This window comes from Microtus pennsylvanicus, chromosome 2, assembly GCF_037038515.1.
Source record: "Microtus pennsylvanicus isolate mMicPen1 chromosome 2, mMicPen1.hap1, whole genome shotgun sequence".
Lineage (NCBI taxonomy): Eukaryota > Metazoa > Chordata > Mammalia > Rodentia > Cricetidae > Microtus > Microtus pennsylvanicus.
Window position 1 is genome coordinate 97,013,947 of NC_134580.1, and position 70,760 is coordinate 97,084,706.

Sequence of the window (70,760 nt, forward strand, 5' to 3'; positions counted from 1 at the left end):
CAATGGAGTACAGGCATAAACAGAGCACTCTCCACAGAGGAAGCTAAAATGGCTGAAAGACACTGAAGGAAATGTTCAACATCCTTAGTCATCAGAGAAATGCAAATCAAAACAACTCTGAGATTCCATCTTACACCTGTAAGAATGGCCAAGAACAAAAACACTGATGACAACTTACGCTGGAGAGGCTGTGGGGAAAAGGCAACACTTCTGCATTGCTGGTGGGAATGCAAGCTGGTACAACTCTTTTGTATGTCAGTGTGCCGATTTCTCAGAAAATTAGGAAACAACCTTCCTCAAGACCTAATAATACCACTTTTGGTTGTATAGCCCAAGGATGCTCAATCGTGTCCCAAGGACATGTGCTCAACTATGTTTGTAGCAGCTTTGTTTGTCATAGCCAGACTCTAGAAACCACCTAAATGCCCCTCGATTGAAAAATGGATAAGAAAAATGTGGTACATTTACACAATGGAGTACTACACAGTAGGTAAAAATAACAACTGCTGTTATTGGCAAGCCCTCACTTCTAGAGACTGTCCCTCCCCACCTTATTCCACCTCAGTGAAGCCCCTGAGGCAGGGTGGGAGGTTATAGTAGACTACAGAGCCACCCTACTCCCAGAATAGTGGGTGAAACCCCATATCTACCCCTCTGGACTCCACACCTCAGTGCACTAGCACTAACTCTCCTGGCTTGTCTTCTGCTGAGAAAGTTTAAACAACACTTTTCTGGGCCCCTAGGGTCGGAGAAGTGGTCATTTAACTTACTTTCACTTCTTCCCGTTTGAGTCTGGCAGGTGTTCAGAGGTGTTATATATGCACACTGTGCATGCATCTGTGTGTGCATGTGTGCATGCTATGTGTCCACCACGGGAATATACCCAGACATAGCTATTTTGTTGTGCTTTTGTTTTCTTTTATTTTGTTTTTACACAGTGTTATGCTTGTACTATCTGGACAAATTCTCTACCATTGAACTCCATACCCAGACACACTTTCAGAATGGTAGTCATTCAATTATTTATTTTCATTGTTTGAGAAAGGGTCTCACCACATAGATTGGCTGGGAGCTCCCAATGTAGACCAGGCTGGCCATGAACACACAGAGATCCACCAGTCTCTATCTCTTGAGTGCCGACTAAAAAGTGTGTGCCACCACTACTGGCCAAAAATAAAAAATACATTTAAGATAGAGCCTCATTCTGTTTATACATACAGGACCTGGCTGTGCTGAAACTCACTATATAGATCAGGCTAGTCTCAAACTTACAGAGATCACCCTCTGCCACCTCAGAGGATTAAAGCCATGTGTCACCATGTGCTACATATATATAAATTGAATACACTTCCTATCTACACACAAACACATCCTTTATTTCCTCCTCTTACCTTTGACCTTCCACATCTCTCCTCAGAGCCTGGGTTTCCCCTACCTGGTGTCCAGGGAATTCTTCTCCACCTCCCCAGCTTCACCTTTGCTGTAAATACAGCAAGCCACCACTCAGAGCAAGGCAGAACCTGCAGCCTTTCTGATAGGACCCCTGGGCCAGAGAAGGGGTCAAGACATAATTTTGCTTCTTACAAATAAATGACTTGAGGTCCAGGGATAGAGGTCAAAACTTTGCAAAGGGAATAAATCTAAAACAACAAGACTCTTCCCCTTTTCTTGCGCAGTACTTGAGAGACTTCACTGCAAAAGGGGCAGGGCCAGGAGCAAATCCCTTGTTATCCAACTCCCCACCACAACCCCTTGCAGAAGCTTAGGAATCCTGAGGCCCTTGGGGAGGGAGGTAAAGAAGAGTTGACACAGCCATCATCATAGAAATCTAATTCTGCACTTCTCTTTTGGTTTTCCACAGGGTCGTCGCCATACTTAAGAACCATCATGCCCTAGTCATGGACACTGTCACCATCACCATGGCCCCGGGCACCCTGGTCCTCATCATCACCACAGCCCTGGGCACCCTGGTCCTCATCATCACCATGGCCCAGGACACCCTGGTCTTCACCATCACCATGGCCCCGGGCACCCTCGTCCTCACCATCACCACAGCCCTGGGCACCCTGGTCCTCACCATCACCATGGCCCCTGGCACCCTGGTCCTCACCATCACCATGGCCCCTGGCAGCCTGGTCCTCACCATCACCATGGTCCACATCACTGAGAAATGAGAAGACGAGAGGACACAAGATGAGGAGACTACACAGAACCCTCAGCTGACCCAGCTCTCAGACTTACCCAGAATTTTCCCTCCAAATAAACAGCCTCCTGGAGGCCATGTTTGTGCTCCTCAGAGGTTGTCTAACTTCATATCCAATCTGGTACTCAGAGTCCAGTCTATCTAGATTTCCTTGTTGTGAAAACGGATGCCTTCTTGGCATTCACAGAATCTTGACTTGGTAGTGACCACAACACAGGGCTTCTTAAGACTACTGATCCGAGGGACAGCGCCCTACTCTCTGTCCTTCAACTCCTGTCTGGCTGCTTTTGCCTGTCTGCAAACATTCTCCCCATTTCCTGAAAACACACTGAACTCCCAACCTTATTTATTTTATTTTATCTTATTTTATCTCATCTTATGGAGCTATACATTTTTCTCTGCTCCCCTCCACCACCTCCTTTTGTTGCACTCTCCTGACTCCCCCTCCAGGTGAGACTTGTTTCCACTGTCTTTCATACCTTCACGGTTTCAAAGCCTTCCAAGACAACCACAGCCCCTGATCTCTCTCCTTAAATCCATTAGGAAGAGGAACTTTTTCTGTCTTTGGTGCACCCTTCCCTGCCCCTTTTCTGCTACAAACAGGCAGATTGGAGCTGGTAGGAGCCATCTCATAGGCCCAGTCACACCCTGGCCTGCGCATGCCAATTTAGTACTGCCCTGAATCTCTCCAGCCAACTGTAAGTCACTGAAGCAGTAAGTCAACCTGTAGATCCGCTCAGGCAATGCCCTTAACCCCTGCCTTGCCTAGACCAGCACTTGGACACACTTGAGAGACATCTTCCATTCAAACCTCTTGAGTCTGACTCTCGGTCCCTCGCTTTCAGTCTTTGCCTATCCAAATCTATCCAGGATTCTTTCTACTCTGCTGTACACAGGCTTCTCATACATCTGCTATCCACCATAATTCTGCTCAGTCCTCCAGCCAGGCCTGCCCTATGACCAGCACCCCAATGTTCTTTTCCTTCACAGCTGGTCTCTGGTGGGGGCTGGCAAGTGCTCCGGAGTAGGTGGCTATCAGGTCTCTGAAAGACTGAGGTGGGGAGTGATGGTGACTGCCAGAAAGGGGCTGGAAATGTCTCTCTCCTCCTTTCACTCCACTTTCCCCTTGGAAAATTTTAAAAAATCACAAAGACTAAAGAAGAGGCCACAGACTCATGTCCAAAGTAGGATAATAGACCCAGCCTGAGCATCTAAATACAAAGCCATAACCAAAGTACAAACTCCAGGTTTGCCAAGCGTGTCTTAGGACCAAGGTCGGTGTAGATGCAAGCACTCTCATGTAGCACCAAGTGCAGAGTCTCCAGAGAAACATTTCTTCAAGGTTTCAACAGTCTCAAAACAATTTTCAGCCTCTCCTGATTAACCCAAACATAGCAAAGGCTTTGCTGAAACATTTCTCTCAAAGACAGACAGAAAGGCTGCACATTACCTATCACTACAACGCAAACCAAAAGAAAGAAGACTTAGCTTTATCATTCAGGCCTCAACCCTGTGCAAACCCCATGGTCTCCAGGCAGTCTGCCCTGTAGCCAGCTTTTCTTTTCCCTAAGACTGGCAGTCCTGCTGCAGAAATGAGACTCTACCTCCTCTTAGACCAGAAGACTGGAAAGACAGATACACACAGTGTCGTCTTATGACTAATTTGGGGTCATCACTGACTTCTTCCTGCCATATTCCAGCTCCCTGTCTGAACTGTGCACACCTTGACTAAGTAAAGCCATGCTGTACAGGGCCCCGGGCCGGGGCTGTCAGAAGGGCAGCACTCCTGTTTGCTGAACTTTCTACCTTCCTTCATCCACATTAGAATTGAGCCATCTGGATTTCTCTCTCATACAAACCAACAGTTGGTCTGTCTGCATCTCCCAACTACTACAAATTCCCAGGGGCAGGAACGGAGTCTTATTCATCACCACGCCACTCCTCACAGTCAATCTGGCACTGTGTTCACCTAATGAACATTCCCTGGCCACCTTCTGAGCCAGTGAGCTGATCAAGGCACTGAAGCTATGGGGATGAACCTTTCTAACCATCAGCTTCTGCATTCCCAGCCTCCACCACCCAGCTGAGAGGGGGACAAGTCTATGATCTGATAGCCAGCTGCATCAAATACATGAAGAAATACCCAGTAGGCCAATAGAACACAGAGGGCAAGTGACTGGTTTAGGGGGAGTAATGACGGACGCAGGTGCTCAAAGACATCTGCTGGACACAGTGGAGCAGCCCTTTAATCCCAACCCTGGGCAGAGGCAGGCAGATCTCTGTGAGTTCAAGGACAACCTGGTCTACATAATGAGTACCAGGACAGTCAGGTATACACATTAAGACCCTGGAGAGAGATGGGGTGGGGATAAAGAGACAACCATACAGGAAGGTCAGAAGATCTTGAACGTGGCTCATGGTCCTAATCTTTACTTCTCACTGAATCTGCTTTCAAACCTGTAAAATGAGAATTTTCTTCTTTTTGTAGACAGCGAATAAGATCATGTATGCAGTATCAGGTGTGATAGCAAGCATGGTTTGACACATGGCAGGTTGCCAGTGATATTTTTCGAAGGCACGGATGTTTCGAAGAAAGCTCAGGCCCCAGCATGCAGGCTTTGAGCTTCCACCCTCTTCCTCTGCCCTCAGAACTAATGAAAAAACCAGTCCTGAGCTCTCATCTCCTTGTCTTGCTTACTGAACAACATTGGGACACAGATAACCCACCAACACTCCTTCATCCTTGCCTGCCCTGTTCCAGGTCCCAGACCAAAGGCATGGCTTGTGAGGTAAGCCTGGAGAGAAGCTGCTCCCTCCATACCTCTCTTCTTGAAGACCTAGCAGGTGCGGCAGTTTGGTGCCCACAGTCTCCACCCTCCAGCCTGCTAACAGCTGGACATGTTGCCTTACTCGAGCACCTCAAGACTATCAAGAAGGCAGTTCCTTACTAGGGTTGGGCGATGAAGCCTCTCTGTGTGCTCATGTCTCCAACCTCATCAGGGCCATAGACCCCGCACAGCATGATTGGGTTTGGAAGTACGGCTCCAGAAAGTTTCTTCTTCTTCTTTTTTGTGTTTTGTTTGTTTGTTTGTTTTTCAAGACAGGGTTTTTCTATAGCTGTGGAGCCTGTCCTAACTAGCTCTTGTAGACCAGGCTGGCCTCGAACTCACAGAGATCCACCTGACTCTGCCTTCCGAGTTCTGGGATTAAAGGCGTGCGCCACCACCACCCAGACAAAAATCCAAAATTCTTGACATATGTATTAAACCCAAACATTTACAAGGTATGTCATACTTTTCTCAACATCTATAAGCATTTACAAATATCATTAGATCAATTCCAGTAAGAGTACAATGACATTGCTGTTATCAAATACCAGTTCCAGTCTCTGAACAGCAGCTAAACCCTTAGTCTGCCCACGTCTTAAGTGAAGAGGGATTTAGTCATTTTTTATTTTGAGTCTTTCTTTCCCTGAGGCCGGAGCTTAAGTCTTAGTTTTCAGCTTTATATTTTAATGAAAATGAGTTCTGTGTCCCAAAGATTAAAACCTTCAGATGTTTAGTCTGCATTTCAGCTCCAAAGCAAACAAAACATGATTCAAACTGCAGAAAATTGTAGTCACTGTGGTTAGGCCATCTCAGCAGGGCCTCTGGGTCTCTGTGTATCCCAAGTGTCTGGAACTAGCTCAGCATCTGTCCCTCAGGGCAGGTGGCATTCCTGGGTGAGGTGAGCAGAATTCAGCTGCCAGAAGCAGGAAACACACTTGGCAATTATCTCAGCATGGTCTCTTTGTCCGGAATCTCTAGAGAATGGCGGCAGTGACAGGTCCTGGGATCACCTCTCCTCTCTGTGTGGGCCATGGACTCTTTAATTCCCTTTTCCAACTCCACCATGGGCGTTTGCAGCTACGATGTCATCGGGTCTGCCACTCCTTTACTGTATATGCAGTCATCTCATCCAGCTCTGTTTTCTTTCTGTGAAATAAAAACATAAACACATACTCAACCCCAAATATACATAGGTCGGATCTTTATATAATTCATTGCAAGGGCTTTTGTTTTTTTTTTAACCTTGCCTTAACAAAAGTCACCTTGGTGTCACCATGTCACACATATCTTCTACAGAACTGTCTTCAACTTTTATCCTCTTAAGTTGTTATCAAGGAGCCATATTATGCTCTGTAATTCCTTTTCATTATTAACCGTATATGCAGTCCCTCCTTCCATTGGAAGAGCCATTTGTAAAATTTAGCATAACATCCTTTAAGAGATCTTTAGCTATAACATTGGCAAATATAGTTGTGCAAATTGTAACAACTATCATCTCGGAAAATATTATTACTCTGGCCTTTAAATTGAGCAAACACAGTTGTCCAAGAATTATTATCCTAAAATTATCAATTAATCTATTGTTTAGTATAAGAAGCTTTGATCATAGTCAATATTCTGTTAGCTATCTCCGAGATTTTATCTTGTTCTTTTGTATTAACAAGCTACTGACCTAAATGAAAAGTTTGATATCTTAACTGGCAAAAACTGGGAAGATGCAGCTCTAAAAAGCATTCTGTTTTTTCCGAAAACTGCTGTAGAATAAGTCTTGTACTTAATACACACTTGTCATAGCTGAATCATAATTAAGATACTGTACTTGTACATTATTGTATACTTTACCCGTTGATCTATATTTTACCTGCTTGAGTACCTGTCTGGAAGCTTCTATAAACTCTCTATTGGAAATTGGCCCATTGCTTCCTTTAAGAATTTTACTTAGTGGCTCAATATCTCCCATAAGAATATTGTAACTAAGGCTTTAACCATTGTATAAATAATTAAAAGTTTGTGAACTATCTTCCTGTAAAGTTGTAAGTCTGCCTAGCCGATAGGAAAATGGAAAAAGAATGCATATTTAACTAATGATGCAGGCCTAACTAGACATCAACATGTAGAAGAACGAAAACAGATCCATATTTATCTCTATGTACAAAATTCAAGTTTAAATGGATCAAAGATCTGAACATAAAACCAACCACATTGAGCCTCACAGAAAAAGTTAAGAGTACACTTTGGCACATCTCAAACACAGCCTCAGTGGCACAGACCTTGAGAGAAACAATAAATAAATCAGATCTCCTGAACTGAGAAGCTACTGTATAGCAAAGGACATATAACAAGACATAATATCAGTCTAAAGAATGAGAAAATATCTTTACTAACCACTTAATCCTCTCAAAAAACATACAAAAAAACCTTAGGAAATTAGTCATCAAAAGAATAATCCAATAAAAATATGTGTTACAGACCTAAACTTAAAACTCTCGACAGATGAACTTAATGCTGACACATAATAAAATTTTTAGTCATTAGAGAAATGCAACTATGAGATTCCATCTTTTCCCTGTAAGAATGGCCAAGATTAAAGACACCTGTGACAGTTTGTGCTGAAGAGAGTGTGGGGGAAGGAGAAACTCCTCCACTGCTGGTGGAAGTGCAAACTGGCACAGCCGCTTTGGAACTTAGTATGGCAATTTCTCAAAACTAGGCAACCCTCTACCTTAAGACTCAGCAACACTCCTTTTGTGCCTATATACAGAAGATGCCCAACCACACCATAAGGACACGTGCTCAACTCTGTTTACAGCAGAATTACTTTATCATAGCCAGAACCCAAAATGCACCTCTTCTGCACATATGATAAATGAGAGACATCATCCTTTACAATAGCTATAAATACAACAAAATATTTTGGAGTAACTCTAACCACACAAATGGAAAACCTTGGATGATAAGAACTCCGATCTTTTAAGAAAGAAACTTAAGCTGGCGGTGGTGGTGCGCACCTTTAATCCCAGCACTCGGCAGGCAGAGGCAGGCAGATCTCTGTGAGTTCGAGGCTACCCTGGTCTAAAATAGCTAGTTTCAGGACAGGTTCAAAAAAAATAGAAAAGAAAAGAAAAGAAAAGAAAGAAAGAAAGAAAGAAAGAAAGAAAAGGAAAGGAAAGGAAACTTAAGACATTAGAAAAAAGAAAGATCTATTCTCTTGGGAAAGTAGAACCAACGTAGCAAAACTGACAATCTTACTGTAATTAATCTACAGATTTAATGCAAATGTCCGTTATAATTATGACAAAATTTATTTATTTATTTATTTATTTAATATGTATACAATATTCTGTCTGTGTGTATGTCTGCTGGCCAGAAGAGGGCACCAGACCCATTACAGATGGCTGAGAGCCACCATGTGGTTGCTAGGAATTGAACTCAGGACCTTTGGAAGAATAGGCAATGCTCTTAACCACTGATCCATCTCTCCAGCCCATAACAAAATATTTTTACAGACCTTGAAACAACAATCCTCAACTTTATAAGAAAAGATAAAAGCTCAGGATAGCCCAAACACTCTTAAAACCCTACACAATCATGGCACTTCTAAATGCATCACAATCTCTGACTTTAAAAACTTTACTGCAGAGCCACAGTACTGAAATCAATCCACCTTGGATACAAATTCACAAACCTACAAACAGCAGATTGCTGACAAAGGAGCAAAATTGTGAAATGAACAAGAAACATATTTAACCTACTTATTTATTTTTGATTGTCCTGAAGCTACAGCTCTCAGGGATACTTCAATTCAAACCTGCCTTTCAGCTTCTGGTTGAAGCTGCGCCACACTGCAGGGGGTACGACACAGGAGCTGCCTGCCTGTCTGCCTGTCTGCCAGCTCTGGAAGGCATAGCAGCCTGGATTTTACCCTTACTCCTCCTGTCTTGAGGGACTCCTTGAGTCTGTGGAAAAACAAATTCTATTTACCGAATGCTTGTCCCATGGTATGATTTTTACCTTGCATCACTGTGCAGAAACCTCCGGATCTGATGGTGGGTGGTCCATGGAGATTCTTCCCTGAGCAGGTGCTGAGCTGCTGGCTGCAGTGGCTCAATGGCTGGATAGGCCTGTCCCCTGTCTGCAGCAACATTCCTCAAACCCACACAGCGTTGTCAGGTCCCTGTTTGGGTGCCATTTGTCCTGACCAGTGAAGTATGAACGGAGATTCTGAACCCTGTCGACAAGGAATGAAGAGACAAGAGACATGAGAAACAGACAGCAAGTCTGCATTCTGATCAAGCTGCCAACTTTATTTTTTTCTCAGGAATATTATATAGCAGAAGGCAGGGGGAGGGGATGGGAGGTTGCTGGAATGTCAGGTCTAGAGACTTCCCAAGCTGATGGGAAGAGATAAGGAAATGCTAAGGGTCTGTCACTAGTTACTAACAAGGGGAATGCTAATTACTTCTGGGGCCTGGGACCCCCATGTCTGCAGGGGATCTTAACCCAGGGGGGGATAAGGGTGATCCTAGGCCCTGAACTTGCCCTACAAGGATTCCTGAAGAGCTAACTTAATTTATGACTGAGATGGCTATAACCAAATACAGGTCTTTGCTTCCAGCAGGTTTTTCTGTCTGTCCTGGAACTCGATCTGTAGACCAGGCTGGCCCTGAACTCACAGAGATCTGCCTGTCTCCCAAGTGCTGGGATTAAAGGCATGCACCACCACTGCCCAACCACATAAACTCTTAAAAAAAATAATAAAAAATTTTCATTTACCAAATTTACAAGACACTTACTAATGCCAAGGGGTTGTCAATGGCCAAGTGACTAAGGTCAGTGAAATAAGAAAAATTACAAGAAAGGATCCCGGAAGGTAGGGGCTCCTGATCTGCTCTAGGGAGCACACAAAGCAAATCATCTGGGCAAATACAGGAGCTGGGGAGGCCACACGGGCAGCCTACAAAGGGCTTGGGACAAGCAGAACGAGCTGGCAGCCTGGGTTCCGAACTTTTTCATACTTTCCATCCTGTCCTGACTTTATTCCCACTGCCCCCTTTTCTGGGTGTGAATTCTGTTTCCAGACAAGCTTGCTGGACAAGGTAGCAATTCAAAAACTCATCTGTGCCTTGGAATTCAAAGCAAGAATGTACTTAGGGTCACTTTTCTTCTTCTGCATGCTGGGAGGAGTTTATGACCCTGTCCACAACCTTGAAATTGTTCTGAGAATGACCCCCAATCTCCTAACCTACTCCACCCCAACCCCTCCGCACCCACCACACCCACATCCTATTTCCTAGTGCTCTTTGCACCAGTAGAGATCTGCCCATCCCTCTTCATTCCCTGGACCTTCTATTCTAGACTCTCCCAGAGCTTGTGACCCAACACAGCCCCACCCTCTCTTATACAAATACTCCCCTGGGGGAGACAGAGCCTCAGCCTTGCTGTCCCTGGCTCTGCACTCTCAGGTAAGGACCTGACTTTGCTTCCTAAAGGTAAAATAAGAGGGGGTCTGTGAGAGTGATGAGGTACCCGTGTGGTCTTAGTCTCTCTGGGTATGTACTTGTGTATTGAACTGCTGCCTCTGGGTCTTTGTGAGAACTTCGTACTTCTACACATGTCTGTCTGTTTCTAAAGGATTGTGTGTGTCTGTGTCAGGTGCTTGTGCATTTGTATGCATGTCTGCCTACCTGCCCTCCCCACCCTCCAGGCTGGCCCCTGTGCCTTCACCCTGCAGGAGTTAGGACTGACTGCCAGGCAGAAGGTCACCTAAGAGTTACAGGCTTGCATTTTCAGTCCCTTCTAGAGCTGACCATTCCTGTTTTTCAGAGAGCTAGGCCTGAGTGGAAACATCCCAGGGACTGTCTTTTCACTGCCTTTAGTTCAGATTTGGATTGAATAAAAGGTTTCCTTTACCTCCCCAAGTTCAGCCTTATGAGATCCTTCAAGCTCAACATTAGTCAGGGGTGAAAGAGTAGGGGCAACCTGGACTGGAGAGATGGCTCAGCAGTGAAGAGCACTGGCTGCTCTTTTGGAGGACCTGGGTTCAATTCCCAGCACTCAAAAAGTAGGAGTCCCCAGCCACATGTAACTTGGGTTTTTGGATATCTGTCATCCACCTCTGTCCTCTGTGGGTACTGCATATGATCACCTCTATCTGGCATCCCACCTCTATGCCAGGTGTTTATACAGAGACCTACATAGGGAGAGGTATCACAACCAGGGCGCCAGGTAGATATCCCGTTTTGTCTTGTGAAGGGACTGTGTGTGTGTGTGTGCAGACCTAGGAGGGGAGAAGCCAAGCAACCAGATCACTGCCAACAAAAACGTTCTCTGTTAACCACAGGTATTGCGTGTGTCACTTCCTGCTCTTGCCCCATAAAGATGTATCCAGGTAAGCATCATGGCTGGGAGGCTAGGAGGTAGAAGAGGGAAAAGAAGAGGAAGGAGAGTGGGGAGGGCAGAGGCAAGCAGTCAGCAATATCACAGCTCTGAGGGGCTATAGTGGGATGGACAGGCATGAGTGGGGGAGACTGCCTGGGGCCCAGATGGAGACAGAGGAGGAAGAATTGGGCTTTGCAACAATAGAATGCCTCCCTGATACCCTGAAATCTGACCAAGGCTAGGATAGCAGACCCCTGGCAGTGTGGACAAAAGCCTCACCTCCTACCTGGCCTGATGCCACCTGGGGGACTCAGCCAGCCTTGAGCCCATAGGGACACACAAGTGAGCTTCATATTGACTTCCAATACAAATCTGCTGTTAGTGGATGGATGAAGGAAGGAGTGTTTGTCGGGCAAGTGGCCAGGTCTGAGGAGCCTTGTTGAGGGTGGGGTGTGGACACAGAGCTAGCATCAGGGAGAAGGCAAGGGGTCCCCTTCAGGAGCAAAAGACTGACCCTGCTGTTTCTTTCCCCCCTTTCTTTCCAACAGGTCACAAGGTAAGAACATTCCCTACCCTTGTTCCCCTTGCCCACCCTAACATCCCCATCCTGGCCACTTCCTTCAGGTCCACCTCATTCTTAGACCAGCACTTCTGCCAGATGAAGTCAGGAAGACTCAGGCATCAGCCTGGGAAGGGCGGGATACTGCCATAGACACCCACTCCCTGCCAACTGCAACCTTCTCCTTGGCATTCTCTCTGTTTTCCCATCTGTCTCTCTCCTTTCCTTACTTCCCTCCCCTGGCCCAGCAGCTCACTCTCTCTTCCTGCTGCTTCCCAGCCTGTTCTGTGCTCCCCTGGCTGCCTGGCTCCAAAGCCCCAGTCCCACTGCAGGGCTCCTAGGACAGGCAGGCTTCTGCTAGGAAAAGAAGGGAAGGCTGCCTGCTCACCACCTCTCCCTCCCAACAGGCAGCAGCCACCAGGCTCCCTGCCACAGAAGGGGGTGGGGTGGATGAGGCTGTTTCCTAGCACAGCTGAGGCAGGGACTGCTGTAACTGGAAAGTCCCCAGTTCTGGAGACTGTCTCTCCCCACCTGTATTCCACCTCACTCAAACCCCTGAGTCGGGCGGGGGAGGTCAAAGCAGAGGAGGACATAATTCTACTCCCAGAATAGAGGGTGTAACCCCACCTCTACCCCACTGGACTTCACACCCCAGTCCCTAGCATTAACCATCCTGGCTAGTCTCCAGCTAAGAAAGGTTATACAACACTTTCCCGGGCCTCTTGGGTCTGAGAAGTGGCCATTAACTTTAATTTTACTTCTTCCCGTTTGAGTCTGGCAGTTGTGCAGAGGTGTTATATAGGCAGCCTGTGCATGCATCTGTGTGTACATGTGTGCATGCTATGTGCCCACCGCGGGAATACACCCAGATATAGCTATTTCGTTGTGTTTTTGTTTTATTTTGCTTTTTTTTTAAATGTTGGGTTTGTACTTTCTGGACAAATTCTCTACCATTGAACTCCATATCAAGACACACCTTCAAAATTGTATTCATTCATTTATTTATTTTCATTGTTTGAGAAAGGGTCTTACCACATAGCTTTGTTTTTGGGTTTTTTTTTTTTTTTGGTTTTTTGAGACAGGGTTTCTCTGTGGTTTTGGAGCCTATCCTGGAACTAGCTCTTGTAGACCAGGCTGGTCTCGAACTCACAGAGATCCGCCTGCCTCTGCCTCCCGAGTGCTGGGATTAAAGGTGTGTGCCTCACCACGTAGCTTTGAATGGCTTGGAGCTCTCTACGTAGACCAGGCTGGCCTTGAACTCACAGAGATCCTCCAGTCTCTGTCTCCTGAGTGCGGAATTAAAGGTGTGTGCCACCACTTCTGGCCAAAAATAAAAAATATATTAAAGACATGGCCTCATCCTGTATATACATACAGACCCTGGCTGGGCCTGGCTGATCACTATATAGATCAGGCTAGTCTCAAACTTACAGAGATCACCCTCTGCCACCTCAGAGGACTAAAGCCATGTACCACCACGTGCTACATATATATAAATTGAATACACTTCCTATCTACACACAAACACATCCTTTATTTCCTCCTCTTACCTTTGACCTGCCACAAAGCCTCAGAGCCTGGGTTTCCCCTACCTGGTGTCCAGGGAATTCTTCTCCAGCCTCCCCAGCTTCACCTTTGCTGTAAATACAGCAAGCCACCACTTGTAGCAAGGCAGAACCTGTAGCCTTTCTGCTAGGACCCCTGGGCCTGGGAAGGGGTCATGAGATAATTTTGCTTCTTACAAATAAATAACTTGAGGTCCAGGGATAGAGGTCAAAACTTTGCCAAGGGAATAAATCTAAAACAACAAGACTCTTCCCCTTTTCTTGCCCAGTTCTTAAGAGACTTCACTGCAAAAGGGGCAGGGCCAGGAGCAATTCCCTTGTTATCCAACTCCCCACCACAACCCCTTGCAGATGCCTAGGAATCCTGAGGCCCTTGGGGAGGGGAGGGAAAGAGGAGTTGACTGCAGCCATTGGCGGTGGCTTTGAATTCTGACACTTCCCTTTTGGTTTTCCACAGGGTCCTTGCCCTCCTCATGGTCCACCACCCCCTGGTCCACCACCCCCTGGCCCAGGACACTGTCCTTTGGGACCCCACCCTCCAGGACCTGCTTGCCCACCCCATGGTCATGGCCCTGGACACCCTGATCCTCACCATCACCACGGCCCTGGGCATCCTGGTCCTCACCATCCCCATGGCCCCGGGCACCCTGGTCCTCATCATCATCATGGTCCACATCACTGAAAAATGAGAAGACGAGAGGACACAAGATGAGACTACACTGAACCCCCAGCTGAACCAGCTCCCAGACTTACCCAGAATTTTCCCTCCAAATAAAGAGCCTCCTGGAGGCCATGTTTGTGTTCCTCAGAGGTTGTCTCTCTCCATATCGAACCTGGTACTCAGGGTCCAGTTCTATCTAAATACCTTGTTGTGAAAACCGGATGTCCATCTTGGCATTCCCAGAAGCATGACTTGGTAGTGACCACAACACAGGGCTGCTTAAGACTACTGATCCGAGGGACAGCGCCCTACTCTCTGTCCTTCCATTCCTGTCTGGCTGCTCTTGCAGTCTGCAAACATTCTCCCCATTTCCTGAAAACACACTGAACTCCCAACCTCCTTTTTTTTTTAATATTTATTTACTTATTATGTATACAATATTCTGTCTGTGTGTACGTCTGCAGGCCAGAAGAGGGCACCAGACCTCATTCCAGATGGTTGTGAGCCACCATGTGGTTGCCGGGAATTGAACTCAGGACCTTTGGAAGAGCAGGCAATGCTCTTAACCAGTGAGCCATCTCTCCAGCCCCCAACCTCCTTTTTTATTTTATCTTATTTTATCTTATGGAGCTATACATTTTTCTCTGCCCCCTCTACCACCAGCTTTTGCTGCACTCGCCTGACTCCCCCTCCAGGTGAGACTTGTTTCCGCTGTCTTTCATACCTTCGCGGTTTCCAAGCCTTCTGAGCCAGCCACAGCCCCTGCTCTTTCTCCTTAAAGCCCATTACGAAGAGGAACTTCTGTCTTTGCTGTACCCTTCCCTGCCCCTTTTCTGCTATAAACAGGTAGATATAAGCCGGTAGGAGCCATCTCATTGGCCCAGCCACACCCTGACCCCTGGTGCCAATTTAGCACCACCCTCAATCTATTCAGCCATCTGTAAGTCACTTGAAGCACTTGGTAAACCCCTAGATCCGCTCAGGCCATACTTTTGACCCCTGCCTTGCCTAGACCAGCACTTGGATACACTTGAGAGACATCTTCCATTCAAACCTCTTGAGTCTGACTCTCGGTCCCTCGCTTTCAGTCTTTGCCTATCCAAATCTATCCAGGATTCTTTCTACTCTGCTGTACACAGGCTTCTCATACATCTGCTATCCACCATAATTCTGCTCAGTCCTCCAGCCAGGCCTGCCTTATGACCAGCACCCCAATGTTCTTTTCCTTCACAGCTGGTCTCTGGTGAGGGCTGGCAAGTGCTTCCGAGTAGGTGGCTATCAGGCTGAGGTGGGGAGTGGTGGTGACTGCCAGAAAGGGGCTGGGCATGTCTCTCTCCTCCTCTCACTCCCTTTCCCCCTTGTGGCAAGACACTCTAAATAGGAAGTGGCCACAGACTCAGGTCCAAAGTGGGAGGATAGACCCAGCCTGAGCATCTAAACACATAGCCATAACCAAAGTACAAACTCCAGGTTTGCCAAGCGTGTCTTAGGACCAAGGTCAGTGTAGATGCAAGCACTCTCATGTAGCACCAAGTGCAGAGTCTCCAGAGAGACATTTCTTCAAGGTTTCAACAGTCTCAAAACAATTTTCAGCTTCTACTGATTAACCCAAACATAGCAAAGGCTTTGCTGAAACATTTCTCTCAAAGCCAGACACAAAGGCTGCTCATTACCTATCACTACAATGCAAACCAAAAGAAAGAAGACTTAGCTTTATCATTCAGGCCTCAACCCTGCTGCAAACCCCATGGTCTCCAGGCAGTCTGCCCTGTAGCCATCTTTTCTTTTCCCTAACTGGCAGTCCTGCTGCAGAAGTGAGACTCTACCTCCTCTTAGAGCAGAAGACTGGAAAGACAGCTACACAGTGTTGTCTTATGACTAATTTGGGGTCATCACTGACTCCTTCCTGCCATATTTCAGCTCCCTGTCTGAACTGTGCACACCTTGACAAAGTAAAGCCCTGCTGTGTATGGCCCCTGACCGGGGCTGTCAGAAGGGCAGCACTCCTGTTTGCTGAACTTTCCATCTTCCTCATCCCCATTAGAATTGAGCCATCTGGATTTCTTTCTCTTATAAACCAACATGTTGTTTTGTCTGCATCTCCCAACTACTATGAATCCCAGGGGCAGGAATGGAGTCTTATTTATCACCACGCTACTCCTCACAGTCAATCTGGCACTGTGTTCACCTAATGAACATTCCCTGGCCACCTTCTGAGCCAGTGAGCTGATCAGGCACTGAAGCTATAGGGATGAACCTTTCTAACCATCAGCTTCTGCATTCCCAGCCTCTCTCTCTCACCCTCTTCTCCCCTTTTTCCTTCCCCTCCACAATTTAACTAATAAATATCCAATTCTATTCTGTATAATGTGTCTGTCCATGTGCCTCCCACCTGCCGTCTGCTTACACCGCCAGGCCCGCCAGGCCCAGCCAGCCGCCTCATGGCTGGGCCAGCTGCCTTGGTTTGTGTACCTGCCACAAGCTGCCGGGACCCGAAAATCATGACCTTTTGGTGCCATGACTCGGATTCAAACCGAGGTTGCTGCGGCCACAACACTGAGTACTCGCCACACTACAATTACGGCGAGCCGCACATTTTGGTGCATTGTGACCTGGATAGGCACTCCTGCCTGGAACTCCTCTCCCAGGGTCAAGATCCTGAACCAGGGTTTGTCTACTAAAGCCACTGGCTTCCCAGCTTTAGTTGGTGAGTCTCTCCTGTTCTGCTATGGTTGCTTCCCTTAACTGAAATTGTGTTTGGACTGACCCGGGTCAGTCAGCCCACGTTAGCACTGTACACCCCATGCGGTGCATTCAACGGGGGACCCAAGGTCCCTCCTATTCTTCATCTTTTTTTCCACTTCTTCTCTTTTCTTTTTCTTACCTCGCCATAAAAGGCCGCTCAGAGCAGGCTCTGGCCTCTGGTTTCTGAGTCACCAGACCAGATCCAGCCAGGTCATAACACCCCACCCAGAGTTAGGCGACGCCCAGCTCACGGGTCCTGGGTGTTCAAGCCGATTTGCACCCCACCTATACAGGGAGACGTTCCTGTTATAGTGTTTCACGGGCTTTCACAATTTCGGCTATAAAAACAACCATTCATGTTCCCCTGCCTTTGTAAAATTCCATCCAGCTTTTTCAATTTCAGCCATGACATGGTGCAGTTATTTTGGTTCCAGCCTTTTGCTCCGCTCTGCAGCTTGTGGTGTGACAGGGCAGGTCACACCTTTAGGTCCCTCTTATTAGGCTTCAAATCCTTATAGCACAAAAATTATGGCTTTTTCATACAACGTGTGGCTGCCGCTATTTTGTCCAGGGTCAGGTGACTTTGCCACCATCTTGGCTAAGAGCCAGGTCAGGTGACAAAGTTCTCCCATCTTTACTGAAGTATACCCTGCCTTGTCCCCAGTTTTCACTAAATTCCTCTTGTTGAATCTGTTACATGTGTTTTGCGCAGTGGCATGCCTTTGGTAGGGCCCAGTAAGAGCATCCACTTTGCCCAATTCCTGTTCACTCTTTCTGTGTATAATAATTGTTCATTACATATCCTTTCAGACTACAAAATCAATAAGTCTCATGTTTTAAACTGGTATGTACTTTTAAGTCTCTTAAAATTATATTTAATCCAAACCTCATTTAAAATATATTAAGATGTTCTCTACTATTGTCAGTTCTGCCATTAACCTTCGATTGCAAGCAGTTTTTTCTTTCTGTCTTTTTATGAATGTAAATCTTACCTGTTAAGTTAAGAGCCAGTATAGTCAAGCTCAGACCCAACTCTCCAGACAGATTCTATACTGTAGTTATACCTAATAAACAGCCCTCAACTGCTCAGAGATCTGGGGAATGTGATATTAAATATTTAATTATTAAAAAACTTTTCATAACAAAATGGGACAGGTTGGCTCCTAGCAGCAGCACTCTACTTCCTCAAAAGAAGACAGAAGACAAATGAACACACAACAACATCCATCTACACTGGGCAAAACTGCCTTTCATCTAAGCTGAAGATCTCCTGAAGTGGAGAGAATCGCTGGAATTGACAGCCTAGCTGCTCAGGTCAAGGTAGGCCTGTCTTCCTACAGATTTCTTAGCCCACAGGAACGTCTGGAGCCTGGAAGGCCCTGTGCCAAACAGCAAAAGACAAATGCGACCTTCAGCGACAATGGAGGCCCCTAAAAGAGTAGCTCTGGGTGCCAACCAAGTAAATTCTCTATCATTTTTTAATCAGTAACTCAAGTAAAATCTTATCCTTCTCAAAGACCTCTGATACAGTTTGATAGCTGAGAGGTTTTGCCAGGTTAAAAAAAAAAAAACCTCACCAAACAAATTTCTCTCTTATGCTGCCTTCCATAATCTTAAAAATACTTTTCATTTTACAAAAATATGTCACAGTCATTATACAATGTATATGACTAAAACTTCTGTTTTCACAAACCCAAAGAATTCTTGTGAGTTCCAGGGAGCCGAATTAAAGGTTCCACCTTAAACAGGTCAGATACATCCCCCTAAATTTCCTGGTCCTAAATTTTTTTCCCTTAAATTTAACTTTGTTCAGTGTTCTGCCAATACCTTTAACAGGTATAAGAGACACGAGACATTTCCATACCACAAACACCAGACAGGAGCAAAGAGACCAGCTAGGCCAGGATGCAGCCAGCACACAGCCTTCTCAGGTTCCCACCCCCCAAAGATGACACCCACAAATAAGCTGGAAGCAGTCTTGGGAATCCACCGCCCCAATTCTGTCAACCTGTGATATCCAATCTCCCATTTTTTGTTATAAAAAAAGAGCTGGGAATGTTATGATTGTTCATCAATTTAAAAAAAAAAGCCACATCCACTCCCTGTAGCCCCCCTCCCTCCCTCGCAATCTTGGCTTCTCTGTTCCCATTCCTGCTCCCCCCTTCTTTCTCTCTCTCTGTCCTCTTTTCTCTCTTCCTTCTCTCTCCCCCACCTCCCTCTCTCTCTTTCACTGCCTTATCACCTTTTTCCTTCTTCTCCATAATTTAACTAATAAATATCCAATTCTATTCTGTACAATGTGCCTGTCCATGTGCCTCCCACCTGCTGCCTGCTCACACCGCCAGGCCTGCTGGGCCCAGCCCTCCACCTTATGGCTGAGCCAGCCACCTTGGTTTGTGGACCCACCACAAGCTGCCGGGAACCAAATATCATAACACAGGGGCTTCTGAATAGCTTACTTAGTTTGTGACTAAGATGGCTATAACTGAATGCAGGTCTTTGATTCCAGCAGGTTTCTCTGTCCTGGAACTTGCTCTGTAGACCAGGTTGGGCTGAACTCACAGAGATCCGCCTGCTTCTGCCTCCTGAGTGCTGGGATTGAAGGCATGTGCCACAACTGCCCTACCACATAAACTTTTAAAAAACTAATAAACAATTCTTTTATCAAATTTACTAGATGCTTACTAATGCCAAGAGGTTGTCAATGGCCAAATAACTGAGGTCAGTGAAATAAGAAAAATTAGAAGAAAGGATCCCAGAAGGTAGGGGCTCCTGATCTGCTCGAGGGAGCACACAAAGCAAATCATCTGGGCAAATACAGGAGCTTGGGCGGCCACACGGGCAGCCTACAAAGGGCTTGGGACAGGCAGAGCGAGCTGGCAGCCTGGGTTCCGAATTTTTTTCACCCTTTCCATCCTGTCCTGACTTTATTCCCACTGTCCCCTTTTCTGGGTGTGAATTCTGTTTACAGACAAGCTTGCTGGACTGGGTTGCAATTCAAAAACTCATCTGGACCTTGGAATCCAAGGCAAGAATGTGCTTAGGGTCACTTTTCTTCTTCTACGTGCTGGGAGGAGTAAATGACCTGTCCACGTGACCTTGAGATGGCTCTGAATGACCCCCCACTCTCTTCATCTGCTCCACCCACCCCTCCCCATCCACCACACCCCCATCCTATTTCCTAGTGCTCTTTGCCCTGGTAGAGATCTGCCCATCCCTCTTCATTCCCTGGACCTTCTATTCTAGACTCTCCCGGAGCATGTGACCCAACACAGCCCCACCCTCTCTTGTACAAATACTCCCCTGGGGGAGACAGAGCCTCAGCCTTGCTGTCCCTGGCTCTGCACTCTCAGGTAAGGACCTGACTTTTCTTACTAAATGTAAAATAAGAGGGGGCCTATGAGTGCGGATGAGGTACCCGTGTGGTCTTAGTCTCTCTGGGTATGTATTTGTGTATTGAACTGCTGCCTCCTGGTCTTTGTGAGGACATCGTACTTTGGCACAAGTCAGTACGTTTCTAAAGGATGTGTGTGTCTGTGTCAGGTGCTTGTGTATTTGTATGCATGTCTGCCTACCTGCCCTCCTTTCCCTCCAGGCTGGCTACTGATCCTTCACCCTGCAGGAGTTAGGACTGACTGCCAGGTAGAAGGTCACCTAAGCGTTATAGGCTTGCATTTTCAGTCCCTTCTACAGCTGACCATTCCTGTTTCTCAGAGAGCTAGGCCTGAGTGGAAACATCCCAGGGACTGTCTTTTCACTGCCTTTAGTTCAGGTTTGGATTGAATCAAGGGTTTCCTTTACCTCCCCAAGTTCAGCTTTGTGAGATCCTTCAAGCTCAACATTAGTCAGGGGTGAAAGAGTAGGGGCAACCTGGACTGGAGAGATGGCTCAGCAGTCAAGAGCACTGGCTGCTCTTCCGGACGACCTGGGTTCACTTCACAGCACCCACAAAGTAGGAGTCTTCCAGCCGCATGTAACTCCGGTTTTTGGATATCTGATATCCTCCCCTGTCCTCTGTGGACACTGCATATGAACATGGTGCTCAGCCATAAGTCCAGGCATAACACCCATACCCATAAAATTAAAAAGGATCAGCAAGTGAGAAAGACTATGGTCATAAAGTGGGACTGATTTCAACCGGACAGAACAAATCAATAAGAATGAGTGGTTTGGTGGGGCTGGGGGAGGCTCAATGGTAGAGAGCCGGCTTTCCAAGTACGAGGCTCTACATTTGATCTTCAGCTCTAGGTCTTTTTTATTAGAGGTGCATGCTTGTGTGTGTGTGTGTGTGTGTGTGTGTGTTTGTGTTAGTGTGGACGTCTGTGCAAAATGCTCATTTGCCATATGAGTTCAGAGAGCCAGAATACCTTTCGTCTTCAAGTGTATTGTGTTGTGGATACTGGACCATTCTGGGCTTGTTAATTGTTATTTGCATGCCAGGGCCCAAAAGATGAGGCTAGATCTCAACAGTTTCCCATGACGAGAGACTGGCAGTAGATGACAAATTGATACAGACCCTAAACCTCCCACCCTCTCCCAATCCTCACGGGAGGAGACAATAACAGGCAGTGGGAACCCTGGAAGGTTCCATTCATCTGGGAGGCAGGAACAAAGTTCTTAAGGTCTCCTGGGTCCCCAGAAGCCCATACTCATCAGGCTGTCTGCACCTCCCCACTCGGCTATAGCGACCTCTCCAGGTCTCTGCATCCCACCTCTATGCCAGGTGTTTATACAGAGACCTACATAGGGTGGGGTATCATCACCAGGGCGCCTGGCAGGCACCCCCTCTTGTCTTGTGAAGGGACTATGCGTGTGCAGCCCTAGGAGGGGAGAAGCAAAGCCACCAGATTACTGCCAACTAAAACATTCTCTGTTTACCACAGGTGTTGCGTGTGTCGCTTCCTGCACTCACCCCATGAAGATGGATCCAGGTAAGCAGCATGGCTGGGAGTCTAGGAGGTAGAAGAGGGAAAAGAAGAGGAAGGAGAGTGGGGAGGGCAGAGGCAAGCAGTCAGCCATATCTACTGAAAGCCAAGTGTGCTTGCATGTGTGTACAGGTGTGTGTGCAGGGTGCCAAGATGCAAACAAACTTTCGTATTGCGAAGCACACATTATAGTTGAAGAAACAAGTGTGCATGTTTTTCATCTCACTAGCTCTTCAACTTGAGGAGACAAAAAGGTGGGTTCACCTCCCAGGGTGCACATGAGGCCAGGGATGTCAGGCATGATGCTCAAAGTGAGCTCATGAAAAGCACTGTCAGGTCTGGAGCTCAAAGCCCAGCAGCCCTGCCGCTGGATCCCCAGGTCTGCAGCACAAAGCTCAACAGCCCTGCCCTGGATCCCCAGGTCTAGGGTGCACAGCTGAGAGGCACAGCTGCTGTTCCCCTCAAAAGATGCAAAGGAACTAGAACTCCCATCAAAGGTTACCTTTTGGGACACCCAGTACCACATAGGTGGCTTCTGCAGAATGAACTGTTGTGTCCACTCTGGGGATCTCCGCACCTCAGTGATGTGGAACACCTGCTGGATAGTGAGGTAGAGCCATGCTAGAGAGATTTCCAGGCAGCAGACAGTGTGAGCAAAGGCCCTGAGCTGAGAGCAGAAGGTTGTGACCAGGATGTAACAGCAGCCACCACACAGCTCTCAGGGGCTATAGTGGGATGGACAGGCATGAGTGGGGGAGACTGCCTGGGGCCCAGATGGAGACAGAGGAGGAAGAATTGGGCTTTGCAACAATAGAATGCCTCCATGATGCCCTGAAATCTGACCAAGGCTAGGATAGCAGACCCCTGGCAATGTGGACAAAAGCCTCACCTCCTACCTGGCCTGATGCCACCTGGGGGACTCAGCCAGCCTTGAGCCCATAGGGACACACAAGTGAGCTTCATATTGACTTCCAATACAAATCTGCTGTTAGTGGATGGATGAAGGAAGGAGTGTTTGTCGGGCAAGTGGCCAGGTCTGAGGAGCCTTGTTGAACATGGGGTGTGGATACAGAGCTAGCATCAGGGAGAAGGCAAGGGGTCCCCTTCAGGAGCAAAAGACTGACCCTGCTGTTTCTTTCCCCCCTTTCTCTCCAACAGGTTACTGGGTAAGAACATTCTCTACCCTTGTTCCCCTTGCCCACCCTAACATCCCCATCCTGGCCACTTCCTTCAGGTCCACCTCATTCTTAGACCAGCACTTCTGCCAGATGAAGTCAGGAAGACTCAGGCATCAGCCTGGGGAGGGCGGGATACTGCCATAGACACCCACCCCCTGCCAACTGCAACCTTCTCCTTGGCATTCTCTCTGTTTTCCCATCTGTCTCTCTCTTTTCCTTACTTCCCTCCCCTGGCCCAGCAGCTCACTCTCTCTTCCTGCTGCTTCCCAGCCTGTTCTGTGCTCCCCTGGCTGCCTGGCTCCAAAGCCCCAGTCCCACTGCAGGGCTCCTAGGACAGGCAGGCTTCTGCTAGGGAAAGAAGGGAAGGCTGCCAGCTCACCACCTCTCCCTCCCAACAGGCAGCAGCCACCAAGCTCCCTAGCTGGATCTATGACCTTCCACAGAAATGGGGGGTGGGGATGCGGCTGTTTCTTAGCACAGCTGGGGCAGGGAGTCCTCTAACTGGAAAGTCCCCAGTTCTGGAGACTGTCTCTCCCCACCTGTATTCCACCTCACTCGAACCCCTGAGGTGGAGGGGGTGCAGTTTAAAGCAGAGTAGGGAATCATCCTACTACCAGAATAGGGGGTATAACCCCATCTCTACCCCTCTGGACTCCACACCCCAGTGCCCTAGCACTAACCTTCTTGGCTGGTCTCCAGCTAAGAAAGGTTATACAACACTTTCCCGGGCCTCTTGGGTCTGAGAAGTGGACATTAACTTTACTTCCACTTATTCCTGTTTGAGTCTGGCAGGTGTTCAGAGGCATTATATAGGCACCCTGTGCACACATCTGTGTGTACATGTGTGCATGCTATGTGCCTACCACGGTAATATACCCAGACATGCCTATTTTGTTGTGTTTTTGTTTTGTTTTATTTTGCTTTTTTTTTAAATGTTGGGTTTGTACTTTCTGGACAAATTCTCTACCATTGAACTCTATACCAAGACACACCTTCAAAATTGTATTCATTCATTTATTTATTCTCATTGTTTGAGAAAGGGTCTCACCACATAGCTTTGACTGTCCTCGAGCTCCCTATGTAGACTAGGCTGGCCTTGAGCTCACAGAGATCCACCAGTCTCTTGAGTGTCAAATTAAAGTTGTGTGCCACCACTACTGGCCAAAAATAAAAAAAATAAATTAAACACAGGGACTCATTCTGTATATGCATACAGACCCTGGCTGGGCTGAACCTCACTATATAGAGCAGGCTAGTCTCAAACTTACAGAGATCACCCTCTGCCACCTCAGAGGATTAAAGCCATGTGCCACCACGTGCTACATATATATAAACTGAATGCACTTCCTATCTACACACAAACACATCCTTTATTTCCTCCTCTTACCTTTGACCTGCCACAAAGCCTCAGAGCCTGGGTTTCCCCTCCCTGGTGTCCGGGGAATTCTTCTCCTGCCTCCCCAGCTTCACCTTTGCTGTAAATACAGCAAGCCACCACTTGTAGCAAGGCAGAACCTGTAGCCTTTCTGCTAGGACCCCTGGGCCTGGGAAGGGGTCATGAGATAATTTTGCTTCTTACAAATAAATAACTTGAGGTCCAGGGATAGAGGTCAAAACTTTGCCAAGGGAATAAATCTAAAACAACAAGACTCTTCCCCTTTTCTTGCCCAGTTCTTAAGAGACTTCACTGCAAAAGGGGCAGGGCCAGGAGCAATTCCCTTGTTATCCAACTCCCCACCACAACCCCTTCCAGATGCCTAGGAATCCTGAGGCCCTTGGGGAGGGGAGGGAAAGACAAGTTGACACTGCCATTGGCGGTGGCTTTGAAGTCTGACACTTCCCTTTTGGTTTTCCACAGGGTCCTTGCCCTCCTCATGGTCCACCACCCCCTGGCCCAGGACACTGTCACCGTGGTCCTCACCATCACCATGGCCCCGGGCACCATGGTCCTCACCATCACCATGGCCCCGGGCACCATGGTCCTCACCATCACCATGGCCCTGGGCATCCTGGTCCTCACCATCACCATGGCCCAGGACACCCTGGTCCTCACCATCACCATGGTCCTTGGCATCCTGGTCCTCACCATCACCATTGCCCTGGGCACCCTGGTTCTCACCATCACCATGGCCCCTGGCACCCTGGTCCTCACCATCACCATGGTCCACATCACTGAGAAATGAGAAGACTAGAGGACACAAGATGAGGAGGCTACACAGAACCCCCAGCTCACCCAGCTCCCAGACTTACCCAGAATTTTCCCTTCCAAATAAACAGCCTCCTGGAGGCCATGTTTGTGTTCCTCAGAGGTTGTCTTTCTTCATGTCCAACCTGGTACTCAGAGTCCAGTCTATCTAGATTTCCTTGTTGTGAAAACGGATGCCTTCTTGGCATTCCCAGAAGCATGACTTGGTAGTGACCACAACACAGGGCTTCTTAAGACTACTGATCCGAGGGACAGCGCCCTACTCTCTGACCTTCCATTCCTGTCTGGCTGCTCAGGTCGGTCTGCTCAGGTCGGTCTGCATACGTTCTCACCATTTCCTAAAAACACCCTGAACTCCTGACCTCCTTTTTAATTTTTTTTATTTTATTATCTTATTTTATCTCATCTTATGGAGCTATACATTTTTCTCTGCTCCCCTCCACCACCTCCTTTCTTGCAGTCTCCTGTCTCCTGCTCCAGGTGAGACTTGTTTCCACTGTCTTTCATTCCTTCTTGATTTCCAAGCCTTCTGAGCCAGCCACAGCCCCTGCTCTTTCTACTTAAACCCATTAGGAAGAGAAACTTCTGCCTTTGCTGCACCCTTCCCTGCCCCTTTTCTGCTACAAACAGGCAGATATAAGCCGGTAGGAGCCATCTCATAGGCCCAGCCACACCCTGATCCCCTGGCGCCAATTTATTACTGCCCTGAATCTCTCCAGCCAACTGTAAGTCACTGACGCACTAAGTCAACCCCTAGATCCGCTCACGCCATGCCCTTGACCCCTGCCTTGCCTAGACCAGCACTTGGACACACTTGAGAGACATCTTCCATTCAAACCTCTTGAGTCTGACTCTCGGTCCCTTGCTTTCAGTCTTTGCCTATCCAAATCTATCCAGGATTCTTTCTACTCTGCTGTACACAGGCTTCTCATACATCTGCTATCCACCATAATTCTGCTCAGTCCTCCAGCCAGGCCTGCCCTATGACCAGCACCCCAATGTTCTTTTCCTTCACAGCTGGTCTCTGGTGAGGGCTGGCAAGTGCTCTGGAGTAGGTGGCTATCAGGTCTCTGAAAGGCTGAGGTGGGGAGTGGTGGTGACTGCCAGAAAGGGGCTGGGCATGTCTCTCTCCTCCTTTCATTCCCCCTTCCCCCTGTGGCGCACTTTAAAAAAAAATCGCGAAGAGGCTCTAATTCGGAAGAGGCGGCAGACTCAGGTCCAAAGATGGAAGAAAGACCCAGCCCGGGCGCCTAAATATATAACCCCTGGGGAGGCAGAAGGACACGAGAGATGCTGAGAGAAACTGGGGTACTCATGAGACCGGACCTCTCTACCCCTCCTGCGTTACTAAGTGTGGAAGCCCGTGGTTCAAATTGTGAAGGTTTTTGCACCGTTCGTTTTTTCTGGTTTCTTGTAAGAAGAACGATGCGCCCGGGAAGGGCGGTCTGGCCACTTTATTAAGGACAATGATCAGCGAGGCCTGTACAGCGGACTCCAGCCTTGGTGGCAGGGAACCCCCAGGCCCCTGATGTTGCGGCAGCTTGGGCCCAGTCTGCCCCACCTTCTTCCCGTCCTGCCTCCATTGGTGGATTCCTCTTCGGTCCCGCCCAGCGACCGGCTTCTGGAACTGACGCATGCGCAGCAGCCCACCGCTGCCTCTGCTTCAGCACCAGAGCCCGGACAGCGGCGCCGCCCACGGGCATGGACGCTGGTAGCAGCCCCGGTAGCTGCAGCGATCCTCTCCTTGCTAGTTTCCGTACTGGCCAGCACCGGCCTGAGGGGAATACATTAGCCCCAGAAGGCAGCCGCCGCTGGGACAAGTACGAAGAGCCCTTCCGTAGATTCAGCTGGAAGATCTTCTCAGCACGCCTGCCTCAGGTATCCTTAGCAGCTGCCGCCACACATCACCTCATTCATTCCCCGGCCCTTCTGAGAGCCCTTCTGGGGCGAGTATGTATGTACACCTTTATCTTGCCTGGTCAGTTTCTCCTCTCGCCAACACTCGATAATGCCAACTCTCATTGCCTTCACCTCCTGGGGGACCTGCCCCACCCACTGTTCCCTCCTTTCTCCCGTCCCTTTCCTTGGCCTCTAGAGTCCCCCACTCCCCCTAGGCCTTACCTCTGCGTCTTTGCAAAAGGCCTCATGTCCGCAGCTACGTCAGTCTGCATGTTAGTGTGCAAAGGGGTGTGCATGTACAACGAAAAAGAGGCTCGCCGAGCAGGTGTCCGGGGGAGGGAAGGCAGCCGTTTGGGATCTACATCAAGGACTGTCTTTGTCAGTCACCATCAGTTGCTTGTCCGCCCATTGTCGTTGGCTGCTGCCTGCCCGGTCACGTCGTTGTTTTTCTCCCCTGCATGGTCTCCTGCTTGTGTACACACTGGTTTTAGTCCCCATGTGTGGTACGCACTAGACCGAAGCCGCCGTGTATGCAGGATCTGAGGTTCAGGCCGTGGTCTGTTTGACCCCTGAAAGAGCCTGGGGCTGGGGGAAGAGGAAAAATACCTTCCTGCTGAGCACCCGTTCCCAGATCCGTGTTCCCCTCATTCTTCCACCCTCACCATACATGTGGTGGAACAGTCTGGCCAGGTAGCAATATAGCGCCATTTCTGTGTCCTGCCTGACTCTGCCGCCCCAGAATCTCTCCTCAGACTCGACACTACCTCTCTCCCCTGCCTGGACTGAGAGAAAAGGCATTTTTAAGAGGTGAAAAGCAGATCAAACACATTATGTCAAGATTATCTGATTTTAAATGTTCACTCTGTTCCTCAGAGGGGAGAGAAGGCCCCTCAGACAGAAGCAAACATTTGCTTCCCTCTTTTGTTAATTTGTCAGTCTGGAAGATATAAAAGCATATTCAAGAGGGTAAGACACAGGATAGTGTATTTTCCAGACCAGGGACTCTGCTTGGAGGCATAGCCTGCAACCAAAAAAAGGGTGGGGATGGGGGGGGGGGGCGCAGCTCAATGATAAAGCATTTTTCTGTCATTGACAAGGCCTTAAGTTCCATCTCCAGCCACTGCAGAAAAAAGGGGGAGAAGGAGGTAGCGACAAATCAGGGCAGGGCCCAGGGCCAGGGCATCTGCACAAGGGGCTAAAGCATCATTGGCTGTCTGGCATATCTTGCCAAAGATCAGCCCTGTCTGGTTTGCTCATTTCTACCAGACATGAGAACCACTTGTTCTCTTCCGGCAATTCTCTGGAACCCTCTGCCTCTCTCTGCGGCTCCCCAGAGACCAGGGACACTACGCAGGCATAAGGACTTGTTCAACTCCACAGAAGAAACACAAGCATGCTCCTGTTGAATTAGGTTCCATCCTGGGATAGGATAGACCAGGTATACGGGTAGATATGCTGTACATGTTAAACGCACACACACACACACACACACACATATCACATTACCCATTCATACTTACCACACACACCTTAGTCCTTCCCACAGTATAAAAATTAGATCCAGAGCCTTATATATGCAAAGAATGTTTTCTACTACATCCTGACTCCCACCCTCACCCCCAGAACATTTTGGGGAAGAGTCAGGCAGGCCTGGTGCCACACAAGGTAACACACACCTGTAGTGCAGCACTTGTGACTTAGGTAGGTCACAAGCTCAAGGCTACTCTGAACTACATAGACCCTGGTTTCTCCCTTTTCTTTGCCTCCTAAGTCCCTCCCTCTGGGTTCTGCCTCTGCATCATCATTTAGACTATAGAGAGAGACTCTATCTTTAGAAAAACACAGGTGTGGTGGCAAATTAACCCCAGGGCTCACTTAGGAGACAGAGGTAGAAGTGTAAATAGAGCAAGGCTTGCATGGGCTATATGTAATCTCAGCTTGGGAGGCTGAGGACAGGATTGCCCTGACTTTGATGTCAGCCTGGGCTATATATCAAAAGCCTGGAGAGAGAGAAAAGCCTGAAGGGTTTGGGGATCATTTGCCTCCAAGTATCTGAACTAGAGGCCCAACTTCCAATCCTACAGTATTTCATAAATTGACTGCAGAAATGTCTGAAATAGTTTATTATTTGTGTTTTAAAAATGACCATTTATTTTCTTGACAGTGTGGACTGCTCCCCTCGCCTGTCCTGGCCACCCTGTGGGATCACAGTGGCATCCAGATGACTACTCTGTGTGTCCAGGGGCAGGTTAATTCATACACATTGTCCCTTCTGGAGCTCCCAAGCTGGGGCTCTGTGCCTGGGGTCCTGATAAAATGGACACTTTCTGTGTGAGGCCAGATTCACCACTTTCAATCCCCTGCCTGACTTGGCTCATAGGCTCTGCAGTGCAGGCAGGAAACCTGGGAAGCCTCTCCTCCTAGTTAGAGGCCTGGCTCTTCTCACTGAAAAGACCAAAAGACTGAGACAGAGACAGAGACTCAGCTTTACTGTAGTAAAGCCAGAGAATCCCAGGTTCTCTCCTCTGCTGCAAGGTCCTACATAGCGAAGAAGGGTAAAATTAGAATCAGTTGATCCGTGATATCTGAAGGGGACTGAAAGGGCCCGGGTGGGGGGGCAAGAGCCATAGAGACCCCAGTGGAAGGGAGCAAACGATGGAGACTTGATCCCCTTTAACAGGAAGGATTTGGGGAAAGAGAGTGCACTATTTTCCAGCAGCATTCCCTGTGACTGATTTCTATTACAAAAGAGACTGACACTTCAAGTGGGGGCCTGGTTCTTAGGACAAGTCTGTGCTCTGCACTGTAAGGTCATGGACACCAGGCCCTTCACCTCCACCCTGGCTACCCCACTGCCTTAACCCCTAGGAGGCAGGCCCTACTCTAAAGAGGGGGAGCAGAGCTGATACTGGTCATGTCGGGACCCAACCCAGATCAAACTCAGTGCTACAAATTAAATAAACAAGTTGGAGCGATTGAGATAAAAGCCAAGCCCTACAGCAGCCAGGCTGGAGAGTTTCTGGCTCTCCACAGAGATATAATGGCAGGCATAGTGCAGAAGGGGGAGATCACGGACAGCCACATAACCAATGTGTACGCAAGCAGGCAGCCAGGTAAGGGGGAAAGAAATAATCACGTAACAGGCAGGGAGGTGAGCAGGCAATGGTGAAATGAAAGGCCTTCTTCAAAGGCAAAAAGCAGAGATTGACACACTGTCTCCAGACTGAAGGAAGAGGAGGCCCCACAAGTGGAAGCAAATGCTTTCTTTCCTCTTTTGTTAATCCATCAGTCTGGTAGGTGGAAAGCCTTTTCCAGGAGAGTAAGACACAGAAAGCAGGCTTTGTTCTCCAGAGAGAGACCCTTGCTGATGCTGGCCTTATTCAAGTCTTCAGGACCCAGTGCAGACCAAGGCACTGTGTTTATAGCATGTGGAATATACTAGGAAATAAATGAATAAGTAAACTAGGAGAACCTGTAGAATTAAAAACTCTAGTAAATATCAGCACCACGCATGGTGACACACATCTGTAATCCTAGCATTCAGGGAGCTAAGGCAGGAGAGTTCTGAGTTCAAGGCCAGCCTGAGGTACACAGTGAGAGCCCGTCTTGAAAAGTAAATAAATTAATAAATGACCTCACACATACACATGACACCGGGCATTTATCCAACTTCTCTTTGGCTCAAAGGGACTGGCCTCCAAGAGTTGGTACGCCGGCATCCTGGCTGCTTATATCATCAGCATTTTATGGAGCCCTCTGATGTCTTGCTTTAGATCATCTTCGGTCAAATTTATGTGTTTGTAAATGTTGAGTAAGTACAAATAAATATCAGTGATCTCAATCATGACATCAGATTTCAAATGCAGCTTTTAGAGAACAAACCAAGAAAGATTTTAAGGTTAGAGCTACAGCAAGACTCCCAAGATATAAGCCTTTGTGAACTGGGGGTATCAGCTAAGAACCTGAAGGGACAAATTGCCCATGCAAATATGCTTCTTAGAGCACACACTCCATACAGTCCTGAGTCTGGAAAAGGACAAGAAGGCAAATTGCTGCATCAAAACATTTGACATCAAATGCTTCAATGTCTTTTCTGGGGACCCCAGAGTCAAAAGATGATGGAGCCTAGAGCCCACCTCTATGGCTCCCTTGAGACGTGTACTCTCTTAAACAGCCATCCTCCCAACACAGGGAGGGGGATAGGCAGGTTCACCTATTATTTCCAGTTTCTCTTCATGGTTTCTGGACAAAACTTAGCTATTGTTTGATGTCAGTCATAGGGGCTGGGGCAGAGAGAGAAGCTCACCAAGATGCTAAGCCTTCATTTTCTGAAGGAACAGTGGGGTTCAGCCTTCTTGGAGAAGGATGACAGCCAGCTAGCTGACTCCAGTTACATTATTCAAACAAACACAAGGCTAATAGGGGCTGGCAAAGGTTCCAACTCCCAAAGTCATTTGCTCCTGCTGCCCATGAGAGCAGACAGCACACACAGATCTCAGTCCCTTATGATTATGACTAGCCATAACCAAAAATACAAACCCCAGTTATCCAGGAGTGTCTTAGGACCAAGGTCGGTGTAGATGCAAGCACTCTCATGTAGCACCAAGTCGAGAGTCTCCAGAGAGACATTTCTTCAAGGTTTCAACAGTCTCAAAACAATTTTCAGCCTCTCCTGATTAACCCGAACATAGCAAAGGCTTTGCTGAAACATTTCTCTCAAAGCCAGACACAAAGTCTGCGCATTACCTATCACTACAATGCAAACCAAAAGAAAGAAGACTTAGCTTTATCATTCAGGCCTCAGCCCTGCTGCAAACCCCATGGTTTCCAGGCAGTCTGCCCTGTAGCCATCTTTTCTTTTCCCTAAGACTGGCAGTCCTGCTGCAGAAATGAGACTCTACCTTCTCTTAGACCAGAAGACAGGAAAGACAGCTACACAGTGTTGTCTTATGACTAATTTGGGGTCATCACTGACTTCTTCCTGCCATATTCCAGCTCGCTATCTGAACTGTGCACACCTTGACTAAGTAAAGCCATGCTGTGTATGGCCCCGGACCGGGGCTGTCAGAAGGGCAGCACTCCTGTTTGCTGAACTTTCCACCTTCCTTCATCCCCATTAAAATTGAGCCATCTGGATTTCTCTCTCATACAAACCAACAGTTGGTCTGTCTGCATCTCCCAACTACTACAAATTCCCAGGGGCAGGAACGGAGTCTTATTCATCACCACGCCACTTCTCACAGTCAATCTGGCACTGTGTTCACCTAATGAACATTCCCTGGCCACCTTCTGAGCCAGTGAGCTGATCAAGGCACTGAAGCTATGGGGATGAACCTTTCTAACCATCAGCTTCTGCATTCCCAGCCTCCACCACCCAGCTGAGAGGGGGACAAGTCTATGATCTGATAGCCAGCTGCATCAAATACATGAAGAAATACCCAGTAGGCCAATGGAACACAGAGGGGCAAGTGACTGGTTTAGGGGGAATAATGACGGACGCAGGTGCTCAAAGACATCTGCTGGACACAGTGGAGCAGCCCTTTAATCCCAACCCTGGGCAGAGACAGGCAGATCTCTGTGAGTTCAAGGACAACCTGGTCTACATAATGAGTACCAGGACAGTCAGGTATACACATTAAGACCCTGGAGAGAGATGGGGTGGGGATAAACAGACAACCATACAGGAAGGTCAGAAGATCTTGAACGTGGCTCATGGTCCTAATCTTTACTTCTCACTGAATCTGCTTTCAAACCTGTAAAATGAGAATTTTCTTCTTTTTGTAGACAGCGAATAAGATCATGTATGCAGTAACAGGTGTGATAGCAAGCAGGGTCTGACACATGGCAGGTTGCCAGCGATAATTTTTGAAGGCACGGATATTTGGATGAAAGCTCAGGCCCCAGCATGCAGGCTTTGAGCTTCCACCCTCCTCCTCTGCCCTCAGAACTAATGGAAAAACCAGCCCTGAGCTCTTGTCTCCTTGTCTTGCTTACTGAACAACCCTGGGACACAGATTACCACCAACACTCCTCCCCTGCCTGCCCTCTCCCAGGTCGCAGACCAAAGGCATGGCTCCTGAGGCAAGCCCTGAGAGAAGCTGCTCCCTCCATACCTGTCCCCTTGAAGACCCAGCAGATGCGGCAGTCTCAGCGCCCACAGTCTCCACCCTCCAGGCTGTAGACCCAACCAGCCCGCTAACAGCTGGACATTTTGCCTTTCCTCGAGCACCTCAAGACTATCAAGAAGGCAGTTCCTTACTAGGGTTGGGCGATCAAGCCTCTCTGTGTGCTCATGTTTCCAACGTCAGCACTGCCATAGACCCCGCACAGCATAACGGGGGCTGGAAGCCACCTTTTGTGCAGCGCCACGTGGTCAGCGTCAGGTAAGGAGGGGCTGGAAGAACCTGCTGGCTGCCATTGAAAGGTGCAGCAGACACTGACGGAAGCCTCCAGATTCCTCTCTCAGGAGGAGCTTTGGATGTCTACTGCCTCTGATGAAGGAGCAAGCTTGGAGAGAGGGGGGGGCACTGAAATTTAGGGGTGGGCAACTCTAAAAACTGATATCACTTCCTCTATGCCCTGTCATTTCTGTCACTCAACCTTCCCCATCCAGTGCACACTCAGTCTTTGCCCCACCTCCAACCGGACACACGCACACACCAGAAGACTGGTAAATCTCTTCTTCTCTTCCACAGGCAGGAACGCACTTTCCAGATGCCAAAGAGGTAGGTCCTTCCCTGAACTCCTGGGCGTGGCCAGGCTGGTACCCACTCCATGGGCTCTCTGCTCTGCTCTCCCAGGTGACCAGCCTTACCACCACACCCACCATCAACTCATATGGGCTTCCTCCCTCTTCTCCAGTTATTCCCAGCTGATTGCAGAGTGGCCAATGGCCGTGCTGCTGCTGTGTCTGGCCTTCATCTTCCTCTGTACCCTAGCTGGGCTGTTGGGAAGTCCTCCACTTGACTTTTCTGAGCCTTTACTGGTGAGAGGCCTGGGGACCTGGGGAGGGAGGGAGGCCCCTGGACGGAAGCTTGCAGCTCAGTCTGAGGCAGACAGTTGGCCCTCTTGGGAGTAAGGTAGCCTTGGTGGGATCCTGTAAGGATGGTACAGAGAGCATATGTCTACAATCCAGGGAGGGGGAACCCAAGGGGCAGACCTGGGAAGGACACAGAAGGAGGGCACTCCTCCCTTGGCCCTACTCCCTCCTGCATGCCTGCTCCTCTCTGCTCTCCTCCCTGTAGGGATTTGAACCTCGAGACACAGAGATCAGCAGAAAACTAGAAGTCTGGAAAGCGATGCAGGCCCTCACTGGCCCCAAGAATCTGTTTTCTCTTTCCCCAGAACCTGAGATGAACAGGTAACAGGTTTTCCCATCTTCCCATTGAGAGGAGAAAGGGAGGAGAAACTCTGGGAGGGGACACTGGGTGACCTCTCCGAAGACATGTGTGAGGTTGCTGGTGTTCCCTGGGGGAGTGGTCTTCCATTTCATGTGAGTCCACCATCCCGAAGAGTACCCTGGAAAAACCACTACTCTCTCTATTTCAGCTCAAACCTCCTCAGCACCCTGAGCCCTGCAGCCTGGGGCAGGGCTGAAGAGAGTGTGGTCCGAACCAAAAGGATGGTGGAGCCCATGGAAGACAAAGAAGAGAAGAACTTCTTTTGTGGTCCTCCTGGTGAGCCCTGATTTCAGTGGGAGCCCCACCGAGTAGAATGAGAAGGTCCCCAGCAGATGTGAGCAGACAGAGCCACGAGCCATATTCAAGCCAAGGAAGATAAAATAGGTCTCAAATACTCCAGTCAGGTGCAGTCAAGCTGATGCGGGCAAGATGAGGTATCAGGCATAGGTTTCAGACTCCTGGGAAGCAAGGCTTCATTCAGGTGGCCTAGGATGAGCATCTTCTCTTTAGTGGGCCCAGGTTCTGGGGTCAAAGGGCTGAGCCATGTGGGGATTGTGTTGCAGAGAAGAGTCATGCAAAGCTGGTGTTTGTATCCACCTCTGGAGGAAGCCTGTGGAACCTGCAAGCCATCCACTCCATGTGTCGCATAGAACAGGAGCAGGTGAGCTGGCTGGGGAGATGCCAGGGGCTTGGGTGGGAACTGAGGACACAAAGGACCTGGAGCCGGTGCACTGCAGGACCACCAGGGTGGCCTGGGAAGACCCTGCTTGGGAAAGTATCCCAACTCTACTGGAGGATCTGGTTCGGGATAGGAAAACAAAGTTGACTGATTTTAGAAGCACCAACCTCTTGTCACAAAGAGAGTTCAAGCAGAGCCTGGTTAGTTTCAAAGGGTTTGAAAAGAGATCCCAAAGTTGAGGGGACTCTGACCCTTGGAAGCTGAGACTTTAGGCTTCAAAGTTGCAGCCCTTTTCAACCCAAGCAAGGCCAATTCCACTATGCTTTTAGAGAACCACATACAATCACATCTATGATGGGTTCCCTGCTAAAACCAGTGTGGAAACCACTGTGTAGTTCTGTGGCCCAAGACACCCCCCCCCCCCCAGTGTCACACCATGGCATCCAGAGCATCAAAGGACACTGGTTAAGAATATGTGTTCTTCACTAAGGTGCTCAAGTTCAAGGCTAGCTCTAGGGCTCCCTTGGCACATGACTTCCTAATGTCTCGGGGCCTCATATGTGCTGGGTTTTGTTTTTGCAGTGCTGGGGATCAAACTTAGATACTTGTGTACACTAAGCATGTGCTCTGTTACTGAGCCACATCCTCAGCCCTGCATTAGTGGAACAGGGACAGTGATGATACATCCTTTATAGGGATCGTGACAGTGAAATGAGATAGGATTTGGAAGACTTTAGCATAATGCTGACACTAGTGACGGCTTGATAAACATTCAGCGTTGTCGTCACTGAGAACTAAGCCCCGAGGCTGTGCGTGTTGGTTTAGCAGAGCGGGGGGCGTTTGACTCCTGGGTGGGGGCTCTTTGTACAACCCCAGCTGCTGTGATGTGAACAGCAAAGCTGAAGAGGAAAAGGGGTACAGGCTGGGAAAAGAGTTGAGCACCCCAGGGAAAGAGGAGCTGGGATTTCTCAGTGACCCTAGAGAGTCTCCCACTGCTTGCTTCCGGCTCCCAGTCTCCTGGCCTTGTTCCATATGTGGCCTGTCACTTTCACTCCAGTCCCTGACTCAGGAAGTTGCAGAGTTAAGGTTGGGTGGCCTGTAGGAGCCCTTCCGGCAGAGCCTCTGGGAGAGGCCTGGGAACATTGCCCTGAGGGTCCTCTTCGATGAAGCCAGGATAGAGCTGCTAGAATCCAGGCCAGGGGCAAAGGCAGCTTTGAGATAAAGCATTTCTGATAGGCTGTCAAGATGCTTTCTCTAAGCCCTTCAGTGTGACGGAAGAGGAGAGGGCCCAGGGCAGGTCTGGGGAGACCTGGCCCCTGGACTTCCCTCTGAGCTCCCTCCTCCCACTCCTGTGTACCCTACAGATCCGCTCTCATATCAGCTTCGGGGCTCTGTGCCAGCGATCGGCAGCCAATGAATGCTGTCCCAGTTGGTCCCTGGGCAACTATCTGGCTGTGCTGTCCAACCGCTCCTCCTGCCAGGACACTACCCAAGCTGACGCAGACCGCACGCTGGCCCTGCTTCGGTTCTGCGCCACCTTCTATCATCGTGGTGTCCTGGTGCCCGCTTGTATGGGCTCCGGGCAGAACAAGCCCCCGTTTTGTGCCCAAGTTCCCACCAAGTGTACCCGGAGCAGCGCTGTCTACCAACTCCTGCACTTTCTGCTAGACAGAGACTTCCTGAGTCCCCAGACTGCAGACTACCAGGTGCCCTCCCTCAAGTTCGGCCTGCTCTTCCTGCCCATTATAAAGACTTCCTCCCTACTAGATATTTACCTGGATGGCCTCGCTGACCCCGTCAAGGTCTCTGACAACTATACTTCTATTAGTGGCATGGACTTGGGCCTCAAGCCTAGACTGCTGAAGTACTACTTGGCCGAAGATACCATGTACCCCTTGCTGGCCCTGGTTGTCATCTTCGTTGGTATGTCCCTCTACCTGCGTTCACTCTTCATCACGTTCATGTCACTGCTGGGGGTGCTAGGCTCCCTAATGGTGGCCTTCTTTCTTTACCACGTTGCATTCCGCATGGCCTACTTCCCCTTTGTCAATCTAGCCTCCCTCCTTCTGCTTAGTGGCATCTGTGTCAATTACACTCTCATGTTCTTCGACCTGTGGCGCCTCAGCAGGGGCCAGGTGCCCTCTGGGGGTCTAGCGCATCGTGTGGGCCGCACCATGCACCACTTTGGCTACTTGCTTCTGGTCTCAGGCCTCACCACCAGCGCGGCCTTCTACGGCAGCTACCTGAGCCGCCTGCCCACCGTGCGTTGCTTCGCCCTTTTCATGGGCACTGCTGTGCTAGTGCACATGGGGCTCACACTACTCTGGCTTCCTGCCACCGTTGTGCTCCAGGAGCGCTACCTGGCACGAGGCTGTGTGTCCCAAGCGCGGGGCCAGAGGGGCGGTAGCGGCCCCTTGTGGCTGTTGCTGGCGTTGCACAGACGGATCCGCATTCTTCGCAGGATTATTTCCATCCTTTCGCGACTGCTCTTCCAGCGCCTGTTGCCCTGCGGCGTCATTAAGTTTCGGTACATCTGGATCTGCTGGTTCGCGGCGTTGGCGGCAGGGGGCGCCTACATCGGCGGCGTCAGCCCTCGCCTGCAACTGCCCATTCTTCTACCACTTGGCGGCCAGGTCTTCCGGTCTAGCCATCCCTTTGAGCGCTTTGATGCTGAATACCGCCAGCAGTTCCTGTTCGAGGATCTGCCTCCAAACGAAGGTGGCAACTTGCCAGTAGTTCTGGTGTGGGGAGTCCTGCCAGTGGACACTAGTGATCCCCTGGACCCTCGCAGCAACAGCTCGGTAGTAAGCGATCCTCGCTTCTCACCCAGCAGCCCCGAGGCCCAGGAGTGGCTCCTGGAGCTCTGCCGTGGAGCCCGGAATCAGAGCTTCTTTGGAGATCAGCCAGAGGGTTGGCCTACGCTGTGTTTGGTGGAAACCCTCCAGCAGTGGATGGAAAGCCCCAGCTGTGGCCGCCTGAGTTCCGATCTATGCTGTGACCAGTCAGAATTCCCCTGGGCCCCCCCGCTTTACCTGCACTGTCTCAAGATGATGGCTCTGGAGCAAAGTCCTGATGGCACCCGTGACCTGGGACTCCGCTTCGATGCTCATGGCCACCTGGCCGCTCTGGTTCTGAAGTTCCAGACCAATTTACCATACAGTACAGAGTACGGCCCGGTCCACCGCTTCTACACCGAGGTCAGCCGCTGGTTGTCTACAGAGCTGGACAATGCACCTCCGGGCCTCAACCAGGGTTGGTTCACCAGCACCCTGGAGCTGTACAGCTTGCAGCATAGCCTAAGCACCGAGCCTGCTGTGGTGCTGGCTCTGGCTCTGGCTCTGGCCTTTGCCACACTGCTCCTGGGCACCTGGAACGTTCCCCTTAGCTTGTTCTCTGTGGCAGCTGTGGCTGGCACTGTGCTGCTCACTGTGGGCTTGCTGGTTCTACTCGAGTGGCAGCTCAACACTGCCGAGTCCCTCTTTCTCTCGGCCTCCGTGGGCCTCTCTGTAGACTTAACCGTCAACTACTGCATCTCCTATCACTTGTGCCCGCACCCCGACCGCCTGAGCCGCGTGGCCTTCTCCTTGCGCCAGACCAGCCGCGCCGCAGCAATGGGGACCGGCGCGCTGTTTGCCTCGGGCGTGCTCATGCTGCCTTCCACCATTCTGCTTTATCGGAAACTGGGCATCATCGTCATGATGGTCAAGTTTGTCAGCTGTGGATTCGCCAGCTTCTTCTTCCAGTCCCTGTGCTGTTTCTTCGGGCCAGAGAAGAACTGTGGGCAGATCCTGTGGCCCTGTGCTCACCTGCCATGGGATGCCGGGACTGAGGAGCCTGATGAGAAGGGTCGGACAGGACCACCCGGGTTCTCTGAGCACTATGAGCTGCAGCCCCTGGCACGGCGCCGGAGCCCCAGCTTTGACACCAGCACAGCCACCAGCAAGCTGTCCCACCGGCCTTCCATACTCTCTGAAGACTTGCAGCTGCATGACGGCAGCTACTGCCTCGGGCCGACACCTGTCCCTCCCTCCCCAAGGGATCTGCTTCTGGACCACCAGACAGTCTTCAGCCAGTGCCCAGCCCTGCAGACTTCTTCTCCTTATAAGCAAGCCGGTCCCAACCCCCAAACCTGGATCAGACAGGACTCCCAGGGACAGAAAGCCGAGCCCTTGCAGGCCCTGCCAGAAGGCCCTGCCCACTGCCCCAACCCCAAAGTTGAAGAGCTCCCGGACTCTTCAGCCAGCACCCTGGAGGGACTCAGCGCCTCTGATGACACCTACGCCTCGGAGCCCAGTGCCCGTGTGCCAGATTCTGTAGGCACCTCACCGGAAGCCATGAACGGCACTGGACACCCGGTACTTGAGCGGGGCCAGCTGAACGGGAAGCGGGACACTCTCTGGCTCGCACTGAAAGAGACCATCTATGACCCAAATCTGCCCAACTCTCACCATTCTAGCTTATCCTGGAAGGGCCGTGGGGGGCCGGGTGACATTAGCCCGGTGGTGCTTCCCAACAGTCAGCCAGATCTTCCCGATGTTTGGCTCCGTAGGCCTAGCACCTACACCTCTGGCTACAGCAGCTGAGAGAGCAGGGAAGGCCAGACCAGGGTCCAGAACCCTGTTGGTGAAAATAAGGCAGAGGCCACACTAGTTTAGAGCCAGAAGGTATTTCTCCACATCGACATGGCGTCTCACCCTCCAACTATGGATCCTCAACCCTGACAGATGTCCCAGCCTCCATCTCTTTGCTACTTAACCCCTATGTCTGGAATTCTCAGTGGGAGGGCCTTGCAAGGTGATACCAGGCTCTCCTTGTAAGGAGTTGAGGGCTCACCTGCCTGCACAGTGCCAACAAGGACTCCTCCTCTGGTAAAGAATGGAGGCCAGATGTACAGCTCCAGGTATCAGGGGAGGCTGGTCATTTTTCTCCCACGTGGCAAGTTCAGTGATGTTAAACTACCCCATCTCTGGGATCCCATCAGGGAACCTCACTAACTATAAAAGCCCTTAACCTCCACAGCCTGCTGAATCTCATCCCTTCCCATCGGATTTTAATCGGGATACTTCTCTTTAGGGGGAGCTTTTCTGGAGCAGAATTGAACCTAGGCCTCTGTCCTGCACTGCCCTGCTTGCTGGTGTGACTAGACACTCTCCAAAGGCAGGACAGAAATGGCTGCGGGCAGGGGTGGGGAGCATCTGGAAAACCCAGGATTCCCTCACTGGAAGTGGACTCCAGAATGCTCCCCTTTGCTACGCCCACACCTGTCAGTCTCCTTGGACTCTGCGGCTCCACTACAGAGTGGCCTGCAGCTGGCCACGACACTAAGTAAAGTGGATTGATTTCCCCAAAGTCCCGCCACTGGCTCCTTTTGCCACTGCAGCTCCCAGTCCCCTTCCAACTGCCTGCTTCAGGGACTGTCTGCTTCAGGGCCAGTGGATCCTGGCTGTCGTGATCCTCTGCTTCAGACCCTTACCCATGCTCCCATCTTGAGGGTCTCTCTGTAAACTCTCTTTCCCCTTCCACCTGCAGAGAGAGTTGCAGTCTGAGCGGACCCCAGCGTTGCTCATTTTCTTTGCTCTTGCCTCTGAAATCCCTGGCAATGGAGCATAGCAGGTCCAAGCCCATCCGCATCTCAGGCTTCAAGGGCGCGCCTCTCTCATGGCTACGGAGGAGTACAAAGAGGCTTGGCCAGGAGAGGTACTGAGGGACAGAAGAATCTGAGCAGAATCTAGTTAAGACAAGAACACAGACTCGGTCTTGTGGGGAGTTTGTGAACCCGAAATTTCTCTGGGTCAGGTTCCCTGGTTTCTAAAGACTGGGTCTCTCTAGAGTGTTAAGGAGACTCAAAGACCAAAGCCTGGCTTTTCCCACCAAAGGCTAAGGTTCTGTTCTGAGGCTTTATCCCACGTGACACAGCTCATGACATCAGGCAGCGTCAGCAAGTTGACCGAACCCCTTCTCTGAAATGGTATTACAGGCAATAGAGGTGTGATATCAAGAGCTGGCCTTCTGCCTGGGAGCAGCTTCCATGCACAGGCAAGCATTAATGGATGCAGTGCTATTGCTGAGCTTGGGTAGCCAGGGTGAGGTGACTGGGAAGATCTTGAAAGAAACGGCTGGAGCAGCTTCAGAAGATCAAGCATGGAGAGATGGCTCAGTGGTTAAGAGCACTGCTTGTTCTTCCAAAGGTCCAGAGTTCAATTCCCAGCAACCACATGGTGGCTCACAACCATCTGTACTGAGATCTGGTGCCCTCTTCTGGCCTGCGGGCATACATGCAGAATACTAAGAATATTGCATACATAATAAATAAAAAAAAATAAAAAAAGATCAAGCATGTCAGATGAGAGGAGACATGGTGATCCAGCCCCACTGTCCCCTAGGAACCGGATCGTTCTTTCAAAGAATTCCCGTGTCTAAAAGTAGCTGCTCCAATGGGTGTGAGCACTGGGGAGGGGAGGGGAAGAGCCCAGCTTCCCTTCCTAGTGCTGCTCTCCAGGGCCCCCAGTTTCCTGGCAGATCCAGAAGGCATGACATGAAGACTGCCAATCTAGGCCATTCTACAGGTGAGTGACAAGCTTTCAGTGCCAAACAACCTGGGGCAAAGCTAGAGGCAAGCCGGTGGGCGCTTTTGTTTTCTTTTGTTGTGCTCCTGTGACGCTGAGGTCTCTCCCACCCCACGCGGCCCTAGCTAAGTGGAGCAGAAACTCAAATGAGAACATAAGAATGCGGAAAAGTCAGAAGGCACTGCCCCTCAGTATCCGCGGAGCTGGTTCCAGCACCCTGCCCTCAGGGTGCCGAAATCTGAGGATGCTCAAGTCCCTGGTGTAGAACTGTGTAGTATCTGCATATAACGAAGCATATTCTTCTGTATTATTTTAATTGTCTCTAGAGCACTTATAACGCCCAATATGATATAAATGCTGTTAGTCCTTACACTGTGTTGTTATAATAATGACGAGGAAAAAAACCCATGTGTTTTGAGCTTTTCTTTCTTTTCTTTTTTAATGTCTTCAGGTTTGGTGTGGTCCCCCACCCCCACCCCTGAATATTCTGGGTCTGTGTGATTGAATCTGCAGGACCAGAACTTATGGCTACAGAGAGAGAGCTGACCCTGTAGGCCAGCTCCTTGCAAGATAACTAAGTTGAGATAAATGACCCCTGATCATGCTGACATCATACAGATCCTGTAGTCTCAGCTACTTGGGAGGCGAAAGCAGGAGGACCACTTGAGCCAGAAGACCAAGGATAGCATGGGCAACATAACAAAACCATGCCATAAAACAAAACAGAACAAAACAAGCAAACCCGGGTGGTGGTGGCGCACACCTTTAATCCCAGCAGTTGAGAGGCAGAGATAGGCAGATCCAGCCTCCACATACATATCATAGTGTGTGCATGCATGTGTTCACATACATATTAAATAAATAAATGTTTTTAAAAATGTTTAAGATGGGGGAAGGTTGGACACATGTCTTACGATGGCTGGTCAGTGGTGAAAAGTTTTTGCGGCCTGATAAACCTCTTCACTGACGCAATAATCCAAATCAGACCAGGTTGGATGACAGGTCCCAGGTAGGAGGAGGAGGTGACTTATCATCCTAAGCACGAGCAGTTCTGCCTTGGGCTGGGGTATAGCTTAGTGGTACAGCACATGTTTAGCGTGCAGGAGTCCTGTAATCTATCTGTAGCAACCCTCTCCACAAAATATTGCCTTGGCTCAGATGAGAGCACAGCATCTCCTCAGCAATTGGCCTTGGCTTTCCCACTGCGTGCTATACCTTAGCCCAGCAGGTTCACAGCCCTGAAGAGTCTGCTCCCTCAGCTGAGCCTGTCTGTGCACCCTGAAGAAGAGTCTCCTCCCTCAGCTGGGTGTGTGGTTGAGCACCCTGAAGAAGAGTCTCCTCCCTCAGCTGGGTGTGGCTGTGCACCCTGAAGAAGAGTCTCCTCCCTCAGCTGGGTGTGGCTGTGCACCCTGAAGAAGAGTCTCCTCCCTCAGCTGGGTGTGGTTGAGCACCCTGAAGAAGAGTCTCCTCCCTCAGCTGGGTGTGGCTGTGCACCCTGAAGAAGAGTCTCCTCCCTCAGCTGGGTGTGGCTGTGCACCCTGAAGAAGAGTCTCCTCCCTCAGCTGGGTGTGTGGTTGAGCACCCTGAAGAAGAGTCTCCTCCCTCAGCTGGGTGTGGTTGAGCACCCTGAAGAAGAGTCTCCTCCCTCAGCTGGGTGTGGTTGAGCACCCTGAAGAAGAGTCTCCTCCCTCAGCTGGGTGTGGTTGAGCACCCTGAAGAAGAGTCTCCTCCCTCAGCTGGGTATGGCTGTGCACCCTGAAGAAGAGTCTCCTCCCTCAGCTGGGTGTGGCTGTGCACCCTGAAGAAGAGTCTCCTCCCTCAGCTGGGTGTGTGGTTGAGCACCCTGAAGAAGAGTCTCCTCCCTCAGCTGGGTGTGGTTGAGCACCCTGAAGAAGAGTCTCCTCCCTCAGCTGGGTGTGGCTGTGCACCCTGAAGAAGAGTCTCCTCCCTCAGCTGGGTGTGTGGTTGAGCACCCTGAAGAAGAGTCTCCTCCCTCAGCTGGGTGTGTGGTTGAGCACCCTGAAGAAGAGTCTCCTCCCTCAGCTGGGTGTGGTTGAGCACCCTGAAGAAGAGTCTCCTCCCTCAGCTGGGTGTGGTTGAGCACCCTGAAGAAGAGTCTCCTCCCTCAGCTGGGTGTGTGGTTGAGCACCCTGAAGAAGAGTCTCCTCCCTCAGCTGGGTGTGGCTGTGCACCCTGAAGAAGAGTCTCCTCCCTCAGCTGGGTGTGGCTGTGCACCCTGAAGAAGAGTCTCCTCCCTCAGCTGGGTGTGTGGTGGAGCACCCTGAAGAAGAGTCAGCTCCCTCAGCTGGGTGTGGCTGTGCACCCTGAAGAAGAGTCTCCTCTCTCAGCTGGGTGTGTGGTGGAGCACCCTGAAGAAGAGTCAGCTCCCTCAGCTGGGTGTGTGGTTGAGCACCCTGAAGAAGAGTCTCCTCCCTCAGCTGGGTGTGGCTGTGCACCCTGAAGAAGAGTCTCCTCCCTCAGCTGGGTATGGCTGTGCACCCTGAAGAAGAGTCTGCTCCCTCAGCTGGACTGTGAGCATGCCCACAATCCCAGCACTTGGGAAATAGAAGCAAGAGGATCAAGAGTTCAATGTCATCCTCTTTGGGGGAGGGGCGTTAGTTTTTATTAAATTTGTTTGGTTATTGGTTTTTGTTGTTTGTTTGTTCGTTTGTTTGTTTTTGAGACAGGGTTTCTCTGTGTAGCCCTGGCTATCCTGGAACTCACTCTGTAGACCAGGCTGTCCTCGAACTCACAGAGTTCTCCCGAGTGCTGGGATTAAAGGTGTGCACTACTCCTGCTGGCTTCAAGGTCAGCCTTTTATAGCTGGTTTGAAATCAGACTATCTCAAGTCTCCAAAGAACCCTTCCCACAAAGCATCTGCAAGCTCCCTTCTCCCCACCTCTCTCCAATGATCTTAAGAGTGTGTGGGAGAGGATGTGTATGTGGGCATCAGGGGTTTGGGTGCACATAAGAATCTTTTTGTTTGTTTGTTTTTGTTTTATGAGACAGAGTTTCTCTGTGTAACAGTCCTGGCTGTCCTGGAACTTACTCTGTAGACCAGGCTGGCCTCGAACTCACAGAGATCCACCTGACTGCCTTCTGAGTGCTGAGATTAAAGGTGTGAGCCACCACTGCCCAGAAAGAATTTTTTTTAAGGATTTCTAGGTCCCAGTCTTGTCAGTCATTGCCACACAGCTCTGCAGGAAGTCAGGTGAGGTGAGTAAGAGCAGCTGAGACAATGACCATAGCTATGCTCCAGGATACCAGGCCTGGAGGACTGGAAAACCTCAGCGATAATCTAAAAGTTCACCTTGGGACTGAAGGTAGAGCTCTCGAGAGACAGAGAGCTTGCCAGCAAACGTGCAGGTTCCCTAGCAGGTTCCCCGGGTGTAGTCAGCGTCACTGGGAAAGCAAACAATGAGAGAGAGAGAATCTGAATATAACGTCGTGCCTAGAGCGGGTCAGACTAACAGCAGGCGACCCACATCTGCGGTGAGCCACCCTGCCTCTCTGAAGCTGGCGCTGGAGTGGAGATAACGCGGCCCAGTATGTGCTCCTCAGCATTATCTGTCTCCTTACCTGATACTTGGGGCAGGTGAATTGAGTGTATGGCCCTGGCCATGTGACGTTTAAGAGCATGCTGAGGCGTGTAAAAAGGAATCAAAGTAGCCATGTGTGCTCTGCGAAGTTCAAGAAATGCTTTCTTTCCAAAGAGCACTTAAAACGACGACACGCTAACGCTCCTCTGGGCACTCAGCAAGGCGACACCGGCCAGGGATCACAGCGCGTGGTAGCTAGAAGCTGGCAGTCAGGAATTCAAGAGCAGCCCTTAGCTACATAGCAAGTTTGGGGCCAGCCTGGGCTACATGAGACCATGTCTAAAACAAAACAGCAGGGCCTAAGGACGTAGATCAGCTGGTAGCATGCCTGCCAGCACAGGGGAAGGAGAAACAGAGTACCAGTGTCATCCTTGGCTACTCGGGGTCAGCCTGGACTACATCTCCAAAACCAACACAATCACACCCTAGAGCAGACGGATGGAATTTCAGAATGCAGATTTGAATTCATCACCTTCTCCTGCACCCTCAGCCCCGCCTAGCCGGAAGTTCTGTTCTGATTGATTGTTTTCATCGTTTGAGATGATTACTTTTCCCGCCTTCTTCCAACATCTGGAGCTCTCCACTCTACCTGCTCCTCCCACCCCTACTCCAGAGAACAGAAGAACCTCATTCTTCATGTGGAAAACTAAGGCCCTACAGGCTGGTAGCTCACATCTATAATCCTAGTTCCTGGGATTAGGGGCTGTAGTACACACTGAGACACCAGTGTACTAATACGGGCGGCCGGGCTGCGTCCCCGGCACCCGACTGCCCACACGGCTAGCTTTACCCGAAATAATTACATGGAAACTGTATTCTTTTAAACATTGTCTGGCCCATTAGTTCCAGCCTTTTATTGGCTAGCTCTTTCATATTGATCTAACCCATTTCTAATAATCTGTGTAGCCCACGAAATGGCTTACCAGGGACGATCTTAACCTGCGTCTGTCTGGAGTGGGAGAACCATGGCGACTCACTGACTCAGCTTTCTTTTTCCCAGCATTTTGTTTTGTTTTTTCCGCCTACCTAAGGGTTAGCCTATCAAATAGGTCTAGGCAGTTTTTTTATTAATAAGAAATCACTCCCACATCACACCAGAATCAAGAGTTGAAGATCAGCCAGGACTACATAACTACCTAATGAAAACCTGAGACACACATGCACAGAGAGAGAGAGAGAGAGAGAGAGAGAGAGAGAGAGAGAGAGAGAGAGAGGAGAGCTGGAGAGATGGCTCAGTGGTTAAGAGCATACTTTGCTTGGAGTAGACCCAAGTGTAGTTCCCAGCATGTTATTCCAGCTCCAGGGGAATCCAGTGCCTCTGGCCTCTGAGGGCACCCGACTACGGGGTGCACACCTACATGCACACACACACACACACACAGAGAGAGAGAGAGAGAGAGAGAGAGAGAGAGAGAGAGAGAGAGAGAAAGAAACACACACATACACACAAACACATAATTTTAAAAACTGAAACAAATCTTTAAAAGAAAGGAAAAAAAGAACCTGCCCAACCACCCCCAGATAGGAGGCTGTCAAATCACTGACTCCACCCCTGCCGTGTCCTGGAAACGCTCATCCTTTCTATAATAATGAAGGAAGCAGCGATGCTGCCAGCAATGTCTCCTTGCACTTTGCATTACAGCCCTTCAAACAAGAGCTGATGCTCTTCTGGGATAGGAAGGTTTTGGGGATGGCGGGGGGACACCAAGTTTTAAAAAAATTACTTCTTAGCATTGCCTCTTGTCTTAGTCAGGGTTACGATGGCTGTGATGAAACACGTGACCAGATGCAGCTTGGGGAGGAAAGGGCTTATCTCACTCTCACACACAACAGCTCATCCAAAGCAGTGAGAGCAGGATCTCATTCAGGGCTGGAGGAGGAGCTGATGCAGAGGCCATGGAGGGGTGCTGCTTACTAGCTTGCTCCTCATGGTTTGTTCAGCTGATTTCTTACACAGCTTTCCCTGTCCCTTTGACTCAGGTGACTCTGGACAGCCGTCTGTAGCATCAACAGGAGAGCTGCACATGAATGTGAGCAAGGACGGGTGTAGAAAACCTTCTCTGAGAGCTCCCAAAGGGGCAGCCCCATGGCTGTTACCTGCCCCCTCTGTTTCAGCATACAAGGGTGGAGCCCAGCAGTGGTGGCCTTAAACCCAGCTCCAGAAGCAGAGGCAGGCAAGGTTAGCCTGCTCTACAGACACTCGCAGAGGATAAGTTCTCAATACCCACCCATATCAGGGAGCTGACAACTTCCTGTCCTGTAGCTCCAGCTCCAGTGAACTCCAGAAATATCTGACACCCCTGGCCTCCTGGGGCACCTACGTTCATGTGCACATACCCCCAACCCACAAACACACACAAATGGGGCTCGGGGGAAAAAGCAACAACAAAACCATTTCGGTTTTGGATGGGTGAGATGGCTCAGCAGGTGACATCGCCACACAACATGGACAACCTGAGTTCCATCCCCAGAACCCACATACAGGGGCAAGGAGAAAACAGACTCCACAAATTGCCCCCTGACCTCCACACGAACACCATGAAGTAAGTATGCCTGCACTTACATGACGTCCTCCTGCTGGGCATGGGAGAGAGCATCTGGAGTCCCAACACTAGGAGGCAGGGGCAGGAAGGTTGCCTGGGGTTCAGGACCATCTTGGCCTATACAGTGAGACCTGTGCCAAAAGGCATCAACTTGATGATGGCTTTGTGTATAGCTCAGTGGAAAAAACACTTGCCTAGCATGTGTGTATCCCTGGGTTCAAATCCTCAGCACAGGTTCAAAGTCATTCAGCTTTAAAAGTAAGGTCGAAAGGCTGGAGATATGTGTCACACACACATACATACTCCTGACATACAGTCAAGAGTCAAGAGTGTCATACTGCTCTTCCAGAGGACCTGGGAAGTGGAGCCCTGACAGTAGCCTATAACTCCAGCCTCAGGGGACTCCAGCCTCAGCGGACTCGATGTCTCTGGCCTCAAGGACCTGCACTCACATATCACATGCTCACACAGTCACACACGCATAATTAAAAATAAGAAAACAAATCGTTAGAAGTAAGGTTAATGGTCTGAATTAGCCACATTTATCTGCACCGGAAAATAAAACCTTTCTTATAGAAAATGAGTTTGATTTGACTAATGAATTAGAAAAGGAGGTCAGGCATGGCAGGGCATGTCTGTGATCCCAGACATAAGGACCCCAAGTTCCAAACCAGGCTGCTGGGCTAGCTAACAAGACTCTGTCTCCAAACAACAAGGGATGCAGGTCAGTGGTGGAGCCTCTGTCTGATGTGTATGTGAGGCCTGGGGGGCGGGGGTTCTAGACCCAGCAGCGGAGGTGGGGGGAGGTGGCTGGTAAAGAAGGCATACATAGTGATCATTTATTCTCAAATAGAATAATCTCAGTCTGCTCCAGAGTTTAAGCAAGAGCATATTCAAAGTTCTGATACATCTAGCTGCATGTGCAAGACTCTGAGTTGGATCCCCAGTGCTATAAAAAAACAAATCAACGGGTCTAGAGAAATGGTTCCGTGGTTAAGAGCTGCTCTTCCAAACTAACCCGAGTTAGTTCCCAGCATGGCAGTTCACTGTGCTGTGGAGCAATCTTTATACTGTAAATATGTATTGCTCTCATTGTTACTAAAAAGCTGCTTGGCCAATGGCTAGGCGGGATTTTCAGGGCAGAGAGGATGCTGGGGAGAAGGGCGGAGTCAGAAGAAATCACCAGGCAGACAGAGAGGAAAGCAAGATGAATGTGCCCTGTTGAAAGAAGGTACTGTCATGTGGTAGAGGGTAGATAAAAATACAGGTTAATTTACAATATAAGAGTTAGCTAGTAACAAGCTTGAGCTTTTACAATTAATACTGAGTCTCCGTGTCAGTTATTTGGAAACTGGCAGATGGAAAAAATAGTCTGCCTACACATCTGTAACTACAGCTCCAGAAAACCCAGTGCCTTCTTCTGACCTCTGTAGGTACCAGGCATGCATGTGGTACACAAACACACACGCAGGCAAACACTCATACACAAAAAAAAATTTAAAAATAAAATAAGACAGAATGAGGTGTGGTGGTTCATACCTTTAATCCCAGAACCAGGGAGGCAGAGGCACTAGGCTCTCCACACATTCAAGGTCAGCCTGGTTTATAGAACAATTCAGGCTAGCCAGGGTTGCATAGTGAAACCTTGCCTCAAAAATAAACAAACACAAACAAATAAATAAAATTCAATAAACTTTCCTTTTCAGCAAAAATGGAAGGGATCAGTGATCAGACTTACCACCCTGTCTGAAACAACCAACCCAACAGCAGGAGCCAGAAAATGGTGAAATTCACAACCGGGTACATCACACAGCAAAGACCAGTGCTTCCCAACAGATAAGAAATGAATAAGGCCACGCCCAGGAGCACCCCAGCTTTGCTGAGATCCCAGTGTGTACACGGGGAGGGAGAGCCAGGGCAAAGCCACAAGGACTGTGGAGCCTTAGGTGTCAGTTCAGAGTCTGGGGAGTCAGAATGGGGAGTGCTCAGAACACAGTCCTGGAGCGTACAAAGAGAATTCCGGGGCCTCTGAAAAATGTTATACCCCAGCTTCTCTCTCGTCTAAGAAGAAGGAAACTACCTGAACCCAAGGTATAAGAAAGATGCTACTACTCACGTAAGACCCGAGGGACGCCTGTTTCACCAGCCAGATGGGAAACCCCACAGCTGTGAAGAAGGGTCCTAGCCAGGTCTACACACTGCTCCGATGTGGGAGTCCCCTCTGTGTGCTGTGATTACCATAAATGAATAAAGACTGTCTTGGCCTTTTGATAGGGCAGAGCTTAGGTAGGCAGGGAAGATAGAACTGAATGCTGGGAGGAAGAAGGGCGGAGTGAGAGGGACTGCCATGGAGCCTCCACCACCAGAGATAGATGTGCTGAAACTTTGCTGGTAGACCATGAACTCATGGTGATGCACAGATTAATGGAGATGGGTTAAATTAAGATGTAAGAGTTAGCCAATAAGAAGTTAGAGCTGCGGGGCGGTGGTGGCGCACGCCTTTAATCCCAGCACTCAAGAGGCAGAGGCAGGCAGATCTCTATGAGTTCGAGACCAACCTGGTCTACAAGATCTAGTTCCAGGACAGGCTCCAAAACCACAGAGAAACCCTGTCTTGAAAAACCAAAAAAAAGAAAGAAAGAAAGAAAGAAAGAAAAGAAAGAAAGAAAGAAAGAAAGAAAGAAAGAAAGAAAGAAAGAAAGAAAAAGTTAGAGCTAATGGGCCAAGCAATGTTTTAATGAATGTGGTTTCTGTGTGATTATTTCAGTTCTGGGCAGCTGGGACAAACAAGCAGCCTTCCTAGTACACTGCTCAGTTCCACCCAACTCTTACACAGCTCTCTCTCTCTCTTCACCGGAAGTCTCACTGTGTAGCCTTTGCTGGCCTGGAACTTGCTATGTAGAACAAACTGGCCCTAAACTCCTAAGAGACCCATTTGCCCCTGCCTTTCCAGTGCTGGGATTAACGTTCTCCCCACCTCACCTGGCTCTTTTTCTCTGTTTTGGTGCTTGGGGCTGAATACAAGACTTTACACATTCTTTTCTTTCTTTTTGCTGTTACTATTTTAATTATTTTACTATCATTTGAATTATGTATATGCGTGTCTGTGTTTGTATGGAGATGTATGCGCATCTGTGTGAGTGCCCCTGGTCCAGAAGGGCCTGTCACATCCCTGGGAGCTGGGTTCCAGGCAGTTGTGAGCCTCCCCATACGGGTGCTAGGAGCTTGGGTCTTCTAGAAGAGTCAGATGCTCTATTAACAGCTGAGCCACCTCTCCAGCCCTCAACCTCACACATTCTAAGCACACGCTCCACCACTGAGGTACAGCATCATTTCATGCTGTCAGATCTTAAAACAGGCTTAGGGAAGATTAAATTTGCATTAAGCAACTAAATCCACCCAAGGAAAGCTCAAGAATATTTTTATAAATCCAAAAATAATCAGTCCCACCAAACACAAAATTCACAACGTCTGGAGTTTCTAGCAAAACAATTACCAGCACAACAAAAATGACCCATTCTGAGGGGAAAAAAATCAATTGAAATGAAGCCCAAACTGACACATAAATGATAATTAGACGGAGACAAATGGTTATTATAACTCTCTTCCATATGCTGTAAGGAGAGATCTGAAATGTATAAAAATATCTACCTTCAACTAGTGGTTGTGAAAACTACAATGCTTGAGATTAGGAAAAAAAATCAGTGGATGAAATCAACAGTATAGAAACTACAGTGGTGTGTGTGTGTGTGTGCGTGTGTGTGTGCGCGCGCGCGCGCGCGCACACGCACACGCACACACACACATGTCAGTGCAGGTAATAATAGGGGCTGAGGAGTAGTTCAAAGGTAGAACACTTCCCTGGCACAATCAAAGTTCTGGATTCTAGCTCCCCCATGAGGACATACTAACAGAAATTATACAACTGAACACCAAAAAAAAAAAAGATACAAATGTATAAAATCAAACAAAATATATACTACACTGAAATTATATCCCTTACAATTATCTAACATTATGGGCAAAATCCAAACCAAAAAAACAATAACAAAAACCCAACATCAAGGGCCAGGAATGGTGGCACATGTTCATAAAACCGGTTATTTGGGCAGTAGAAGCGGGAGGATAAGGAGTTCAAGTCCAGTCTGGGCTGTACAAAGCCAGGCTTCAAAAGCAAATGAAAACCCTCAGTAGCACAGTGTTCTAGACATGTTCTTTTCCACTCCAGCCCTAACGACACAGAGATTTATTATTTATTATTAAATCTTGGCCTATAGCTTAGGCTTGTTCCTAACAAGCTCTTTTTTTTAGGGGGGGGTTCGAGACAGGGTTTCTCTGTAGCTTTGGAGCCTGTCCTGGAACTAGCTCTTGTAGACCAAGCTGGTCTCGAACTCACAAAGATCCACCTGTCTCTGCCTCCTGAGGGCTGGGATTAAAGGCATGCGCCACCACCACCCAGCCCTAACAAGCTCTAAAACTTTCAATTAACCCATTTTTTTTATTAATCTACGTTCTAACATGTGACTTTTAACTCGATCTGATTCTACGTGTCCATCTCATTCTGCATCTGGCAGGCATCTCTGCCCCTCTTCTTCCCAGAGTCCTCTCTGTACCTGAAAGTCCTGCCTATACCTTCTGCCTAGCTATTGGCCATTTAGCTCTTTATTAAACCAATCAAAAGGCACCTTTGCTAGTGGCCCTGTCAGAGGAGCTGCAGGTGACAATTGAGGTTCAAGGTGTCAGCTCATCAGGAAGAAACTCTCTGAAGGGTCAATCTTGGACAGGCAAGGCCCCAAGACCACAGAACCCAGGATGTCTTATGTTTTTGCTGTTCCTTTACGTGTGTGCTGTTGCGATCTTTCTCTGGCATCTGACATGGTTGAATGGATGTGGGGAGAGATTCTCCACTACCTTAGTATAATGTGCTTATCCCCTGGAAACATCCCGCTCACTGGATGTTTTTATCTGTGGATTGTCATGAGGATGACTCCCCCCTAAGCTGAACTGTCTAACTGATAATGATGATGTTAGCTTACACAGAGACTTGATGAATCAAAGCAAACACAGGGAAATGCTACACAGCCAGGGGTTGTGAGCTTTGCTTTAACTCGGGTTAATGATTAAGAAAAACAATCGACCCCTGTCCGCCTGATCGCCGCCATCAGCAGCCCATCAAGCTTGCTAGGGTAACCAAAGTGCTGGGCAGGACCGGTTCGCAGGGACAGTGCACGCAGGTCCGTGTGGAATTTATGGATGACACCAGCTGCTCCATAATCTGAAACGTCAAAGGTCCCGTTCGAGAGGGAGATGTGCTCACCCTATTGGAGTCAGAAAGAGAGGCTCGGAGGTGGCGCTGACTGACCTTCCTGCTGGGTCCTGAGTATCCACCACTTGGCCCATGATGACCTGCGACTATTAAATAAAACATTTGTATTGTTTTTTTGAAAGAAAGAAAGAAAGAAAGAAAGAAAGAAAGAAAGAAAAGAAAGAAAGAAAGAAAGAAAGAAAGAAAGAAAGAAAGAAAGAAAGAAAGAAAGAAAGAAAAGAAAAACAATCGAGTCCCCAGGAGCCGGGCTGGCTCTAATTCTCCTAATGCAGGAAGATGAAGCCACAAGTTTCAGTGTGCATTGCTAGCGAAAACAAAGCTCTAAACTAACTTCCTGTTACATCAGATGTTTCAAAAACGGCTTTGAGATGGTAAATCCCAGAAAGCAATCTAAAGTTCCCAAGGACACATAGCTGAGGTCAAAAATACAAAGCAGCCCAGTTGTATTGATAGTTTTTTTGATAGGATTGTTTGATGACCAAAGGTGATGATTAATTCCTTACACCCATTTCTGTCCTCAATCTCCTCTTATTAAACAAACAAACTGAGACTGGAGAGACGGCTCGGTGGTCAAGAGCAGTGCTTGCTCTTCTAAAGGTCCTGAGTTCAATTCCTGGCAACCGCATGATAGCTCACAACCATCTGTAATGAGGTCTGCTACCCTCTTCTGGCCTGCAGACAGAATGCTGTACACAGAATAAATAAATCTAAAAAAAATAAAAAAATAACTATTGATGAGTGGGTATGCACCCTAAAGATTTAAAGTAGAGCTGACTGATTCTTTTTTTATATATAAACGTTTAGGTTTGTGATTCTTTTAAGATTCCTTATAAAATTACCTTTCAAGATAAGTAATAAAGTAACTGGCCCTTTCTTTATAACCACAAAATGCAGCCTTCCAGTGAGAGAACTGACTGAAAAGGCCTTGCTTGCCTACACAGTTGATCTATAACAAGTTGCTTGGGTACAAATGTGTGTGGGTTTTTGGGACAACTTGGGTTTGTTTTTTTTTTACCTGTAATATGTAAAATGTTCATTTGAGATATTTGGAAAACATGCTGTTTTTCACTTGCATTCGTTCACCTGAAAAACAGAATGTAGCCACATCATAATTTTCATATTGCCTGCAAGATTTTGATGGATAATGCCGGGTGGTGGTGGTGCAAGCCTTTAATCCCAGCACTCGGGAGGCAGAGGCAGGCGGATCTCTGTGAGTTCGAGACCAGCCTGGTCTACAAGAGCTAGTTCCAGGACAGGCTCCAAAACCACAGAGAAACTCTGTCTCGAAAAGCAAACAAAAAAAAATTTGCTGGATATAGAAGCTGTAAGGGAAAGATAGAGAAAGCATTAGATAGAGCTAAGATGAGCTAGAAGGAAAACATCAAGAATGAGGGAGTCAAAATGAGTTTATCAAGAACGAGAGAGTTGCCAGGCAGTGGTGGTACATGCCATTAATCCCTACACTGGGGAGGCAGACAAGTGGATCTCTGTGAGTTCCGAGACCGGCCTGGTCTACAAAGCAAGTTCCAGGACAGGCTCCAAAGCTACAGAGAACTCTTATCTCAACAACAAAAACAAGAAGAAAAAAAAAGAATGAGAGAGTTAAAATGAGTTGGAAAGAAAACACCAGAATGAGAGAGTTGGCAGGAACTAGAAGGGAAGCATCAAGAATAAAGATAGAATTAAAAGGAAAACATCAAGAATGAGAGAAGGGAATCACCAGGAAAATAAAAAAAAAAAAACAGAGAATGCAAAAGATGAATAAAGAAAAGGTCTGAAGGAAACCATCCAGAGAGTGAGTATTTTTTTACCCTCAACCCTCTCAGACAGAAAAGTCTAGTATATGCCTGATACTATAGATTCCTTCTGAGCCCTGTGCTGTCTGGAGGCTGCCCCCCCTTCCCCCTCCCCCCCCCCCCCCGCAGCAATATTCCTTGGTAAAGACACAGCTTCAGAGGGCTTTTTTTTTTAACCCACAAAAACATTATTGCTGTGAGTCTTTCTCTGTTTTTTCTTTTTATCTTTCCTTTCTTTCTTTCTTTTTTAACTTTTTCAAGACAGGGTTCTCTGTGTAGATTTGGAGCCTGTCCTGGAACTCGCTTTGTAGACCAGCCTGGCCTTGAACTCACAGAATGTTATTATTATATTGGCCTTCCTTGTCAATACCCTTTCCTTTTAAGAGACAAGCTTTACTCTCTCTCTCTCTCTCTCTCTCTCTCTCTCTCTCTCTCCCTCCCTCCCTCCCTCCCTCCCTCCTTTCATGCTTCCCTCCCTCCCCCAGCTTGCCTTGCCCCCCTTTCTCTCTCTCTCTCTCTCTCCTTCCCTCCCTCCTTCCATGCTTCCCTCCCTCCCCCAGCTTGCCTTGCCCCCCTTCTCTTCTCTCTCTCTCTCTCCCTCCCTCCCTCCTTCCATGCTTCCCTCCCTCCCCCAGCTTGCCTTGCCCCCCTTTCTCTTCTCTCTCTGCCCACCATTCTTCTGAAGAGGCAGCTCTCTGTCTCTCCCCCTTCCTCTTCTCTCTCCTCCCCTCTCCTTCTCTCTGTCTCTGTATCTCTCCCTTCCTCCCCCTCCCAAACCTTCCCAATATCCTCTTCCTTAATAAAAGTTCATACTCCCCAAGATCTCTCTGCAAGGCGTATTCTGTTTCCAGCACTGTCCTCCACCTGCCATGGGACCCATCAAGGTCCCTCTCCTGCCTGTCAATCTTTCACAGAGATCCACCTGCCTCTGCCTCCCAAGTGCTGGGATTAAAGGCAAGCGCCATCACCACCTGGTTCGGCTTTTTCTTAAACCAAACAGAGTGACATATTCACAGTGCACAAAAATATTATTTCAGCACAGTGTGGGCACACTTGAAGAAAGAGTTTGCAGATGGTCCTCTAGCTCCACCCTCCTCCGCTTGCCCTTTGACCATCCATCCCTCAAAGCCTCCCGCTCCTTCCTCCTCCCTCCGCTGGTGTGCTTCTATCAGCACCCCACCCACACTGCAGCCACGCCTCTGGGAAAACCCTCCTGACCTTTACCAGCCTCCTCCAGCTCCTCCTCAAATTCTATTTTCTGTTTCCTGACTTTCTCTGCTTCCTCTTTCACTTAACACCCGTGAACGTGGCTTTCCCCAAAGTTTCTACCACTCCTCCTCTTGCCAGCTTCATCGATAACTTTTTACTAGATGAAATGAATCCTTGTTAGGTCTCACCCAGCTTGCCTTTTCTGTCTTACCAATTTTATTGCAGTGACCAGAATAGAATTTAGGGGCTCACCCATGCAGGACAGAAACAGTACCACTGAGGTACATCCCAGCCCTCTTTGGATAGGGTCTTGCCCAGTCTGGCTTTGACCTTTTGCCTCTGCAGATCTTGACCTTGAGAGCCCATCTCTTTCCAGGATTCCATTTCCACTTTGGCTTCTGGGACACTGCCCTGCCTTCTGTTTCTTCTTGCCTGTCTTGCACCTCCTTGCCGGGTTTCTTGGCAGGAACCTTAGAATCACCACAACTCCTGAGTGTCAGAGTTCCTGCCCTTGGCTCCAAGGTTCTCTCTATACTTTTTTTTGATAACCTCACCAAGTATCAGACTTTAATACATTTGTATACCAATAACTCCCAAGAGAACAATCATCCTTCATTATCTACAGTAGATTGGTTCCAGAACCCCACAGAATCCCCAAATCCAAGGTACTCAAATCTCTTGTGTAAAATGGTGAAGTATTTGTATATAATTGACACATATCCTCCTATACACTTTAAATTATCATGAGGTTTCATATAATACCTATACAATATAAATAACAACCAGGCAGTGGAGGTGCATGGCTTTAATCCCAGCACTCAGGAGGCAGAGGCAGGTGTATCTCTGTGAGGTTGGGGCTAGCCTGGTCTACAAATTGAGTTCCAGGACAGGACTGGTTTCAAAGCTACACAAAGAAACCCTCAAAAAACCTAAATAAATAAATAAATAAATAACCTATACACCATTGATAATTTTTTTAAAAAAATTGAAACAGGGTCTAACATAGCGGAGGCTAGCCCCAAACTGATCTGTAGCTGAGAATGACCTTGAACTTCCTGATTATCTCTGCCTCTATCTCCTGGGAGCAGGAGTTACAGGTGTGTGTAGGCAGAGTTTTCCTGTCCCGACCTCCTGCTCCCAAACAACAGGCAGCTGCTTTCCAAATAACTGACTTGGAGACTTAATATAAATTATAAATGCTTGGCTGATAGCTCAGGCTGATTACTACCTCACTCTTACATTTAAGTTAACCCATGTTTCTTATCTATACTTTGCCAGGTGGCTCATGGCTTTTTCCTCATTTTCTACATGTCCTGCTTCCTCAGTAGCTAGCTGAAGTCTCTCCCGACTCCACCCTTCTTCATCCCAGCATCCTTAGTTTGGTTGCCTCACCTATACTTCCTGCCTGGCTACCAGCCAACCAGCGTTTTATTAAATCAACTCTGGTGACAAATCTTCCCTGTGCACAAGAGGATTATCCCACAGCATCCACAGACCTAGCTTTATGCAGTGCTGGGGGTTGTTGCAGGATATTTGATCACACTGTGCGAAGGTGTACCACTGTTTTGCCTTGCCTGCCTAAGGCACCTTCTGATTGGTTTAATAAAGAGCTGAATGACCAAGAGCTATGTAGGAAAGGGCAGATAGGGAGGACTTATGGGCAGAGATAGGAACTTTGGGAAGAATGAGAAGTGGGGATTCACCAGCAAGATGCAAAGGAAGTTAGTCCAAAGAAAGTCTCATTTCAGGGGTCAAGCCTAGGGTTTGTGTATTCTTGTATACTTGGCAGGCACTCTATAACTGAGTTACATCCCAATTTCACTGCTATATTATTTTGTTAAAAGGATACTAACAGTAGGCTGGAAAATGACCCAGCAGTTAAGAGCTCTTGTTGCCCTTGCAAGGGACCAGGTTTAATTCCCACAACCTACCTGGTAACAACTAACTGTCTTTGTAACTCTAGTTCTAAGGGATCTGATGCTCTCTTCTGGCCTCTGACACAGACAAAACATTCATATACAAAATAAAAGAAAAAACTGTTAGGGGCTCTACCAAGAAAAAAAGTGTCAGATGTATGTCTTTGATCCCAGTACTGTAGCTGGACTTTCTTGTTGAAACTCCAGCTCCCTAACAATGACGCAGAGACTTATTATGGTCTTTAGCTTAAGCTTGTTCCCAACTGTCTCCTATAACTCAAGCTATTTCTATTAACCTACGTTCTGCCACATGGTCCTTTACCTTTCTTCCATTCTGTATGTCTGACTCCCTCAGTATCTCTCTGGCATTTCTTGTGTGCTTAGATTCTTCCTGACTTCCCCTCTTTCCCCAGAAGTCCCGCCTATTCTCTCCTGCTTAGCAATTGGCCATTCAGTTTTTTTTAAACCAATCACAACTACACATCTTCACACGGTATAAACAAATATCCCATGATCAGCTGCACATGAATCCACTGGTATTTTAACTATTGTCTCCAGCCCCATGGCCTGGAAGTCATCTCTATCATTCTACTTATCAATAAGACTCAGGAATCAAAGGCTGGGGTGAAAACCCGCTAACTCAGAGAGGTTGAGTAGCAACTAGCTGACCTAGCTGACCTAGCTGACCTTGGCTGGAGACACTGCAAGAGCTGCATCTCTTGTCTCTTTCCAGAACTAATAAAAGCTCAAACTCCAGTCCCCACCCTTTCCTTGCTGTGCAAATCTTCTCTATCCAAATTGATGGCTTCTCTATGGCTAATTCCAGTCAGCAAGTCACTGACTCCACCCCTGACTCAAAGTAAACATTTTTAACAGTCTAGAATATGGACTATTCCTTTACACTATGTGAATATGTCACTATAATTGGTTTAATAAAGAAGCCGACTGGTCAATAGCTAGACAGAATAAGGTTAGGTGAGAGAACGAGACTAAAGACACTGGGAAGAAGGGCAGAGTCAGAGGAGTTGCTAGTGAGGCATGGAAAGGAAACAGGAGGTGGAAGATGAGAAAGAGATAATGCCACATGGCAGAACGTAAAGTAATAATATAAATGGGTTAATTTAAAATGTAAGAGTTAGCTAGGAACAAGCCTGAGCTATTGGCTGATCATTTATAATTAATAAGTCTCTGTGTGGTTATCTGGGAGTAACCCCTGGGACACAGAGAAACTCTTCCTACACTGGAGTGTCCCAATTCAATCAAAATATCCCGCAACAATCCAGCAACACAGCACGCCAAAGGTAGAGATAGAGGCAGGTGGATATCTGTGAGTTCAACATTAGCCTGGTCTATTAGTGAATTCAGGCCAGCCAGAGCTACATTATTATGTCAAATAGAAGAAGGGCCTGTCAAAAAGAAGAGAATGGGGGGAAGGGAAGGAGGGTGGAAGGGAGGAGGTGCAGGGAGGGGGAGAGAGAGGGGTCTGTATATACTTTCAGTACACATGCAATTCCCCTCCACACACTTTCAAACTATGTTCAAAACAAAGCTCTCAGCTCCCTTCTCCCATCCCTCCAAACTGGTAACTCTAATTATTTGGCATAAAAAGGTGGTCATTTTCTGCTGTGGAACAATCTTTTGTACACTGTAAATATGTATTACTCTCATTGGTTAATAAAAAATTGACTGGAATGTTGGGAAGAAGAAGGGCAGAGTCAGGAATCATGAGTAAGACAGAGGAAGCAGAAAATGAACATGCCATACTGAGATAAGCTACCAAACCACCTGGTAGAACATAGATAATAATATGGGTTAATTTAAGATATAAGAGCCAGTTAGTAACAAACCTAAGCTATTGGCTGAGCATTTATAATTAATAAGTCTCTGTGTGGTATTTCTGGGGGCCTGGCTGGAGGGACAGAGTTGACCAGCGGTCCTGATAAAAAAAAACTCTACCTACAATTTTCTCTTATTTTCTGTCTTTTATTTTGGATACAGAATCTCACTACATAACCGGAACTAGCCTGGAACTCTCTTTGCAGACCACTTCAGGTCCCTAGTTCCTGATTGTTGTGGATATTTGATCACACTGTGAACTCTGAGATTGTGTAACATACTGGGAAAACTTGTTTCCAGCTATTTACAATGTGTGAAGATGTGCCATTGTGATTGGTTTAATAAAAAGCTAAGCGATCAATAGTCAGGCAGGAGGCATAGGCAAGACTTTGGAACAGAGGGAGCTCTGGAAGGAAGAAACGTGGACTTGCCAGCCAGATGGGAAGGAAGCAGGATGGGGAGTGCAGAGTAAAGGTAACTGAGTCACATAAAAGAACATAGATTAAAAGATACAGGCTAATTTAAGTTATGAGAACTATTAAAAACAAGCCTGACCTTTTGGTTGAGACTTCATAATAATGTCTCCATGTTGTTATTGGGGACCTAATGGTCCCCCCCCAAAATCCATCTATACTAGCTAAGGTGTGGTTCAGCCCTAGCACAGAGGTCAAGAGGCAGAGTAATCAATCAGTTGACAGAAAAAAATAAAAACAGAGAGAGAGAGAGAGAGAGAGAGAGAGAGAGAGAGAGAGAGAGAGAGAGAGAGAGAGAGAGAGAGAGAGACTAAGAGAAACTCAAGAGAATGGAGGGAGACACACTGGAAGTAGAAGGGAGGGACATCCAGTTTAAGGAGTTTTGTTTTAGACAGCATGGGGAAAGCTCTTTCTGGGACAATGGTGGAGGAGGAAGAAGCTGGGTGATTTCTTTGCCTCTCTGAGCTAGCAGGTTTCACCCCAGCATCCAACTCCCGAGTCAAAAAACAAACAAACAAAAAACATGGAGACTTAGTGAAAAACAGCACCCGATTTCTTGGCTCTACCTCTTCAGCATACCCTACTGGCCTGTGATACTATTATGCCCAGAATCTGGAACCCAAATCACCCCCCTCACAAGAGTGACTCCAAAGCTTTTTGCGCCTTTATTACAAGTTAACTCGGGTCCCTCTGTCTGTCAGAAGCAGGAACAGCACAGGAGAGACCCTAAGCAGGGAACACAGAGGGGTTATATAGGGGAAGCACCTTGGGGAATTCCAAGCCTCTGGGCTTGAGATTGGCTGCCCCCCCCCCCATGGTGGAAGGGGGCTTTCCAGGCCTGAAGGGAATTCCCAACTGTCACTGCCTGAAGGGAAGGCCAAGCCTCTAGGGGCTCAGCGATTGGTCAGTTTTCCCTGTTCAGGGATTGGCTGGTTTTGTGTCAGTGGCAGAGATGGCTCTGATTCTGGCACCGAACTCTATTTCTATTTACCTTTTTGCACCCAGGGCAAATATCTTTAGTATGCTCTGGATCTAGGGGCTTAGTGTGATTTTTTTGGTCCTGGTTTCAGGCTCCTGGGACTTTTCTCCAGCTCTAGGTTTCGGTACAAAGTGTCTCTTCCCCTAACTCTGGTCCTGTTTTTAGGGTGTGTTTCACTGGGTTGGGGCTTAGAATCGAGCCTTTCAGGGTCTGTGTAGGGGCCTAGGTCTCTCTGTACCATAACCGGCCCACTTTAATCTTTTTTTTTTTTTTTCGTTTTTCAAGACAGGGTTTCTCTGTAGCTTTGGAACCTGTCCTGTCCTGGAACTCGCTCTTGTAGACCAGGTTGGCCTCGAACTCACAGAAATCCGCCTGTCTCTGCCTCCCAAGTGCTGGGATTAAAGGCGTATACCACCACCGCCCAGCTCCACTTTAATTCTTATCCCCCAGTTTTATCTGTACATTTCTCCTATCTTTCAGTTTCATTAAGAGAAAAACTCATTTTTACCTTAGAACTTAGCACTTCTCAGTGTTCACGAGTCTCACTAACTCTCCTCTTCCCTGATTCAAACACACCTAAATTACTGTGGAGCAACCTTTGCTCACTGTAAAGATGTATCACTCTCATTGGCTAATACAGAGCTGACTGGCCTATAGCCGGGCGGGAAGAGGCTGGGTGGGAGAGCCACAGTAGGAGAACTCAGGAGAAGAAGGGCAGAGTCTCGAGAGATGCCAGGAGATGCGGAGCCGGGTGGAAAATATGTAGATGAGGTAAAAGAGCCTCAGGCAGCACATAGATGAATAGAAATGGGTTAATTTAAGTTATAAGTGTTATCATTCGTGATGCAGGCGACCCGAAGTTGGTCCCACGATGGGTGGCAGTGGGTGACCCTGGCGGGTGGGAGACAGACAGATACACCATGCGGAGAGAGCTAGGGTACACAGTTTATTTAGTGGGTATTGGGAAGAGCATAAGAGTAAGGGGTTATGGGAGAGAAGGGAGGAGATAAAAGGGGGGCAGAAGAGAAGAAAGAGACAGAAGCTGCCTCTTCAGAAGAGGGACAGACAGATCTGCTTGCCTCCGCAGGAATGGGGAGATTGGGAGTGGGCGGGGCTTGTCTCTTTAAGGGACAGGGTACCCAGGTGACAGGCCAGGCCAGCAGATTCACTTTTACAACATTCCCACCTTTCTCTTATAATCAAAAGGCAAGGAGTTAGGCGTGGCAGGTTGAGGCTACTGGGATGTTCTCAAGACTGCTTCCTGCTATTTGTTGGCGTCAAAGTTTTTCTTGGGGTGCCTGAGAAATCTGGGTGCTGGTCACATCCTGGGGTAGCTTTACTCCTGTCTGGGATTTGTGGTGTGGAACTGTCCGGTGTCTCTTGGACCTGGCAAGTTACTGACAGGGCAGAGGACAAAGTTAAGTTTAGGAAGAAAAAAGTTTTTCAGGACCAGGGAATTGAGAGGGTTGTATCCAGCCTGTTTAAGATGAATCTTTCAATTTGGCTCCCTGGAACTCACAAGAATTCTTTGAGGTTTTGAAAACATAAGTTTTAGACACATACATTGTATAAACAGCAGCATATTTATGCCAGAATGACTGTGACAGACGTTTTTGCACAATGAAAAGTATCTTTAGAAAATGACAAGAGAATTTAAAATCTTTCAGTAGTGGTGGTACTCTGCCAGAGTTAGATTCGTAGCTTATCAGCATTTTACTGATATTATTAAAACTATGAATGACAGGGGGCTGGAGAGATGGCTCAGTGGTTAAGAGCATTGCCTGCTCTTCCAAAGGTCCTGAGTTCAATTCCCGGCAACCACATGGTGGCTCACAACCATCTGGAATGAGGTCTGGTGCCCTCTTCTGGCCTGCAGACATACACACAGACAGAATATTGTATACATAATAAATAAATAAATATTTAAAAAACTATAAATGACAACATGAGAGAGAAATGTGGTAACTTGCACTTGTCCTCAGACCTTAATAACTTGCATTTGTATGTCGTAAAACACCCTTTATTTAGAACATAGTAAGGAGTTATACTGAAATTTGTTTGGTGAGGTTGTCCTTTTAAACTGACAAAACCTCTCAGCTGTCAAACTGCATCAGAGATCTTTGAGAAGGATAAAATTTTACTTGAGTTATTGATTTAAAAAATGTCAGAGAACTTCCTCCATTGGCTCCCTAGAGCCACTCCTCAGGGTCCTCCATGGTCGTCGAGGGCAGGGGCATCAGGACTGTGTTTGTCTTCTGCTGTTTAGCGCAGGTTTTAGAAGATCCTGTGGGGTAGGAAATCTGTAGGAAGACAGGCCTACCTTGACCTAATCAGCTAGACCGTCGATTCCGGCGATTCTGTCCACTGTCTGGAGATCTTCAGGGATTTAGATGGAAGACAGTTTGTCCAGTGGTTAGCGCCTTCACCTGATGAAGCAAATTACCGATGAACATGGCTCTGTGCCCATTCTGTGCCCATTTGTCTTCCGTCTTCTTTGGAGGAGAAGGGGTGCCCCTGTTAGGAACCAACCTGTCTCTCTGTTATGAAAAACCTTTTAATAATTAAACATTTAAATGCCATATTTCCCAGGTCTCTGAGCACTCGAGGGCTATTTACTGGGTATAGATGACCTCAGTATCGGATCTGCCTGGAGAGCGGGGTCTAAGCTTGACTGTACTGGTTTTTAACTTAACAGGCGAAATTTATACTTGTGGCTGTGAGCCACCATGTGGGTGCTGGGAATTGAACTCAGGTCCTTTGGAAGAACAGCCAGTGTCTTAACCTCTGAGCCATCTCTCCAGCACATACCAATTTTTTGAGACTTACTGCCTTTTTTAGTCTGGAATGAGATTTAATGAACAGAGCTCATTAGGACTTGGACTACTTAGAACATTTTTAACAGTAGGTATATGTACAGATACACACAGTTGAATTTAGCTTTCATACACACATACACACAGCATTAAAGCTAACTCATGTTCACACCTAAAATAAACTCAAAAGTCATATGCACATACACACATATGTTAAACAGGATTCGGGAGAGGTGGATGCTCTGGTGGCCCCTACCGAAAGCATGCCACTGTGCAAAACACACATGTAACAGAGTCAGGATGAGGAATTTAGAGACAGAAACGTAAGTAAATGGTGAGACGAGGCAAGGGGTACCTCAGGAAAGATGGCCACTACGTTACCTGGCTGCCCTTGGTCGAGATGGCAGTGAGGTCGTTATCATTCATGTGGGTGACCCGAGGCTGTGCGGGTCCCCTGGCAGGGGGAAGACTAGACAGATACACCATGCAGAGAGAACTCGGGTATAGAGTTTATTTAGTGGGTATTAGGAACAGCCTAAGAGTAAGGGTTATGGGGGGTGGGGAGAAGGAGAGGGGACAGAAGAGAAGAAAGGAAGGGAAGGGAGAGATAAGGTGCCTCTTCAGAAGGACAGAGACAGCTGGGGAGGAGGTGGGAGATTCCTTGCTTTCATGGGAAGGGGTGATTGGAAGTGGGCGGGATTTGTCTCTGAAAAGGACAGGGTACCCAGGTGACAGGCCAGGCCAGCAGATTTACTTTTACGACAATAAGAGCTGGCTAAAAACAAGTCTAAGCTAACAGCTGAGCATTTATAAGTAAGTCTCCCAGTGGCAGCCTCCTGAGTGCTGGAATTACAGCTGTGAACCTCCAGGGCCTCGATCTTCCCAGTTTAAATTGTTTTCCCCAATTTTAAACTGCTCCTGGGTTTTCTCTCAAAGCTTTTTGTGGTTTTCCTTCACTCTCTCACCATGGACGGTAAACACATACTGGCGATTATCTGTTTAGTGTCTTTCCTGGACGTAAACTCAGCAGCGCTAAAGTCAGTCCTGGTATTTGCTATCCCTAATCTATCCACCTCTTAGTGTCCTTACATCGCAGCTGCTCCTTCAGCGCGTGTGTTTTTTCCAATGTGTTTATGAAATGACTAAGAACTCTACCTTGTTTTGTATGAGTAACTTTAATTTCTTTTTTGTTTGTTTGTTTATTTTGTTTTGTTTTCCGAGACAGGGTTTCTCTGTGGCTTTGGAGCCTGTCCTGAAACTCGCTCTGTGGACCAGGTTGGCCTTGAATTCACAGAGAGCCTCCTGCCTCTGCCTCCTGAGTGCTAGGATTAAAGGTGTGCACCACCACCGTCCGGCTAAGTAACTTAAATTTATAGCTAAATCCCGATGCAGGTTTGTTAGGTATTTCAGCCCACCGGTGTCCCTTAAAAAAGTTCTGCTATTCTTCACCTGGTTTCTGGTAGTTGTTAAAATCAGGTCACCTGTACTCCTGACAGGATCCTTAACAATCAAAAACAAATAAAGAGGATTGTGACTTGGACACTAAGAGCGTTCACGTTTCCGCCTCCAGCCAGGAACATGACACAGTGGCTCACTAGCCCCATACAAGCCTGCCCAGTGCATCCCTGGCCGGGCCTTGACCCGCTGGTTCGGGCCGCGCGGCTCGAGCCTTCCGTACAGCATGGCGGCTCCCGAGGCCCCGGTGCAGGAGAACGTCTTCCGTACAACAGGGCGGCCTACAGACTCGGAGCCACGCCCCCTCTCGCCCAGCCCCCGGAAGTTTCCTTTTGAAAGCGTGGCGGCAGACTCAGCCGAGGACTGGGCGGTTACTGCGGAGCAACTTTTGAAAGGGAACGAAGAGGACTGCGGGCTGGAGCGGCTGGCGCCGGGGTTTGGCTCTGCGGGCCCCGGGCTGGGCAGCGTGGGTGCGGGCGGGTCGGCTGGCGTGGCGGGGCTCCGGCGCTGCTAATGATACACCTTGCACCTTCCAGGGCCCAGCCGAGCCACCCGGCTACGATGGCCAGTGCTAAAACGGTGTGCGTTGCGCAGCCCAACTCGATGGCGAGCGGCGGCCTGCCCGCAGGTGGGTGTCCACACCGCCACCGGCCGGGGCTCCGTGGACTATGCTAGGAGTAGAGGATCGAAATCTGTGTGTGTTGGGGCGGCGTTCGGTTAGCTCTGACAACGGCCTGCGCCTCACCCCAAGCCAGGCTGTGTATGCTTATGGCGAACAAAATTTAAGAGAGTCCCGTTCCTACTCCCGGCCCCACTCCCTTCTGCGTTTACCAGTTAGATTCAAATTGTTGGTTGTTGTTTAGGAATAGCTTTTTTGTGTGTGATGTCGTGGTGGTGGGGAACTCGTTATGTAAGCCAGGCTGGCCTCGAACTCACGGAGATCCTGCCTCTACCTCCTGGGTGCTGGAATTAAAGGTATGTGCCACCATGCCCAGTGCCTCACTTTTCATTCCCCTTTTTAAGCTAGATTTTCACTATGTAGCCCTTAGTAACGTTAACTTGCCGCGGTCTTCCTACTTCAGCACCTGAATGCTGAGATTGCAGGCTCATTCCCACCACACCTGCCTCTCTAGAACTCTGTTGCAAAGACATTACTTTTTAAAATGGGGCCGGGCGCTTGTGCATATAAATAATGGTGCCCAAGGGAGGTCATGGGGTCTTGTTCCCCCTGGGGCTGGAATTAAATTCCTGATGTGGGTCCTGGAACAAACTTCGGTCCTCTGCAAAAGTAGCTCTCTCTTTTGACTGCTGAGCCATCTCTTCAGCCCCAGAAATCGCTTCTTTTGCAATTATCCTTTTTATTTCCAGATTAGGGTTGGTTGTCTTGCAGGTGTGGCTTTGTTGTCAGAGAAGAGAATCATTTGAGGAGGAGGACAGTGGCGAGCAAACACACGATTCCTTCCTTGTTCTCCTATGCCGAGTAGAGCAAGAGAGAAGAACCCATCCTAGCCAGAGTTCCGGAGAACCCTGAGAGGAGGGAGCATGACCTAAACAATTTGTAGTTGCCTTTCCGTCTTGGTGTGTGTTGATGTTCTTGTGGTTGAGAGTCATCTGGTGGTATCTGTAGTGGCTGTGCTGCCTAATGTAAAGACTGTAGCATGGAAGGGGGCCCAGCACCAGCAGCTGTAGGGAGGGATTTCGGAACAGCCTTTACCATCACTCCGCAAGTAATTCCAGGCAGCTGGTTGAAGAGCTGTGGCAGGCAGGATTGGTCTCTGAAGTAAAATGGCTTTTCTACCAGGCTCAAAGGGTTATCCTCTTTGCCCTGTTTTCCTCAAAGCATCCCTCAGAGACCTCTGCCCCATCCCTCGCAGTGGCCCTGGATGGCTGGCAGTGACCAGTTTTCCTCACCAACCCCAGGTTTTCATCTCTCCGTTTGTAAGACCTGCCCCAGCTTCTCGAGCACATGTTCCGGGGAAGCTGTAAGGTTTCTAGGCGGTCTCCACCAACAAGGGAAAACTAGAAAGCTATAGAATGAAGCCGGGGGTGGTCACACCTCTCGTGCCCGCAGTCTGGAGGCAGAGGCAGCACATGTTCGGGGCCAGCCTGCTCTGTGTAGTGAGTTACAGGCCAGGGCTATAAAGCGAGATCTTTTCGGGGAGGGGTTTGAATAAACAAGTTTGACGTGTTCTTTACATCAGCCATCCAATTCTCCTTAGTGCCTCCTTTCTAGGAGACACTCTCGTTAAATTCCGACTTTTTTCCTACAGTGCAACCCTCAGGGCTCAGCAGAACAGATTGTTGGAGCCGATTGCAATTATTTATTTTTTTTCCAATTTCCTATGAACTCTTTTACATGGACTAGATATATTATTGTATTTAAGTTACTATTACTTGAGATCAGACAAGATAGTAGCACAAAGTAACCTCTTTTTCCTAAAAGGTAACTCCTAAGAACCCATTTAATATTTGCATAGTGTTACGAATATTGAAACTAGAGTTCAGGTACTGTAAATTGTACCTATAAACAAAATATGTCAACCTGAGGGATTATATACTTACTCCAAATTATTATGTAGCAAGGTATTTGAATAAATTTTTTATTAAATACAAAGTGCCCTTTAATATGATCCAGTACTTTATACCTCATTTCTTCAACTTAATTATTTAATTAGTATGGCTTTTTTTTTTCCTTTTTCTTTTTTCTATTTTTGGTTTGTTTTTTTTTTTTTCGAGACAAGGTTTCTCTGTGGCTTTGGATCCTGTCCTGGAACTAGCTCTTGTGGACCAGGCTGGTCTCGAACTCAGAGATCCGCTGGCCTCTGCCTCTGAGTTGTGCCACCACTGCCCAGCTAATTAATATGGCTTAAAGGAGCCATTTTACAATGAACAAAGTGAAGTTAGTATAATCTAGAAACCCCTGAATTGGAAAGAAATAGAAAAGCTTGGGGGTGGGGCATGACAGGTGCTGTGACATGTAAATGCTAGTGTGACATGTATGCTAAAAGACGTGTATGGTAGAGGACGTGTATACTAAAGGACGTGTATACTAAAGGACGTGTATGCTAAAGGACGTGTATACTAAAGGACGTGTATGGTAAAGGACGTGTATACTAAAGGACGTGTATGCTAAAGGACGTGTATGGTAAAGGACGTGTATGCTAAAGGACGTGTATGGTAAAGGACGTGTATACTAAAGGACGTGTATACTAAAGGACGTGTATACTAAAGGACGTGTATACTAAAGGACGTGTATGGTAAAGGACGTGTATACTAAAGGACGTGTATGCTAAAGGACGTGTATACTAAAGGACGTGTATGGTAAAGGACGTGTATACTAAAGGACGTGTATGCTAAAGGACGTGTATACTAAAGGACGTGTATACTAAAGGACGTGTATACTAAAGGACGTGAATACTAAAGGACGTGTATGCTAAAGGACGTGTATACTAAAGGACGTGTATACTAAAGGACGTGTATACTAAAGGACGTGTATACTAAAGGACGTGTATACTAAAGGACGTGTATGCTAAAGGACGTGTATGCTAAAGGACGTGTATACTAAAGGACGTGTATACTAAAGGACGTGTATACTAAAGGACGTGTATGCTAAAGGACGTGTATGCTAAAGGACGTGTATACTAAAGGACGTGTATGCTAAAGGACGTGTATACTAAAGGACGTGTATACTAAAGGGCGTGTATGGTAAAGGACGTGTATGGTAAAGGACGTGTATACTAAAGGACGTGTATACTAAAGGACGTGTATACTAAAGGACGTGTATACTAAAGGACGTGTATGCTAAAGGACGTGTATACTAAAGGACGTGTATGGTAAAGGACGTGTATACTAAAGGACGTGTATGCTAAAGGACGTGTATACTAAAGGACGTGTATACTAAAGGACGTGTATACTAAAGGACGTGAATACTAAAGGACGTGTATGCTAAAGGACGTGTATACTAAAGGACGTGTATGGTAAAGGACGTGTATGCTAAAGGACGTGTATGCTAAAGGACGTGTATACTAAAGGACGTGTATGGTAAAGGACGTGTATACTAAAGGACGTGTATACTAAAGGACGTGTATACTAAAGGACGTGAATACTAAAGGACGTGTATGCTAAAGGACGTGTATACTAAAGGACGTGTATACTAAAGGACGTGTATGCTAAAGGACGTGTATGCTAAAGGACGTGTATACTAAAGGACGTGTATACTAAAGGACGTGAATACTAAAGGACGTGTATGCTAAAGGACGTGTATACTAAAGGACGTGTATACTAAAGGACGTGAATACTAAAGGACGTGTATGCTAAAGGACGTGTATACTAAAGGACGTGTATACTAAAGGACGTGTATGCTAAAGGACGTGTATGCTAAAGGACGTGTATACTAAAGGACGTGTATACTAAAGGACGTGTATACTAAAGGACGTGAATACTAAAGGACGTGAATACTAAAGGACGTGTATGCTAAAGGACGTGTATACTAAAGGACGTGTATACTAAAGGACGTGTATGCTAAAGGACGTGTATGCTAAAGGACGTGTATGCTAAAGGACGTGTATACTAAAGGACGTGTATACTAAAGGACGTGTATGCTAAAGGACGTGTATACTAAAGGACGTGTATACTAAAGGACGTGTATACTAAAGGACGTGAATACTAAAGGACGTGTATGCTAAAGGACGTGTATACTAAAGGACGTGTATACTAAAGGACGTGTATACTAAAGGACGTGTATGCTAAAGGACGTGTATGCTAAAGGACGTGTATACTAAAGGACGTGTATGCTAAAGGACGTGTATACTAAAGGACGTGTATACTAAAGGGCGTGTATGGTAAAGGACGTGTATGGTAAAGGACGTGTATACTAAAGGACGTGTATGCTAAAGGACGTGTATACTAAAGGACGTGTATACTAAAGGACGTGTATACTAAAGGACGTGAATACTAAAGGACGTGTATACTAAAGGACGTGTATGGTAAAGGACGTGTATACTAAAGGACGTGTATACTAAAG

General features: G+C 48.1%; 3 protein-coding genes across 5 annotated transcripts in view; all 3 read left to right on the plus strand.

Moving 5' to 3' along the window:
• The first annotated feature begins 16,635 nt into the window (after positions 1-16,635).
• Positions 16,636-25,348, plus strand: LOC142844320 (uncharacterized). Its single transcript, XM_075962653.1, has 4 exons — positions 16,636-16,794; positions 20,186-20,292; positions 21,823-21,870; positions 24,901-25,348. The coding sequence occupies exons 1-4, from the start codon at positions 16,636-16,638 to the stop codon at positions 25,223-25,225; spliced, it is 639 nt and encodes a 212-aa protein (XP_075818768.1). The 3' UTR covers positions 25,226-25,348.
• Positions 25,349-26,896: 1,548 nt separating this feature from the next.
• Positions 26,897-42,200, plus strand: Disp2 (dispatched RND transporter family member 2). Of its 2 annotated transcripts, none has more exons than XM_075961792.1 (8): positions 26,897-27,126; positions 33,201-33,530; positions 33,843-33,872; positions 34,009-34,132; positions 34,392-34,507; positions 34,696-34,823; positions 35,111-35,208; positions 36,591-42,200. In XM_075961792.1, the coding sequence occupies exons 2-8, from the start codon at positions 33,217-33,219 to the stop codon at positions 39,807-39,809; spliced, it is 4,029 nt and encodes a 1,342-aa protein (XP_075817907.1). In that variant the 5' UTR covers positions 26,897-27,126; positions 33,201-33,216; the 3' UTR covers positions 39,810-42,200. The 2 variants fall into 2 exon arrangements, with proteins under 2 accessions (XP_075817907.1, XP_075817906.1); XM_075961791.1 differs by having other exon boundaries at positions 26,927-27,202.
• Positions 42,201-65,963: 23,763 nt separating this feature from the next.
• Knstrn (kinetochore localized astrin (SPAG5) binding protein) overlaps positions 65,964-70,760 on the plus strand; it is a 16,174-nt gene continuing 11,377 nt past the window's right edge. For both annotated transcript variants that reach the window (XM_075963786.1, XM_075963787.1), the window contains exons 1-2: positions 65,964-66,172; positions 66,274-66,365. In XM_075963786.1, the coding sequence (XP_075819901.1) occupies positions 65,964-66,172; positions 66,274-66,365 (301 nt within the window). The remainder of the gene's footprint in view (positions 66,173-66,273; positions 66,366-70,760) is intronic.

What these genes read in the sequence shown, in the direction of transcription:
- LOC142844320 (XM_075962653.1), top strand. Translation starts at nt 16,636, where the DNA reads ATGGCTGGGCCAGCTGCCTTGGTTTGTGTACCTGCCACAAGCTGCCGG. An exon ending in ACGGCGAGCCGCACATTTTG is followed by an intron (nt 16,795 to 20,185) that starts GTGCATTGTGAC and finishes CTTCTATTCTAG; the next exon opens with ACTCTCCCGGAGCATGTGAC. An exon ending in CCCTGGCTCTGCACTCTCAG is followed by an intron (nt 20,293 to 21,822) that starts GTAAGGACCTGA and finishes TGTTTACCACAG; the next exon opens with GTGTTGCGTGTGTCGCTTCC.
- Disp2 (XM_075961791.1), top strand. An exon ending in CTTCTTTTGTGGTCCTCCTG is followed by an intron (nt 34,824 to 35,110) that starts GTGAGCCCTGAT and finishes ATTGTGTTGCAG; the next exon opens with AGAAGAGTCATGCAAAGCTG. An exon ending in GTCGCATAGAACAGGAGCAG is followed by an intron (nt 35,209 to 36,590) that starts GTGAGCTGGCTG and finishes TGTACCCTACAG; the next exon opens with ATCCGCTCTCATATCAGCTT.